Source organism: Notamacropus eugenii, chromosome 4 (assembly GCF_028372415.1).
Source record: "Notamacropus eugenii isolate mMacEug1 chromosome 4, mMacEug1.pri_v2, whole genome shotgun sequence".
NCBI lineage: Eukaryota > Metazoa > Chordata > Mammalia > Diprotodontia > Macropodidae > Notamacropus > Notamacropus eugenii.
Genome location: NC_092875.1, coordinates 10,001,135 through 10,072,472, shown reverse-complemented (window position 1 = coordinate 10,072,472; position 71,338 = coordinate 10,001,135). Strand labels below are relative to the sequence as shown.

At 42.6% G+C, this 71,338-nt stretch overlaps 3 protein-coding genes across 7 annotated transcripts in view; 2 read left to right on the top strand and 1 right to left on the bottom strand.

Annotated features, from left to right (window-relative positions):
* The window catches only part of LOC140498939 (uncharacterized), a 15,497-nt gene extending 5,517 nt beyond the window's left edge, over window positions 1–9,980 (top strand). For 4 of the 5 annotated variants that reach the window (XM_072599743.1, XM_072599740.1, XM_072599739.1 and 1 more), the window contains one exon: window positions 8,127–9,980. In XM_072599743.1, coding sequence (XP_072455844.1) covers window positions 8,127–9,628 — 1,502 coding nt within the window. In that variant the 3' untranslated portion in view covers window positions 9,629–9,980. Of the gene's footprint in view, window positions 1–3,920; window positions 4,045–8,126 lie in introns of those variants that run through there. The other variant, XM_072599741.1, reaches the window with a different exon arrangement.
* Window positions 9,981–21,841: 11,861 nt separating this feature from the next.
* Window positions 21,842–30,462, bottom strand: LOC140498941 (uncharacterized). The gene is made up of 5 exons (XM_072599744.1): window positions 30,319–30,462; window positions 29,309–29,403; window positions 27,278–27,404; window positions 26,717–26,812; window positions 21,842–24,128 (listed from the first exon to the last, which is right to left on the bottom strand). The coding sequence occupies exons 2-5, from the start codon at window positions 29,366–29,368 to the stop codon at window positions 22,969–22,971; spliced, it is 1,443 nt and encodes a 480-aa protein (XP_072455845.1). The 5' UTR covers window positions 29,369–29,403; window positions 30,319–30,462; the 3' UTR covers window positions 21,842–22,968.
* A 23,012-nt stretch (window positions 30,463–53,474) lies between these two features.
* LOC140498943 (uncharacterized) lies at window positions 53,475–67,161 on the top strand. Its single transcript, XM_072599747.1, has 5 exons — window positions 53,475–53,570; window positions 55,030–55,120; window positions 56,206–56,332; window positions 56,797–56,892; window positions 66,035–67,161. Exons 2-5 carry the CDS (start codon window positions 55,085–55,087, stop codon window positions 67,033–67,035), a joined length of 1,260 nt encoding a protein of 419 aa, XP_072455848.1. The 5' UTR covers window positions 53,475–53,570; window positions 55,030–55,084; the 3' UTR covers window positions 67,036–67,161.
* Window positions 67,162–71,338: the final 4,177 nt, after the last annotated feature.

Sequence of the window (71,338 nt, the reverse complement as noted above, 5' to 3'; positions counted from 1 at the left end):
ATCCATACTTGTTTGGGCTTGGAGAAGATGTGTGAAGACAAGGAAACTCCTCCCTCCTAGAGGAGCTCACGCCTCCTGGAAACCTGCAAGCAGCGTTCCGTTCCTGAGCTGTCTCTTCATTGGAGATCAGGAGGCTGTAAGGCCGCCTTGTAGTAACGTTCCCCCTTTGCTATTTGTGAATTGGGTTTGTGCATTGCAGGGGTAATGTTTACCACCTGACTTCATTTAGAGAAGATGTGCTGCTGAATGTTGGGGATCAGACAGGAGTTCACCTCACCTCCAGCTTTTGGAATGAGTCTGCAGAACCTAACACATGATGAGGAAGGGACAGGAATTTTTGCCCACTCTCATCATGAAAGATGACATAGGTTAGATAATGAGAATTATTTTCATCATGTTTCAGTTGTGTGACCTTTTCAGAAGGCTTATTACTTTTCTCGTTATGAGTGAGCAGGAGCAGGTCTATGGGAAATGATTCAGTAACTTCATAGAAGCTGTGTGGGGTCTGGCCACTGCAGTCAGAGCTCCGTGAGGAATGCCAGCCAATGACCCTGGTAGCTCAACCCTTGACCCCTCACTGTCTGTCTCTGGACAGACTGAGTAGATCTGACTTGTTCTGCCTGCTAGGGTGCAGTCCTCCTTTGGTATGGAACCATGGAGTCTTCAAGAATGCTGTGGCTGCCTTGCTCAGCTCCTGTAGATGTGATAAACTAGGGGCCTGTGAGGTCTGGGATTTCTACACAGCTGAGAGCCTCATGCATGGCCCAGTAGGCTGTGAGGTCCCCAGAGAGATCAGCCGTGGAGAGCTGCAGGCATGGTGGCACAAGGGAAGTATGGGGGACAGACTCCAGACAGGTTGTGCAACCTCTCAGTGCATGGGTGTGGTCCTCCCATCCCCCAGGTATCCAGAAGTGAACAGGTTGTTTGTCTCCATTACATGCCCTTGCTGTTAACTGGAACCTTAGGGACAGTCTGTCCTCTTCATCTGAGGAGTGAGGAGCTCTGGATGACCACATGTTGCCGGGGATGTGGGCTTTGCCTGGCTTCTGCTTTAGTCTCCGCCTCAGTGGAACTTGGGAGGGAGGCTCACCCTTAGAAGAGAAGGCAGTTAGCTTTCAGTTATTGCTCAGCCCTGGTGGAGCAGAACCTCGCTGCAGCTAGCAGGGCAGACTTCTCAGAGCAGCAGGTTTAGATGTCATTTATTAAAGCCCAGCCAGTTCATCAGCTCACCTGTGGCTGACGTTTGTGCTCTGGTGTGGAAAGATTCATGCGCTGCAGTTTGGAATAAGGACACATGAGAGGATCCTGGAGAGGAGGGTGGACTTGATTCCACCTTCTCCTTCTTACTACTCCATGTCTCCTTGCTCCCCAGGCAGGAGCAGATCACCCATGTGATCTTGTCTCCCCCACTCCCCCGTCTTCTTTCTCCTGGCCAGTGGTTATCATGGTCCTCATTTTTCAAACCAAATCTAGTGATTAAACTTTATTAAATGAACCCACAGGGCATCTTTTGAACTTGAGTTATTAGGAAAATCCTGAATTGCACTATCTGATTAAACCTTACCATCAGCTGTCTGAAGAAATCCTCATGGGCTGGGTCCTCTTTGTTCATAATCTCAAAGGTTCCAGTGTTAATTCAGATCTCACAGAGAGGTGTCTTGGTTGGGTTCTCCAGAGACAGCACTAGGAGTGCTGAGTTCTGAATCTAGTCCCTAGCAATTCTGGGAGGGTACAGAGCTTTTACAGCTGGCCGATTTTATATTGGCATCTACATCAGCTAGTTATGACTGACCTTGATATTCTGAAAGAAGTCACAGCTTAATGTTGACCTAGAATTTCTGTGGGTATGACTTTCTTCATCTAGTATATGACCCCCTGACCACCCCCACCCCCCATAATTTTTCATGCTTTTTGGGCCCCTGTAGTTATTTATTACTCTTTTTAAAATTTAATTTCTAATTTAATAAACATTTATTTTCTCTCCTTACCACATTCCTCACTTTTAATAAAGGAAAAAGAAAACCCTTGTAAAAAATAATTTATATCCAAGCAAAACAAATCCCCACATGAAGATATGATTCTGTCCCGTCCCTTTGTGTGTCCCAGCCCCCTAAGCTATGCTGTTTTCTGTTATCATGGAGACCAGTCTTCCTAAAATCTTTAACATGGGTTCAAAAAATCAGCTGTATGAGCAGAACCAGAAGAATTTATACATTATTCTAAACACACAACTCTGAAAGACTTTAGAACTCTGATCTCCCCAGTCACCAGCCACAATTCTATAGAACTCATGCTCTCCATTGCCGGATGGAGAAATATTGGACTCAGAGTGCAGGTTGAGACCAATTTTTTTTCATGGTCATTGGGGGAATTAATTTTGCTTTACTTTACATACTTGTAACAAGGATTTTGTTTTTCTCAGCGTGGGGAAGGGAGAATGGTAAGGAAGTGGGAGGGAAAGGTCAATTTTTTTTTGGAAAAAATTTTAATTAGAAAAAAAATCATTGACAAGATAATAGTTCTGAAAAAATAGGTAGGTTTATCCATTCTGGGTGTCTCTTGTCTCTTGTGTTTGCTTTTAAGGATTCTGCCCAGGGCTGGTCTTTTCATGAGGAATGCTCAAAAGTTCTCAATTATAGTAAAGGTCACAGAATAACAGGGTGAGAGTTGGAAGGGATTTCAGCAGCCATCTTTCTAGTTCAACCCATAGACAGAAAGAATCTACAATATGCCTTTTTATTTCCCTGTAGGATTGTAGTTACACAGAATATCATTCTTGGTTATAACCTTATTCTTTTACCTTTTGATCTCTCGTAATTCCAGCATAGTGTGTGTGAGTCCCTTGCTACTTGGACTCTTTCTTTTTGAATGTTGGCGGTATTTTTCATTGACTTGGTAGCTCTGCATTTTGCCTACAGCACTGTTGAATATTTCAGTTTGGGCCTTCTCTGAAGACGTGACTGGTAGCTTCTTTTATTTTCATTTTGCCCTCTGCTTCTAATTGTTTCCGGCAGTTTTCTTTTATTATTTCTTAAAATTTGACTTCTAGGTTTTTGGTTTGGTTATGATTTTTTTAAAGAAGTCTAAGGATTCTTAAATGTTCTGTCCTCAGCCTGTTTTGCAGGTTAATTATTTTAAGTACCTGATGTGGGCTTTTTACTTTGTTCTAAAACTTCTTCTTGCTTCATGGAATCATTGCGTGCTGTTTGTTGTGTTAGATTTTTCCAGGAGTGTAACAAACATTTGGTTCGTATTTCCTTTTGTTCTTTCTCCTCATTTTTTCCTCTGGTAGTCTTCATTTCCCTCTTTTATCTTGTTCCATCTCTCCCAGCCCCTCCTGGAATCCTTATGGCTCAGACATTCTTTTTCTGAGTCTGCTTGCACTTACAGTGGAGTTTCTCTTCTCTGCGTTGACAAGTCATGGGCTTCTCGTAGTTTGCTGTTCAGTGATTTCATTTATGTCTCACTCTTTGCGACCTCATCTGGGGTTTTCTTGGCAGATAATGGAGTAATTTACTGTTGCTTTCTCCGCCTCATTTTATAGAAGAGGAACTAAGGCAAGCAGAGTTGAGTGACTTGTCCAAGATCACACAGCTAGTAGGTGTCTGAGACTTGATTTGAATTCAGGAAGATGAGTCTTTCTGCCTCCAGGCCCGGTGCTCAGTGCACTGTGGTACCACCTAGGTGCCTCTAACTCATAGTACTTCTTCACTGTATTAGAAGTAGTTTTCTCCGTTTACTCCTACCTCTGGCCTTAGTTTCTAGATTGGGACTCTTGCCAGGGCAAGAGTGCCTTTCCCTCTCATACTCTCAGATGAGATGGCCAGACCCAGACCCTAGTTCTAGCCCCTCTGTGATCTGGATGTTACCACTACTCTGCTCTACAAATATTTTTACGAAGAAAGATCTTTTCCTTTCAGTAACATCCTCAACATCACGTCTTGGGAAATGGAATCATGGAGTCTGAAGAGTTTTGTCACTCTTGTCTTCTGCTGTGACACTTCCCCAAAAGAAGATGCCTGTTCATAGCCCCAGCTCCAGCAGGTGTGTCACAACAGTTCTGCTCAGTGAAGCTCCATCAACATTTAATTTTATTCTTTATTTTCTAAAAAACTTATTTTGCTAACTGAATGGGGGACAGAGAAGTCTTGCCTCTGTTGCTTTCATTCATATTTCTCTGTAACCGGAGAATTTGAACAGTTGTGTAGTTACTGGTTATCAGCTGTGTTTTCTGAGAAATGCGTATACTTTGGACCATATCTCATTTGGCAGATAAATTTTTAAAATTGTAACAAGTCCTAATGGATTTTGAATATCAGATTTTGTACAGAAGTAATTATTGTAAAGATTTGTCTTTAGATTTTTTTCCTTTCCTTTGTATTCCAATTCGTTTATTTCTTGTGCAACAACCCTTTAATTTTATAGAATCAAGTGCATCTATTTTGCCTCTTTTTATTTTGTTTTTAGGAACGTTAACAATTTTGCTCCTTTACAATGACAACGCACATATAATTTTATTCTAGCTTTCCTAGTTTGTGTTTTTTCTTATTTATATTTTGATTTTTTATCACCTGGGAACTTTTCATGTTACATATAGTGCGAGATGTGATGTGTTGAGTTTATCCCCATGCATGCTGTCTAATTTTTCAAGTAATATTATTGAATAATTATTCCCTTGTGATCTGAAGTTATCAAACATTATTCTTTTTTAAAAATTAATTTATTTAATTTTAGTTTTCAATATTCATTTCCATAAGCTTTTGAGTTTTAAATTTTCTCCACCACCCTCCCCTTTCCCCTACCCAGATGGCTTGCAATCTTATAAAGGCTGTACATATACATTCTTATTAAATAAATTTTCACGTTCATATTATAAAGAAGAATTAGAATGAATGGGAGACAACAGCAAGAGATAGAAAGAGAAATTCCATTTAAAGCTATGGTAGACACTATAAAATATCTGGGAGTCTACCTGCCAAAACAAACCCAGGGAATATATAATTACAAAGCACGTTTTGCACTTCTCACATCTAAGTAAGTGGAAAAACATCAGTTGCTTGTGGGTAGGCTGAGCTTATATAATAAAATGACAATTTTGTTATATGAATAATGACAATTCTACCTAAATTAATTTACTTACCAAGTGCCATACCAATCAAACTACCAGATACTTATTTTCTAGAGTTAGAAAAAATAATATCAGAATTCATCTGGAAAAACAAAAGGTCCAGCATATCAAGGGAACTAATGAAAAGAAATGCCAGGGAAGGTGGCTTAGCGCTACCAGATCTCAAATTGTATTATAAATCAGCAGTCATCAAAACCACTTGGTGCTGGCTCAGAAATAGAGGGGTAGACCAGTGGAATTAGGTACTGAAGACACAGTAGTCTATGAATATAGCAATCTACTGTTTGATAAACCCAAGGACCCCAGCGTATGAGATAAGTACTCACTGTTTGACAAAAACTGCTGGGAAAACTGGATAACAAATGTGGTGGAAACTGGGCATAGACTAATGCCTGACACCATACGCAAGAATAAAATTAAAATGGATACATGATCTAGGTGTAAAGACTAATGCTATAAACAAATTAGGGGAGCAAGGAATAGTGTATTTGTCAGATTTATGGAGAATGAAGAAATTTTTGACCCAAACGAGATAGAGAACATTATGAAGTCCATAATGGATGATTTTGGTTACATTAAATTGAAAAGTTTTTCCACAAACAAGCCCAGTGCAGCCAAGATTAGGAGGGAAGTAGAAAATTGGGAAAGAATTTTTGGAACTAGTGTCTGTGATAAAGGCCTCATTTCTAAAATATGGAGAGAATTGGGTCAAATGTACAAGGATACAAGCCATTCCCCAATTGATAAATGGTCAAAGGATATGAACAGGCAATTTTCAGAGGAAGAAATTAAAGCTTTCTATAGTTATATGAAAAAATGCTCAAAATCACTTGATTAGAGAGATGCAAATCAAAACAACTCTGAGGTACCACATTACACTTGTAAGATTGGCTAATATGACAAAACAGGAAGATGATAAATGCTGGAGAAGATGTGGGAGAGTTGGAACACTAATTCATTGTTGGTGGAACTGTGAGCTGATCCAGCCATTCTGGAGAGCAATTTGGAACATACCCTTTGACCTAGCAATATTGCTTCTAGGACTGTATCCCAAAGAGATCATAAAAATGGGAAAGGGTCCCACCTGTACAAAAATATTTAAAGTAGCTCTCTTTGTGGTGGCCACGAATTGAAAGTCAAGGGGATATGCCCATCCATTGGGGAATGAAAACAAGTTGTGGTATATGATTGTAATGGAATACTGTTGTACTATAAGAAATGATGAACAGGAAGACTTCAGAGAGGCCTGGAAGGACTCATATGAACTACTGCTGAGTGAAAGGAGCAGAACCAGGAGAACTTTGTACACAGCAACAACCACAGTGTGCGAGAATTTTGCTAGTAGACTTAGTCCTTCATAGCAATGCAAGGACCTAAAACATTCGCAGTGGACTCGAGGCAAAATGCCTTCCACATCCAGAGAAATAACTATGGAGTCTGAAAGCAGAATGAAGCAGACCATTTTCTCTTGTGTTTTGTTTTATGATTCCTCCCACTCATTTTAATTCTTCTATGCAACATGACTAAGGTGAAAATGTATTTAATAGGAATGTATGTGTAGAACCTATATAAGATCTTGGGGAGGGAGTGAGGAAGGTAGGGGAAGGAGGAGAAAAAAATCTAAGATATATGGAAGTGATTGTAGAAAACTGAAAACAAATAAAATAATTTTTTAAAAAAAGAATGAGTGGGAAGAACCAGGAGAAAGAAAAAAAATTAAAAAACAGAGCAAATGGTATGCTTCAATCTGCATTCGGATTTAATAGTTCTCTCTCTGGATGTATGAAACATCATTGTATTATATACCTTTCATTCTCATTATAAATTTTGTGTTCTTTTAATCTAAAAGTTAATTTGGATAGTACTGCCATCCTAGTTACAGACATTACAGAATTTGCCAAATTCTAGGCAAACTCTGTTTATGACATTCCCATGATCTACCAGACATAACCAAGTTAAAAAGGAAATTAGTTTATTCACACATATCTTGTTCTTGAAAAAGCCAGGATATTGCCACTTTTTCTATGTTACAGTACATTCTGGAAAATGTGATAACTGAATGACCTGCTAGCCTCACAAGATAGTTTATGGGATCAATGAGAAAGCATTTATTCAGTAAAGTAGAAATGAATATCCAAATGTTGTTGTTGTCCTTTTTTCTTGAAGAGGACCAAAATGACATCTCTGTGTTAGAGTTAAGTTACTGTGTGTCCAGCTGTGGTTGGTCAGACCAATTTGAGTTTGGAAAACTGTACCATAGATCTGTCACAAATAGTCCATGTGAACATTTGGAGTAGATTCTCTAAATTTGCGTATCCTGTGTTTTTTTTCAATTCTACTTTACTCACAGACCACAGCACCTTCCCTGATGTGGGCACATCATACTAGATGGTCCTATACCAGTGTCTCCCATGTCACACATTCAGTTCCAGAAGAGAGAACTTGAGAGCATCCTTGTATCACTTCTAACCATCTTGTGAGTGCTTGCCTGGTGTGAATTCTACATAAAATAGGCTTTTAGACAAGCTTACATTTGGCATCTGAACATCATAGCTAGCCCATCATAGTTGCATTCTCTGCAGTAGAGCTTGAATGCTTAGCAGTTTAGTTCAAGAAAGGACCTCAGTGTCTGGTATCTTATCCTGCCAAGTGTTTTCAGAATCTTCCTAAGACAATTCAAATGGAAGCAATTCAGTATTGGCATGGCACTGGTATACTGTACAGGTTTCACAGGCATACAACATGAGGTCAGCACAATATAGGCTCTGTAGACCTTCAGTTTGGTTTAATACCTCTTCTGTCCCACGCTTTCCTTCTGAACTTCCCAAATACTGATTTAGCTCTGGCAACACATGCATCAGCCTCATTTTCAAGAGTAGTATTCTTATTTGGTATATGTTTTGATATTTGAATAATTTTCTTTATGAGTATGATAGAACAAAGGACTGAGTATAATACATGGGTACCAGGAAATACTTACTTGTTGTCTTTCTTTCAGATTGGAAGAGGAACCCTGAAACCAAGGAGTCACTCCCTGAGATGGGCAGTTTTATGGAAGAGTCATCCCAGGATACAAGTGGCATAAGTGATGTTCCCTGTTTCTCTAGAATGGGACTAAGCTGGGAATATGGGATCAAGTCCAAGAAGACGCAGAATACAGAGGAGAAAGATCATATATTCAATGATTGTGGAAAGGCCTTCTTCCACAACACCAGCCTTATTGGCCATCAGAGAATAGAGGCTGTAGAAAAACCTTCTGTGTGCAGTGAAGGTGAGAAAGGCTTCTATCAGAACAAACATCTTAATCAAAACCAGAAAATTCTTACAGGGGAGAAATCTTTTGTATGTGATGAATGTGGCAAGGTCTTCCATCAGAAGTTAGGACTTAGGGAACACCAGAAAATTCATACTGCAGAGAAAACATATGAATGTATTGAAAGTGGAAAGGCCTTCTATCTAAATAGTAAATTTATTCAACATCGGAGAGTTCATCCTGGAGAGAAACCTTATGAATGTAATATATGTAGGAAGGCCTTCCGTTGGAAGTCACATCTTACTCGACATCAGACAATTCATTCTGGTGAAAAACCTTATGTATGTAATGAATGTGGGAAGGCTTACCACAAGAGGTCAGTGCTTACTGAACATCAGAGAACTCATACTGGAGAGAAACCTTATGAATGTAATAAATGTGGAAAGACCTTCCGATGGAGCACACATCTTAGTCGACATCAAAGAATTCATACTGGAGAGAAACCTTACATATGTAAGGAATGTGGAAAAGCCTTCCGACAAAAGACAGTGCTTACTGAACATCAGAGAACTCATACAGGAGAGAAACCTTATGAATGTAATGAATGTGGAAAGTCTTTTCGATGGAGGACGGTGCGTGCTGAACATCGGAAAACCCATACTGGAGAGAAACCTTATGAATGCAATGAATGTGGGAAGTGCTTCCATTGGAACGCAAACCTTACTCGTCATCAGAGAATTCACACTGGAGAGAAACCTTATGAATGTGGGAAAGTTTTCCACCAGAAGTCAGCACTTCCTGAACATCAGAAGCCTCATACTGGAGAAAAACTTTATGAATGTAATGAATGTGGAAAGACCTTTCAGTGGAGCACAAATCTTACTCGACATCAAAGAATTCATACTGGAGAAAAACCTTATGAATGTAATGAATGTGGAAAGACTTTTCGATGGAGTACAGTGCTTCTGGAACACCAGAGAATTCACACAGGGGAGAAACCTTATGAATGTAATGAATGTGGAAAAACCTTCCAGTGGAACACGAACCTTACTCGACATCAGAGAACTCATACTGGAGAGAAACCTTACGATTGTAGGAAGGTCTTCCACCAGAGAACCCAGCTCGCTCAACATGAGAGCATTTGTGCTGGAGAGAAACTTTATGAATGTAGTGAGTGTGGGAAGGCCTTCCATCAGAAAGCAGGACTCACTCGACATCAAAGAACTCATACTAGACAGAAACTTTAAGAATGTAATGATATGGAAAGGCATTTCACAGGAGCATAGAACTTACTGGACATCAGACAATTCATACTTGACATAAATCTTTTGAATGTATTATGTACAGGAATGCCTCCTGCCAGAAGATGAGTCACCATCATACAATTTGTACTGGAAAAAAACACCTCAATGAATGTAATGATCATGGGATAACTTTCTTCGAGAACAGTGAACTTTCTCAACTTCAGAGAATTCATATTGGAGAGAAACCTGAATAATGTAAAGTACTCTGAAGAAAATGTATGTCAGAAGGATTCAGATTGCATACTTTTCTTGACAATTTTAGTATTTAAACTAAAAAGAATTTTTGTAAATTAAATCAGTCTCATGTCTCATATGGGATAATTCAGACCTTTTCATCTTTCCTCAAGCTTCCAAGTTATTCCTTCCCCAGGTTTATAGCTGATAACTTAGACTGTTCGTTGAGAACATGATGACAATCTGACAACAGCGGGTTCCCTAAACTTTACTTCTCCAAAATTTGCAAAATAATCACCAGCACTTTCCTCTTCCTTACCAAGAACAACAGAATTATCCCTCATTGCTAAAGCTTAACTTGTGCCTGTGCCTTTGATCTCATATAGTATGACCTACTCTAGAACTCTATTCCATCATTTTCATTCAGCAGAATATTCATTCTCTGATGCCTCTTCATTTTATTCCTCTCTATTAACTCCTTCAAATATAGTCTTAATACCTCTGCACCTCACTTGCTACCCACATCCACCAACCTTTTTTCTTCTAGCTTTATTACCCCAAACTTGTTGGGAAAAAAGTGATCATATCCATTTCTGGTTTCTTACCATCTACCCTCTCATCGTAAACTGGATTCTTTCTGGCTCCAACCCAGCCACTCTCTTTGCCTTGAGGTCCCGAACTCAAAATCTGTCATCCTATGAACTACCAAATGCCATAGTTCTTTCTGTCCTCATTCTTTTTTTCCCTTTGTTTGATAAAGAATTTGACCTGTTTGACTCTTTTCTCCTGGCTGCTTTCTTTTCAGGATAAAAAATTATTTGTTTCTCATTTTTGACTGCTCTCTCTCCCTCTCCCTCTCTCCCTCTCTCCTCTCTCCTCTCTCCCCTCTCCCCTCTCCCCTCTCCCCTCTCCCCTCTCCCCTCTCCCCTCTCCCCTCTCCCCTCTCCCCTCTCCTCTCTCTCTCTCTCTCTCTCTCTCTCTCTCTCTCTCTCTCTCTCTCTCTCTCTCTCTCTCTCTCTCTCTCCTCTTCTCTTCTCCCTATACTACACCTTCCTTGGGAATTACATTTCGTATTTTTATGGTATTTCAAAAGCTAAAAGACTTTCAGAATAATTTCAAACCAGGTGTGGGAGGGTGACAAAGGGGCTTGATGCTTTGCATAGCAGCTACATCACATTCATTGTATTAAAAAACAACTAGGTTTTATTTTTAAGGATATTTAGCTTCATTTTAAAAAGTGTTTTCTAAATGCGTTTTATTTTTGGTGTACCATGCCATTTCCCAATAACCTTATTGCTATCACCATCTGTAATTCCTTTGGGTCGCATGACCTTATACTTCTCCGGATCTGTCAGCTCTGTGGCATCTTTCACATCCTGTTTCCAGCCACAGAACAATATCAACATCTCTGCTAGTGGAACAAGTTTCTCCATCAGCTCTCCTGTGACTCTAGCCTTTCACCGTTCCTTTGACTTCTCAAACCAAAATTTTCTCCGCAACCACCATTCTCATGATTGTGACTTGGGGAAATAGAAGCTACTTGAAGGCTGGGACTTCCTCTTTTTTTTATATGTCTCCTTAGCCTTTAGCACACAGCACTTGCCTCAGTGAAAGTAAATGGCCCTGCTCCCCTTTTAGAAACATGAAGAAAGCATTTTTCTCAGCATTGTCCTAGCCTGAAGTTTTTGGACTAATCTGAATGAGAAACTTTCTCAGTCTTATTGGAACAGTGCCCTTCGTGAATCATTTTTTGCCCTTATCAGAGTCCTCATTTCATTCTTTGAAGTGCATTGGCTGACTGTCATCCTGTACAGTAGAGTTGGGACATGGGTAAAGGGTGTTTCATTTGTCCATTTAGAAGCTGCACTCTTTCTCCACTCTTGGACCCTTCTAGGGTAATGATCTAACTAAGAGAAGGAAGAAGTCTTTGAAGTCTCTTTCTAGTTCTCGCTTGACCACCTGGAAAAGGGAATTAGACAGTGGCCAAAGCAAGATTGAATGACTTTGGGAAAATGAGTCTCCTAGAGTCCCTTGAAGTTAAGTGACTTGTTCTCTTTGTTGAAGCAAACTATGAGGAGCTAATCGGATCGGAGTGGAGGTGACCTCCGGTAAGGCCCTGGCTCTCAGGGTCAGGTCCAGGCTTCTATCCCTAACATAGACAACTGGATCAAGTGTGGATTCTGCCTAAGATGAGGCAAGGGTTTAAAATACATTCATTGTCCTCTTTGAACATTTGATCCTGCACACCCAGCTCTGGAGTAGGCTGATCATTGTGATGCCTGGCCTTAAATGCCCCCAACTCAAAGCTGAATTCTCTACTACAGATGAGTCTAACATAGACTACTGGCTCCCCATCCGGGTGCCACATGTAGAAGGAATAGGCCTGCCTTCTGCTGTGCATGAGCACCAACGTCCCCTCTGTGAGCACCTCTTCCCCATGGACGGTGGCACCGGAAATGAGCCACTTAGAGTCTTGCCCTTGTGAGGGATGCCTTGGCCTGGCTTAGGCTCTGGGTTGCAGAGACGCCTTAGAGCAGAGCAATATAGCAGGGTTGGCAGGAAAGAGGTGGGCAGTCCTTTGTTCCACAGGATGCCTTTCCTTCTTAGAGGGATACAGCTGGCACTTCTGTCCAGGCACCCTCTGAGAGCTGACTTTTGTCACTGGATGATACTATGAATGGCTGGGAGGGAGAGAGACATTTTCTCCAACCAGGCACACAGCTTCCCTGGCCCAGCCCTGTTCCCCTCAAGGTAGGAGCAAGAGCTTTAGGATTGGAGTCTTTGGACAAAGGTTCAAGTGGCACTGTAGCCATTTACTATCTGGAAGTCCTTGCCCTCTGGTGGTTTCAGTTTCCTCCTCTAAAAAAAGGAGGGGTTGGGGGTTGAAGGCTCTGAGGCAGCTGGTGGTACAGGGGAAAAAGCACTGGCCCTGGAGTTAGGAGGACCTGAGTTCAAATGCAGCTTCAGACACTTACTAGCTGTGTGGCCTCGGGCAAGTTACTCAACCTCTGCCTCAGTTTGTTTATCTGTGAAGTGGAGATAATAGTTCTTCGCAAGGATGTTATGAGGATGAAGCAAGATGCAAACCTTGAAGTACCAAGTGTTTGCTATTATTTGTGATCTTTGCACTTAAGACCCTCGGAACAGAACCAGCCTGCCCCCAGGACCAGCGTGTTTCTTAATTCCCACTGTATGCTTGAAAGTCATTAAAGTCCTGAAGAAAAGGTGGCTTCTTCTTCCACTGTTTTAGCCAGTGTGGATATTGTTTTCCTGGTTCTTACTTAACTTCATGTTCCTCTGAATTCTTCATGTTCATTATTCCTTCTCCCACAATAATATCCCCATTACATTCATGTCCCCTGACTTGTTTAACTGTTTCTCAGTCCTTTGGGCACCAATTTTGTTGCCAGTTTCTGCTACCACATAAAATGTTGCTATGAATGCTTTTTGGCGTGTGAGACCTTTCTGTTTCTGGGTCTGGGGTTCAGCCCTTGACAATTTGTGTCAAGTGCTGTACGAGGCCATATCAATTGACCGACTTCCTTAAGTATATTAGTGGTTTCCTTTAACCTATTCAGCTTCCCTTGGATGACAACAGAATTAGTTTTTATCATATTTTTACTGAGGAGAAGAAAAAATCTAAAGAGACTCAGAAAAGTTTCAGACACTGAAGAAAAAAAAACTTTTTTTCCAGTGAAAGCAAACTTTCCAAACTATTAAATTACTTGTCAAATTAAATATTTAAGTTAATTAAGTTAACTATTGGAATTGAGGCAGAGTTTCACGGAATGGTCGACCGCATAGTGGGATTCCCTGCCTGCTGCGGTGATCAGGCCAAAAAAGCTAGATAGTGCAGTGGATAGAGCACTAGCGCTGGAGTTGGGAGACCCAGAGTTCAAATCTGGTCTTGGATACTTACTAGCTGTGTGACCCTGGGCAAGCCACTTACGTTAACTATTAAGTAAGACTTCAGGAGGGCATATGCGGTGTTTCTAAAAGAAAACAACAAGTCGCTCACGATGATATCCCCTGATGCTTCTGTATTTTTTCATTTCTCTATGAAGAACAAGACTGACTCCATCCTCAAGCAGCCTTGACAGTAAGAACCTACCTATGCAACAAGGCCATTCTTCTGAGATTGTTCAGTCACTTCAGGCCTGTTTGACCCTCCGTGACCCCATTTGGGGTTTTCCTGGCAGAGACGCTGGAGTGGTTTGCCATTTCCTTCTCCAGCTCATTTTACAGATGAAGAAACTGAGACCTATAGAGTTAAGGGTCACACAGCTAGTCAGTATCTGAGGTCATACCTGAACTCAGGTCTATCTGACTCCAGGTCTTGTTCTCTATCCACTGCACCACCTACCTGCTCCCCTTCTGAAATGATGGATCTGTTTTGGAGGTGATTTAGAATGTGAAACAATCCAATACAGCTTAATTCATTGCCCCGGAAACCTATAAGAACGGTAACTAGCACTTATATGGTGCCTACTCTGTGCCAAGCCCTGTGCCAAGCTCTGTGCCAAGCTCTGTGCCAAGCTCTGTGCTAAGTGCTTTACAAATGTGACTTAACTTGGCTTCACAACCATTTCACAGATGATGAAACTCAAGGTTCGAGGTTCAATAATTTGCCTAAAGTCCCACACCTCCCTGAGTATCTGAGGTTGGATTTCAATTCAGGTCTCCCTGACTCCAGGCCCAAGGCTCCATCTACCTTGTCACCTGGCTGCATCTGCCTTGTAGGATTTAAAGTGGAAATGCTGGGGAAATTTTATAAAAATATACCCAAGTCTTCCTGCCTCTTTCCTTCTCTCTCTCTCTCTCTGTCTCTCTCTCCATATCTCTGCTTTTCTCCATCCTTCTGTCTGTCCCTGCCTCTGTGTCTCTCTGTCTCTCTGTCTCTTTGTATCTCTGTCTCTGTTTGTGTTTGTGTCTCTGAGTGCCTCTGTCTCTCTCTGAAACGTTTTAGTGTTAAATGAAAGTTTACAACTTGAAATTTGATATCTGAGTTCAAAACCACTTCTCACAATGAAATTTAACCCCTTCCCCCCAAACCTGACAGAAGCCGAGAGACAGAGAGAGAGAGAGAGAGAGAGAGAGAGAGAGAGGAGAGAGAGAGAGAGAGAGACTAATTAGGAAATTGGCTCACAGAGGAACTTGCCCTTCCCCCTTCTCTGCCCCCACCAAAAATAAACTGACTTACTTAGGAACTTTTTTCTAAGGCAGTATAAGGTTTATTTAAGGATGTCCTTGGATTTTGCATTTTTTTTACCTCAAGTACTGAATTCAGTTTTCTCTTTTGTATGTCTCTATTTTATAAGTAAATGTTATTCTTAATAAAACATTGTTACAAAATAGCATAAAATCTTGACTTTTATGATAGCCTTCTGTATAGTTAATACAGACATAAAAAATTGAATACTTTCTGTATCAGTCTCCTCCAGTCCACTTGGAAATAATGCCAGTCAGTTCCCATTCCCTTGGTGAGCAAGGGGAGGCAGAAAGATTCACAAGCAGCCTTATGTTAATGTGAATATTCGATTCCTGTGCATGTATGTACCTATGTGTATGTATGTCTGTTCACAGATGCTTTCTGATGAGCTAGACCTGAAAGGAGAGACTCTTGTTTTCATTTTAATTCTGCACAAACTGGAGAACACTACAATGATTCATAAGAGGAAATAAGAATAATTATCTATTTATTTTTAGGTTTCATAATTGTAAAACCATTTACACTTACAAAAAGGATGATTCACTAAAAAGATGACATATTAGAAACAATGGGGCATCTTGCAAAAGGAGATGTAAAAATACTTTTCTCAGAGACACAAGTCACAAAAACAAAGCAGACAGAATTGTCAGAAAAAATCAGGAAAAAGCAAAAAACTGACTTGTACCATCCTGAAATATCTTACATGGTCACATAGGTGTAAAAGACCAGAATGAGTCACATAAGCTAAACCATTTCACTGGTTTAAAGAGGAGAAAGTTTGAGCACTGTTCCCATTCTCTATGGCAGACCTTTCCATTTTTATAGCTTTAAAGAGAATGGATTCAGTAATACCGGAAACATGTTTAGGATGTGCCAAGGTCTGAGGCTAGGGAACATGTAGGGTGAACTAATCTTCATAGGCTGTTGCTTGGATTTGGAAATGCAAAGCCACAGGCTGGCCTCCAACCCCCTCCAATTAGATTAATGAGTGCTTCCAGGATCACCTCATGGGTGTGATGAGGAAAGGACTCTGGGATCCCCAAGGCACATTAACTATATGAGCCACCTTTATCTGATATGGTTTTAAGAGCCACTTAGTACAGTGCCTGGTCACCTCACTTTTGATAGCAATCGGTCTTTGTGTGTCCTTATTAAAGGTCTGTTGCTCCAGGACTCACTGGTGATAAGAATGTGGCTGTGAATTTCCCTCCAGAGGAGTGGGGGCACCAGGGCCCTTCTCAGGGGGAACTGTACAGGGATATGATGCTGGAGAATCATGGGAGCCTGGTGTGGCTAGGTCAGGAGAGCTCCCCTGGCCCTAAGAACCTGCTCATGGGAGGCTTCTTGCTCCTTCCTTCCTTCCTAAATGCTGCTCTAGAGCGGCAGTTGTAAGAGCAGTGGATGGAAGAGACTGATAATCCTTAGGTGGTCTGCTGACAGGGTGCTGCTTCTTCTTACCAACATTGGTTGGTGTGACTAAAAAGTGCCAGTTTGATTGTGTGGCCCTTGTGATTGTGCCTCCTCCAACCTCCATTCCCTCAGGTCAAGGATTGTCCCCTGAGCCAATATCCAAAGACATGGAAGATCTTGTTTCCCCTCGATTCCTAGGAACACCTGTCCTGAGCTCCTCTGTGCCCTGCTCAGGCCTTCCTAGATTACCCACTTGTCCCCCATGAGAGAGAAAAGAGACTAGCAAGGAGTACAAGCTGTGCAGGGGAGGGCAGGAAAGTCAGGGAAGCACAACTGCTGGTCATTCAGGGGAGATCTCCCCAGAGCTGCCTGGGCCCATGAAGACAGCTGAGGCTACTGGTGTGAGATCCTGCAGACATTTTGTCCCCATCCCTTCACTCTTAGATTGTCTGGTCTCAGAATAAAAGGCAACGAAGGGGAACTCTTTTTGGCACATAGCCCTCAGCAGCCCATCTTCGGCAGAACCCCCAGTGGCCGTTTGTTCATACTCTTATTTCGTCATTCACTATCAAGGCCATGTTCTGTATGATACAGTTTAGGAAACTTACCTTGCCGCTACTGACATGACAAAAGTTCATTTGAATCCATAAGGTACTGTGCCTCAATTTCCATCCCTTTCCAAGTCTCCCGCAGGATCCTTGGTCCCTTCATCATCACTTAGTTTTCTTGTTGCAGCCTCGTTAGCCTCATGTCTCATTAGCCGCCTTCCCAGCTTGACTTTCCTCACGTTGCACTTTTCATAGAGACCTTTCTGGATTGCTCTGTAGCCCTCATCCTTAGCCCACTTAGATTGTTGTACTTCAGGACAGGAATGCACAATAATGGAGCCCCTCCTCTCTTGGACATTTTAGATTTCTTCCAGCTTTTTCCAATAAGAAATAATAATGCTACGAAAAGTTTTGTTTAAAGAACTCTTTTGTTTTTTTGAAACACTCATAGGATGTATCTTTTCTTTAAGAAATTTTTTTAGGTATTTGAATTGGGTTTGTTCATAAAATGAATCTATTTAATCTTTACCCTCCAAGAACAAGAACAAAGATCTATAAAACATAAACTAAGTAATAATAGATGGTGTTTATACAGCCCTTTAGTGGTCATACAGCAATTTATATGCATTAGCTCTTTGGAGCTTCACGGTAACCAATATTATAAGTATCATTATCTCCACTTTATAATGAGGAAATTAAGAGTTCTAACTTGGTATAGTGGAAAGAAGGTTTGGAGGCAAAGAGCATATATCCAAAGTTTTAAGATATATGATGGAATTACTGAGTCAGGGCTCACTGCTGAATACTTTCCACAGAGGTCTGAGAAGTTTGCAAGTCTACCAACAATGAATGAGTTTGACCGTTTCTCAACACTGTTGACCACATTGTGTTTGGTTGCTTTTCATTATCGTTGCCAATTGGTTAGGGCGTCAAGTAATGCCTGAATTCTTTTATTTCACATCTCTCTCTGAATAATGGTGAAGTCTGAGCAGTTTTTCAACTGATTTCTGAAATTTGTTGATATCTTTTAATCATGGTGGTCTGGGCTTTAGCTATACATTTTTACCATTTCCTTATATATTTTACAGTGCTTTAGATGCTACTTCTACAATTTTCAAAAAAGAAAATTAAAACAATAATAACTAACATTTAAGTACTTGAAGATTTACACAGTGTTCTTCACATATTATTTCAATCTTTAATAATAATATTATAGTTATTATTAACTGAAAAATCATTACTAGTGCTCAGATTCATTGTTAATCAAAAATGTCACCTTAAGCCCCTCAAATTGGCAAAAATAATTAAAAGCAAGCAAACTCAGTGCTCTCAGGGGTGTTGACTCACTTTAATTAAAAGATAAAAGTAATTTCCCTTTCACAACAGAGCATTTTTTTTATAATGGTGCCTTTTGGTTCATGCCCATTGGCTCTTTCTCTTTTGTATATTTTTCAGAATTATGTTACTGGATTCAAGAATAAAGAATTTTTTTTATGAGGTGCCTACTGTGTAGCAGGCACTGTGCTGTGCTCTGAGGATACAAAGAAATGAAAAAACCTGGCCCTGCCCTAGGAGCTCACTGTCTGATGAGGGAAACTACATGCACCCAACTGTATAAAAACAAGGTGTTGACAGGATCAAATGGGGTTAATCAATAGAGGGAAGGCCCTAAGATTAAGGACATATATCTTCAGGTGCTTTTTTCACTCAATGTGACTTCATATAAGACTTTCCATGTTTACTTTTGTCATTAAAACGACAATTAGAAAAGATTTATATCTGAAAAGAACCTTAGGAATCAATTTTTCCATGAGAAAATTGAAGACTAGACAAATTTAATGACCTGCCCAAGATTACACAGGTAAAAACTGAAGATGGGATTTAAACCCACATCTTTTGATGCTAAATCCATGTGGCCTCTATATCTAAGTAAATCATGTATGTGTTAGGACTAATTCAGCCATTATACATGAATTTTACCATTACCCCCCAAATGGAGTTCTGGATATTGTTATTCGGCAATGATGAAGGCTAGAAGGGGGGTAGTGAGACCCCCCACAAAGACCGTGGTAGCAGGGGCAGGCAGCCTGGAAGGAATTCATGGATTCAAGCATTGTTGAGGTCAAGGTAGAGATTAATTATACTTTTCAGAGGGCAAGAGTTCTTAGGGAACCTGCAACCTTTGAGGGATACAGGTAAAGTTTATATAGGATACTCTATAGTGAAGCATGTGCCAAATATGCTAACTAGGTGTTTTGGGGTGGGATTAGGGTGTGGTTAAGGAGTGGTCAGTTCTTAAAGGAACATGCACTTTTGGCATCTACTGCACAGGTATTTTACCCAAAATTCATCGGGAAATAGCCCAAGGTGGGGCTACCTGGAGGTGTGGTTTTAGACCTGAAAGTCACCAAGTCAACTAGCAGTCAGGGCTGGCTCAGAAATACCAGATTGCTCTCATCAATGTCTTTTTAGACAATCAGATAAACGTATCTATGTTCATTTCTACTCAACTTGTAGTAAAGGAAGGGTGTGAGCAAAGCCAAGAGGCTGATTCCTTGTGGAAGTGGAGAAGGGACAGGTAAAGGTGATCACTCTGGTTGTAGGCCAGAAAGTAACAGAAAAAAATAGGATCACTGGTATCAGGTGTTTGGGAAGACAATGGGAAGTGAAGTCAAGATGAAGAATTACAGAAGCCCCAGCTACTTCTTTCAGTCAAACTAAGTCGCCACTTCCCCAGTCACTGGCTATCTTGCCAAGAATTGTGCAGGGACTAAATCCACCTTTGTTCATGTCACAACCTCCTGTGTGCAAGTGGAAAGACTTGGTTTGGAATGAGAAAAGTTAAACTCCATTAAATGAACATAATGCCATCTCTCCCAATCCAGTCCACATTTCTCCTCAACCCCACAATTCCACACCATCAGTGATTCCTAGGCTACCAAGAAGAAAGAGAATGATGTAGAATAATAGCATTTTTTGTTTTCCATTGATGTCCTGGTCAGTCTGTTTTTTTTCTTGAACTCTCATCCTTGATTGATTTCATTGGAAGAATTCCTATCTTGACTGGAACCAGGTAGGGAAAGAATGGGCTATTGTATTGCCTCCTCTCAAAGAACTAGAAGGCATCAGGTGATTAATATAAATAGAAACCCAAAGGGGGTGGCCTTCTCCCTGCTGCTTACAATTATACTCAGGTCTCCCCCAAACAAAGGAATCCTTCACCTGATCCAAATTTCCTTGCTACCTATGGTCCTATATTTTCTCTTCTCTTCTGTCAAGCTCTTTGAAAGCGAGATCTATAATCTATGCCTGTCCTTCCTTTCCTGTCACCTCTAAGCTCCCATGGGCTTCTCACCTCTTCACTCAAATGAAACCCTTCTCTACAAAGGTAACAATTATTGTCGAATCAAATGGCCTTTTCTCAATCCTCACCCTTCTTGATCTCTCTGCAGCCTTTGACCCCATCTGTTGCCTTCTCTGGGGCAGCTAGGTGGTCCAGATAGAACAGTGCACCTGGAGTCAGGAAGACCTGAGTTCAAATATGACTTCAGACACCAGCTATGCAACCCTGGGCAAGTCACTTAATCCTGATTGTCTCAGTTTCCTCATCTGTAAGATGAGCTGGAGAAGGAAATGGCAAACCGCTCCAGGATTTCTGCCAAGAAAACCCCAAATGGGGTCACAAAGTGTCAGACATGACCTCTCTTGGGGTTCTGTAACTCTTCTTTTTATTCACTTCCTGCCTGGCCATTCCTTAGTTTCCTTGGCTAGTTCTTCATCCATGTCATACCCACTGTGTGGGTGTCCCCAAGGCTCTGGGCCTTTTCTCTTTATATTTTCTCATTTGGTGATCTAACCAGATTCCAGGGTTCAATTATTATCTCTTTATGATTACCAGATCTATCTATCTGGTCTATCCCATCTCTTTCCCAGCTCCCTTTTATGTGTTGTGTTCCCTGTCCCCATTAGAATATAAGCACAGGAAGGAAGGGACGAAGGAAAACAAACTTTTATGAAAGTACTTGTTATATTCTAGGAACCCTAGTACTAAGCACTTTAAAGTATCTCCTTTGGGAGGGTTTGCGGTTTCCTTGCCCCTCTTCTTTCTCTCATCCAGAGCAGAAGCACTGGCTCTCAGCCTTTCTTCCCTTTTAAACCTCTCCACTATTCCCCACTCCAAGTTTAAGGTTTATTTTGCTTATAACTAACCCCTCTCTGAAGCTAAGCTTCCTCTTATTCCCCCTTTCCTCTTTGTTGATTCAAATGTTATTTCTACCCCCACCCTTGATATGTATATGTTGTTCATCCTTCATTTTCAAAGAAGACTAATGACATTACAATGCTGGGTTAAAATAGCAGATGATGGGTGATATCTTGACTTCCAAACGAATTGGATTTAAGTGAAATAGAGTTGGGTAGAGTCCTCAGCTTCACTCTTCAAGAGTCATCGAAGTCCAGTAGCATATGTGTGTGTTCAACTGTCCTTTGGCCCATTCAGATGAGAATGAGATCCCAGTGATCTCCTTCCACCCTTTCCTTGTGTATATAGATTTCTACTTGGGCAGTCTAATCAGGTGAGGTAAGTTCTCCTACACTTTCTCTCTCCTTTTCTCTGGTGTATCCCATTTTCCCACACCCTGGTAAAACTCTTGGCAGACAGGATAAACCAGGATGAGGATGTAAATTAGAGGACAGTACAATTATATGCATTTGAAACTGGTTAGATAGCCAGACCCAAAGAGTAGTCATTATTGGCTCAATGTCAGTGTGGTAAGAGGTTCCCAGTGGAATGCCCCAGAAATAGGTGCTTGGCCCTTTGCAGTTTAGTATTTTTTTTTTTATCAGTGACTTGTATAAAAGTATAGATCATATGCTTGGCAAATTTACAGATGATACAATCCAAAGGCATTTATAAAGCATATATAAGCCATACTAGGTGCTAAAGGGTATAAAGATAAAAACAATTCCTGCCCTCATAGAGCTTCTCTTCTATCAGAAGAAAGAAAATGTACTCATAGGTAGATACAAAGCTGGGAAGGATAGCTAACCTCCCCGAATAAAGTCCAGTTATTGTAAATTTTGTCTTCAACTTCAATTCAAAATGTCAGCTTCTTTAGTCCGACATGGAGGGGAGATTGAGAGATAGAAGTTTGTCTGGAAAGGATCTGGAAGTTTCAGTGGTTTCTCCCTATACATCAAATGATGCAGTGTTGCCTCCTAAAAACTCATCTGACCTTGGACTACATTAAGACAAGCACTGACTGAAAGGTAAGAAGGCGAGAATTCCTCTGAACTGCTAAGACAAGCACTGATTGAAAGATAAGAAGGCAAGAATTCCTCCAAACTGCTCCATGGCCAAACCTCACTCACCTGGACAATTGTGTGCAACGACAGCACTACAATTTAGGAAGGATAAAGTTGAGCATTTGAGAGGGCACCAGGAAGGTGAAGCACTTTGTGTTCATGCTACATAATGACTGGTTTAAAGGACTGGGGATTTTTAGCCTAGAGAAGACAATATTTCTTGGGAGGACATGACAGCTATCTTCAAGTTTTCTGAAGGGCTGACATACAGACCAAAAATTAGCCTTGTTTTTCTCGATCCCAGAAGGGCTGAAATGAAGAGAGATTGCTAGAATTTGGTGGGGGGAAGCAAATTTGGGTGGGATATCAGGGAAAGACTTCCTAACAATTAGAGAAGGGGCTGATTTGGAAGTTTGTGGGTATCCCCACATGAGAACTCTTGTTGGATGACTGCTTGTTGATTATGTTACAGAGGGATAACTCATCCTTTTTCACATGTGGGTTAGACTAGAAAGCTACCAAGGCCCCTTCCAACTCTAAACTTTGGTGATTCTAAAACAGCTGCTTCTCTTCAATACAAATTTTCTCATGTTTCTGGCAGAAGAGTTTTCCACATTAATTACATCCATAAAATTCTCTCAAATATGATCTGTCTGGTGTTTAGCAAGTTGTGTGCTCCAGCGGAAGGTCTTCCCACATTTATTACATTTATAAGGTTTCTCTCCTGTATGAACTCTCTGATGCTGAGTAAGTCCTATCCTCCAATGAAAGGCTTTCCCACATTCATGACATTCATAAGGTTTTTCTCCAGAATGAATCCTCTGATGTTCAGTTAGGTGTATGCTCTGGCGGAAAGCCTTCCCACATTCATTGCATTCAAAAGGTTTCTCTCCAGTGTGAATTCTCTGGTGTCGAATAAATTCTCTGTTTTTGCAAAAGGCCTTCCCACATTCATTACATCTGTAAGGTTTTTCTCCAGTATGAATTCTCAGATGTTGAGTAAGTTGTATGTTCCAATGGAAGGCCTTCCCACATTCATGGCATATGTAAGGTTTCTCTCCAGTATGAATTCTTTGATGTTGAGTAAGTTGTGTGTTCTGGCAGAATGCCTTCCCACATTCCTTACATTCATAAGGTTTTTCTCCAGTATGAATTCTCTGATGTCGAGTAAGGTGTGTACTTTGGCAGAATGCTTTCCCACATTCCTTACATTCATAAGGCTTCTCTCCAGTATGAATTTTCTGATGTTCACTAAGGCCTGTCCTCCAATGGAAGGCCTTTCCACATTCATTACATTCAAAAGGCTTCAATCCAGTATGAATTCTCTGGTGCCGAGTAAGGTGTGTGCTCCTGTAAAAAGCTTTCCCACATTCATCACATTTGTAAGGCTTCTCTCCAGTATGAGTTTTCTGATGTTCAGTAAGGCCTGTCTTCCTGTGGAAGGCCTTCCCACATTCGTTACATTCATAAGGTTTCTCTCCAGTATGAATTCTCTGGTGTCGAATGAAATCACTGCTCTGGCAGAAGGTCTTTCCACAGTCATTACATTCATAAAGTTTCTTTTCAACATGAGTTCTCTGACATTGAATACACTGTGTGCTCCAACTGAGGGTCTTGCCACGTTCATAACGTTTCTCCCTTCTCTTCTGCTGTCTCTCTAACCTGGTACTATATCCTAAGGTTTCTCTCAAATTGAAGACATAAGTATGATTACTTATGAGTTTTTCCTGGGATGATGCTTCCACAGAAATTTCTGTGTTGGGGTCTGACTTCTTATTTGAGGATTTACTCTTCCAATCTGAGAAAATAAAAAGAAAAATATAAATCACTCTGGCCCCCCCCATCACACTTAATGTTATCTTGTTTTCTCTAAGACTATCAACAACATTCAAGTAGTAGTCACTGTGAACATAAAAGCTATAGTGCGTTCCTACAACTGCTGCCTTCACACTGCATCAGTTCATGTTTTCCCATGTTTCTCTGAATTCTTCTCAGTCCTTGTTTTACAGCATAGTAACAGTCTAGTATTTTCAAGTTCTATAACTTGTATAGCCTTTTACTGACTGATAAGAAGGGACTGTTTCCAGTTCCTTGCTATCACAAAAAAGTGCTGCTCGAGTATGTAAGTATATACATAAATTTTTTTTGTCTTTAACCTTGGAAGTATGTGCCTGGTAGTGAGATCTTTGAGTCAAACAGAATGGACATTTTAGTCACTTTTTAGCATAATGGCACCTTGCTTTCCAGAAAGGTTAGATCAATTCACACCTCTGTCAATGGTGAATTAGTATGCCCTTCTTTCTGAAGCCCCTCTAACACTGACTATTCCCATAAGACATGATAAATCATCAAAGAATGTGTATAGGTATCTCTCAGAAGCACAAGCTGTCAATAACCACCTGAAAAACTGTTCCAACACTCTAATAATCAGAAATGTCAATGAAAAGGAGACCTCCCCATGCCCATCAAACCAGCAAAGATGGAGCAGAAAGGCTTCCTTAACTGTCATTGCAAACGATAGCTCTCCTGCCTCTCTGGTGCCTTTGCTGGTCTCCCACCTCACCTTTGCCTATAAGAATTCCTACCTTCCTTCGAAGCTCTCATCAAATGCCCCCAGAAGGTCTATGTGAAGCCTTCCCTGAACCTCATCCCACTCAGCTGCCAATGCTTCCTCCATGCCTAGTTAACTGATAATTATTTTGTATACATTCATATTTATGTGCATCGTCTCCCCTCTTAGTACTGTCTATACAACTTAGTCTTTACAATTCTGTGGTTGTTAGTCGATTTTCAGTCATGTCCAACTCTTCATGACCCCGTTTGGGATTTTCTTGGTAAAGATTCTGGAGTGATTTGTCATTTTCTTCTCCAGCTCATTTTATAGAAGAGGAGATGGAGGCAAGCAGGGTGAAGTGACTTGCCCAGAGTCACACAGCCAATAAGTGTCTAACCTAGGAAGACTAGTCTTCCTGACTCCAGATCCAGCACTCTATCTACCACACCACCTAATTGCCCTTATCCTCTGTTACCAGGGATCAGGGTATTCCTTGTACCTAGTACAGTGACTGACATAACAGGCATTTTAAAAAGGCTTGTTAGTTGGTTGTTACATACTTGGAGAGTTGTAAAAAGACCAGGATTATTTCTAATTTTAAAGAATTGGAAGCAACCTAAGGGTACAGCAATAGAATGATCAAATCGACTGTGAATACCAGAATGCAATTTAGCTAGTTAGTTGTGAGGAACAGAATGAAGTCTGAAAACGTATTTCCAAAATAACACCAACCAACCAGAGCAGGGCATATGCTGAGTTGGGATCACATAAGGGGAAAAGTCAAAGAATCCTGACTAAGAATGACTCAGAGGTTAGCTCATTAAACATAAATGAATGAAAAGTTTACTCAATTGTATTCATTTCTAATATTAAATTGAAAATTAGTCACAAAAAATGAGAGAATGGGCAAGAGAGGGGTCTCAGAATCACCGAGAGCGTTGTGGAAGAAATCTTGAAGTTCATGAAGTCCAACTCCCTTATTCTACAGATGATGAAACTGAGGCCCACAGAAGTGACTTGCCCAAGGTCACTGAGGTAATAAGCAGCAGAGCCGCTTAAAGAGTCCAACCCAAGTCATCTGACAGACTCCATAAACAGCACTGCCCCAACGAGACCAATCCCTCAAGCTGGGCTCTTCTTCCTGAGACTGGAGGGAGAAAACTCAGGATAGCCATTTGCGGAGGAGAAGCCCAGGCCCTCGGGGTGCTGAGGAAGCCAGCATTTAAGAGGGTGGCCCCCAAATCCAGCTGCAATGTTGATCATAATGACTTCTCCAAATGGTCTTGTGGAAGGAATTCCGATTTTTATAATAATCAACATGATGTGTGTAATGAACGTACTAATAGATTAGACTTTGCAGAATCGCGTTTTCCCGCGTGTGAGTCACTCACAATGCAGCCTGGACTGATCAGTCAAACCTTGACAAGGCTCCCAATCAGTGGCATCTTCATGCCCGCCTACCCGAAGTGAAGCGAATTGAAGACTGTAGAACCCGTTCCTGTCACAGAACTCTGGCCCTGTGACCCACTCTGACCCCTGCTCCCACAGGATTCCAGAACTGTCTGCCTTCCATTTGTGGGTTTGTCCTAGCTGGGAATCACTGTTTGTAACCCACTTTCCTCCTTCCCTTCCAACTTGTGATTTATGTATATAATTTCTGTCTTCACTTCAGCAGGGTGTAACTCTGATCAGGGGAAGCCCCAATTTGCAATCTGTTCCTCATAATGAAACTAGTTAATTGTACGGCTTCCTGACTAGTGACACTTTGTCTCGGGCCTGCTGTGGCATCATTCTCAGGTGAGAGACTGGCTCAGTACAATCCACTTGCTCACCTGCACAGACCACCCTTTGGCTCTCTTCCCCTGGCATCCAGGGTGCTTCCCCTTGCTCCAGTTGAGAGATCAGGTGTGGTTTGGAAAAGGCAAGGCCTGCGCAATGGAAAAGGAAAAACGCTGGGATCAGAATTCAGTGCTAATCCCCTCTTTCCTTGGGGAAAGGGGGACACATCAGGAAGGCCCAGACAAACAGACTGTTTCCTCGAAAGTTTGGGGAAAGGGGTCCCAGGGTCAATCTGAAGTCAGAAAAGAAAGGAGTTCCCAAAACCCAGGCCCTGTGAAGAGGTTGGGAACCCGGCAAGGCTTTAGACATCTACACAGGGAGGAGCTTTAGGGGGGAATCTTTGGCCTGAGGGGGCAGAGAATAAGGAGTGATACAACCCAAGGCACAGGGGAAAGTACCCAGTCCTTTGGCTACAAGGGGATTAGAGATCTCTGTTGCCTTCAGGCCAAACCACAACCACTAAGCACTCCAGGGAATCCCAGGATTACAAAGGAAAGAAGCAAATACCCTCAAAGAGGGTGACAGGGGTTGGGGGGTAGAACAGCAGTCCTCACCCAGACAGACAAGATTCCTGTAGTTCTCCAGCATCACCTCACGGTACAGTTTCTTCTGAGAGGGGCCCAGGTGACCCCACTCTTCCCAGGTGAAATCCACGGCCACATCCCCGAATGTCACGGATTCCTGAAACACCAAACATGTCGGGGGGTACCCAAGGCCCTTTCTAGGATGGGGGAGAAGAGGAAGAACTTCCAGGAAGCATAGGGAGTGATAATGCTCACAGTGTTCAGCCAGATACAGAGAGCCTACTGTGTGTCTAACTGTGCATGCCGCGTTGCACAGACGCTGCGAGTTTACAAGTCATTCTCCCATAGCGTATTTGTACTTGGTTATTTACTCACTGTCACCTTCCTCACACTGGGAGCTCCTTAAAGGCAGAAACTATCTTGTGCCTTTCTTTGTATCCCCTGTGCCTGGAACACAGTAGGCATTTAATAAATGCTTGTTGATTCGACTTGACATTGCTCACAACAACCCTGTAAGACCAACAGTGCAAGAACTGACCATCACAGTTTTAGAGACAAGGGGCCACTAGAGTCCAACCTGGAGCTGCCCACTTGAAGACACACCATGAGGCAGGGCCCAAGTTCTTCCCAAGGTAGCATGTTCCTAAGTACTGGGGAGAGTGTGGATTTGGAGGCAGGAGGAACAGGGTTCAGAAGACTCCCTTGGCTGCTAATGCCTCTAGAAACAGACAGCAACTTCTCTATCCCAAACTACTTCTCCAAGCTTGTTCCCCATAATTGCCTTTCCTGCCCTCTAAAGTCCAGTCATGCCTTTGCCCTGGCTGTGCCCATTGCCTGGAATGCCCTCCCTCCTCAAACCATTTCAATGCTTCCACATAAAGCCTTTCTGATCCCAGAAAATGTTAGTGCCATCCTCCCAAAAGGTACCTTGTGCTTATCCTGCACATGACTTTACAGACATACTGTCTCCCCCAACGGAGCGTGTGCTCCTGGAGGAAGGAGCCCTTCCCCTTTTGTCTTTGTACCCCCCACACAGAGCACCGAGCTCTAAGCAGGCCCTGAATCAATACTCCTCCCTCCTCTTCGCCTCCTTCCTCACCTGTAAAATCAGTAAAACACAGGCAGTATGTATGTCCCAAGGTGACTGTAAGGACCAGGTAAAAGAGTGGAAATAAAGGTCTCATTGATGAATGGCACCCGGCCCTCCCCTTTTCTGAGAAATTTTGTTGTGGTTCAGTTGCTTCAGTCATGCCTGACTCTCTATGATCCCATCGGGGTTTTCTTGGCAAAGATATTGGAGAGATTTGCCATTTTCTTCTCCAGCTCATTATCAAACTGAGAAAACTGAGGCAAATATAGTTAAGTGAGCTGTCCAGAGTCACACAGCTAGTAAGTGTCTGAGGTCGGATTTGAACTCGGGAAGATAAATCTTCCTTAGTTCCAAGCCTAGCGCTTTATCTACTGGGCCACCTAGCTGCCCATTTTTTGAGAAATAGCGGGAGGAAAATAGCCTTGAACTTGGAGTCAGGGGATCCCTAAATGAGGCTCCTATACATTCCAAATATGAATTTCTAATTGGAGAGGATACAGTAACCATCCTCCATTAATAATCAATTATCATTTCTATTACATAACCAACCTTTTAAAAAATTTTTTAATTGATAGGCTTCTAATTTCTCTCCCCTGCAAAATGAGAATCTAAACCAGGAGTTCTTAACCTCAGTTCCATGACCCTGTTTTTAAAAATACTTTGATAACTGCATTTCAACATAAAATAAAACAGAGGATTACAATGGATTCCTTTTTATTTCAGGATGACACGCAGCTCCAACATTACAAAGATTCTTTCGTGATTCCAAGAAGAGGTCTATGGGTTTCACCAGAATGTTAAGGGGGGTCCAAGATGAGGAAAAGGAGAAGAGTCCCTGGTCTAAGTGGTCTCTGGATGTGCTTCTGATAGGAGAGCCCCAATCTGGGGGGTCATGGAATACAATAAAGACACACGTCTACACTCTGAGGATGTTTCCAAAATGGCATTTCACAGAAGAGACGCCCCCTTACCTGGGGGGCGCTGGCCGTCAGGAGCACAGGGGCTGTTTCCCTCCTCTTTGATGCACCCATCTCTTGCAGAAGAGCTGAGTCCTCCGAAGGCCAAGCTGCGGAAGAAATAAGGGACTGACTTGGCTTGCACGGCCTCGACGCTGCCAGACCCAAGGCTAAGGCATCCCCCAACACCTGCCTGCTGGAAGGCAGGCCAACTGGAACTCCTGGACCCCTGGAGCATTAATTTCAGCAAACATGAGCCAAGCGGCTGCTGGGTGGGGGGCACCGGTCTGGGCCAGGGCTGCCAAGATGGCACCGAGCAGGAATGAATGCACACAGGTAAGTCAATGCTGGGCTACCTGACAGAGCCCAGGAAAGCCAACCTGCGGCACACCTGTAGGGCTGAGCTAAGGAAAGGGGGCACACCCAGAAGGGGGCAAAGTGTGTGCAAAGGCACGGAGGTGGGAGATGGAGTGTCAAGTTCAGGAATTCGCCATGGAATCCCTCTGTTACTGCAAGGCCCAGGTCAAGGGTCACCTGTCCTGATGCTCCAGCTCCACCACTGCCAGAGAACGTGAGCTCCCCACCCCGTGGGCAGAGGCTATTTGTGTGTCCCCAGAGCCTAGCACACAGTGGGCACTTAATACATGCCTGTTGCAATGCAGAGAGGTGGCCAGCAGTCAGGGAGAACTGGAGTCAGGCCCCGCCTCTGGCACGTGGTCACTGTGAACCCACGCAGCAGAGCCAGGTATACCTTAGGTACTTAATAGATGCTGGTTGCCCGCCAAGGGAAGCTAAGGCGGGGCGACGGCAGCGGTGCCTGATTGGCTCATGGCTCTAGCCCCGCCCCAGCCCTATCCAATGGCGCGGCAGCTCCAGGAGAGGGCGTGGCGACAAGGGAACGGGGCGCCTGCGCGGGACTGCTTAGCTCCCCCTCGGCTGGGCACACGCGGAAAGAAGCGGGTTGAGAAGCATGGCGCCAGCCGCCCCGCCCCCTCCCCGCAGCCCCGCCGCTCGGCCGGTCCTACCTCGCGGCCCGTTCCTTGGCTGAGGTCTCTCCAGCCAGGCCCCACGGCCCGAGCCAAGCCGGGGCCTGAGCGGGACCGAGGCGACTACACTGGCTGGAGGACAAAAGCGCCTGGTTTATGGTGTAGGCCGGAAGTCACGTAGGCAAAAGGTCCCGCCTTCCACCCGCTCTGGGCAAGGGCTGCTGGGAAACGTAGTTCCGAGATTAGTGACGGTTTTACGCATGCTCTGGAGAGACCCAGCCCAGTCCTCTAGTCTCGAGGACATGGAGACTACATCTAGTACATCGGTCTCCTTCAGGGGGCACTGGAGACGCCCCGCGCGCCCCCGCGGGTGTCTCCATCTCTTCTCTAGGGACCTCCGTAATTGGAATACCTGGTCTTCCTTCTCCCCTCTTTCTCCCTGTTGGGGGGGCGGGGCAGAGGGTGTGGTGTGGAGTGTAATCAGAAATCAAGGTGATGTAAATGGGTCAGCCAGCATTTATGAAGCGCCTACTGTGTTCCGGGCTCTGCCGAGCGCTAGGTTGGCACCGCACTGAACTGTGACACTTGCGCCACCCACTATCCACAGGTGTTAAGTCCCCACTACGTTCCAGGCACTTGTCTGCGGAGACCAAAGAGAAAGACCTCAAACAAAGATCCTGCTGTTGCGCTGAAAAGCCACCAACCCTGGCTAAGCCTCCCCTTCCTCAGGAACTAGACCCAGTGCAGGCCCAGACAAAGCAACGTAGCAGCTGCTGAATGCGAAAGGCAAGGGATGAAAGAGGGGCGCTCCTCTGCGGGTCAGACACCCTGAACTGTTTGTGTGTCCTCTTCCCTCATGTCCTCTTCTCCGCGAATTCCAGCTACACTTCCATTACAAGCTGTTGTCAGAGAAGAGCCAGGGCTGGCCACACTGGCACACAGCTGTTGTCTCCGCTGCTCAGGAGGCTGAGGCTGATGGGTCACTAGAGCTGCAGTGGGCTCAGGCAATCAAGCGTCCAAAGAGGACCAAATGACACCGCTATGTTAGCGTAGTGGTCAAGACACCGCTGTGTCCAGCTGTGGCTGATCAGACCATTACAAGCTCAGAAGGCTCTACCATAGGTCGTACACAAGTAGTCTATGTGAACATTTGGGGTGGATTCTCCAAATTTGCGCATCCTAGGTTTACTTTGTGCTGTTTCACTTCTGCTTTGCTCATAGAGCACAGCACCCTTTCTGATGTGGGCATGCCATGCTCAGAGGTCCTGTGCCAGTGTCTCCCATGTCACATAATCAGTTCCAAAGTTCTTAAGAGAGACCTGGAGAGTGTCCTTGTATCACTTCTTCTGACCACCATGTGAGCATTTGCCCTGTGTGAGTTCTTCATAAAATAATCTTTTTGGCAAGCATATGTTTTGCATTCAAATAATAGGAGCAGCCCATCATAGTTGCACTCTCTGCAGTAGAGTTTGAATGCTTGGCAGTTTAGTTCTAGTAAGGACCTTAGTGTCTGATATCTTATCCAGCCAGGTGATTGCCAGGCCTAGAGGCCTGAGGGCTACCCGAGTCTTACCTTACCTATCGCAGGTCTTCGGCTGGCCAAACTGGATAAACGTGTGAGAGAAGAGACTTTCCAGAGTCGAACAAGGGTTAGGCTTTATTCAGGGTCTTGGTTACATGTGCAGGGGGAACTCTTCCTTAGGAGAGAGAGAGAAATCTCCCAAGGAGGCAAAGATCTTACAGTAAGAGAATGAAAGCAGAAGTGGAAGTGGGGAGAGAGGGGAGAGGGAAGAGCGAAGAGAGGAAAGAAGGAAGAGGGGCCTTCTGTCCTGTAAGGGCCCCTCAGCGCTAAGAGCACCTTCAGGCTTTCCTGACCCTACTTAAGCTCTCCTGCCACATAGTTTGCTCCTGAATACCGTGCCTGTTAGATAACAATAGGTGTGCTCAGACCCGGGCCAATCTCAAGGGCGGGGATGCTCTCTCCCATCACTTTTCTCGCGGGAAGAGGCAGAAATGCACGAGATAGCTCGGTCTCACACCTCAATTCCCTGCTGTTCCCTGGGGGGCCTCATGAGAACTCTAAGGTTTAGAAGTTCTCACCTTTACCCGCCCGAGACTGTCCACATGGAACTGAGCTTACACCCCCAACAGGTGATCTTCAGAATCTTCCTAAATTAGTTCAATAGAAAGTGATTGAGTCTCCTGGCATGGCACCGGCAGACTGTCCAAGTTTCACAGGCATACAACAATGAGATCAGCGCAACAGCTCTGTAGACCTTCAGTTTGGTAGTTAGTCTAATACCTCTTCACTCCCACACTTTTCTTCAGAGCCTCCCAAACAATGACCTAACTGGCAATGCATCATCATCAATGTGTACATTCCTGGAAAGCATACTGCCAAGGTAAGTGAACTTATTTTACACTATTGAAAATTTCTCCACTAATGTTCCATATATGGATGGTGTGGTGGCAGGTAGAGTACCTATGTTTTCTTGGTGTTAATTATTAGGCCAAAATGAGCACAGGCAGCAGAGAATTGATCCCTACTCTGTTGCATCTCAGTTCCAGAAGCTGCACTGAGTACACAATCATCTGCAAACAGAAAATCATGCACCAACACTCCCTCCACTTTGGTCTTGGCTTGTAGCTTTTTCAAATTGAGGAACTTACCATCAGTACGGAAGCTGACTTTGATGCCGTGTTCATCTACATTGAAGGAGTTTGACAACATGGCTGAAAACATCATGCTAAAAAGCATGGGAACGATCACATAGCCCTGTTTCACTCCACTGGTGAGAAAGAATGAGAGAAGGATGGAAGGAAGGAAAGAAGGAAGGGAAGAAGGAAGGGAAGAAGGAAGGGAGGAAGGAAGGAAGGAAGGAAGGAAGGAAAGAAGGAAGAAAGGGAAGAAGGAAGGGAGGGAGGGAGGGAGGGAAAGAAGGGAGAAAGGCAATGTCGCTATAAGTTGCTTCTATTTGTATGTTGATTTTATTACACACTTCTTTCCTTCATATGTTTTATTCTCCAGCAAAAATGAATAATGTTCCCTTTGCTCTCAGGGATATTCCACCCTCCTTGTGGGTCTTTGTATTCCTTCTGCCTGCAATGGGCTCCCTTCCTACCTCTCTCTGCTCCATGCATACCCATACTCCTCTCTTGATTTCCCCCATTTCTCTCCCTTGCCAGATGACTGTATTTATCTTGTACATACTTTGTCTTTCTCACTTGTATCCATATTGTTTTCCCCGGTAAAATAAAAGGCCCTTTCCGTCAGTTCCTGGCTCATTTTTCCCTGAACATCCCTAGTGTCAAGCTCAGTGCCTGGCACTCAGTAGTCCTGAGTGCAGGTTTAATAAATGTTTAATGAGTGAACAAATGATGTGAGATGGACAATCAAGGAGGGAGAGACAGGAGGCAGCAGGTGCCAGGGAGGTCAAACTTCCACCACCCTAACCACCATCATCCCTCACATCATGATGGGCACAGCCCAGTATCCCGAGCCCAGGGCCTTGGGGATAACAATGCTTCCAGTCCAATGCCCTCAGTATCATCCTGGGAAGCAGCCCTGTGTGGAGAAGCCTGGCCTTTCTCCTGGAGGTGCTATAGTCATAGCTAATGAAGACCCAGAAAAGAAAAGTCTTGCCACCAAAATCTTTGTCACTGTCGAAGTGTCCAGCACTAGAAGTGGATGCGATTTTTACCAGTGGAAATCACATTTTAAAAAAGACCAGACCATCTGCTTTGCTGCTGCTCCCTGAGCATCATGGAATTTTCCAATTTTCCTTTTGACTTGCAGCTAAAACCTTCCAGATGTGTTGTCTCCTCCCCTCCCCCCAGAATGTAAGCTCCTTCCTTGAGAGCAGAGGCAGGCTGACTTTTCATGTCCCTAGTACTTAATACAGTATTTTGCACATAGCAAATGCACCATAAACTCTTTATTCATTTATTAATTCATGAATTTGTTCATCTAGTTTTCCAACTTTGATATGCACACAGTATTTGGCCCAATACATTTTTGACGAGAACACACTGTAGTTTGAATGCTATGTTACAATTTCTGGCAGCCTCACCTCTTCTTTCATGCTAAAAGGAGAGATGCTCCTTGGGTGCCCACAAATAAATTTGCTATTTCAGGAAGTGGTAACATTCAAGGATGTGGCTGTGGACTTTACCCTGGAGGAATTGGGGCCCCAGCATACTTTTTAGGGGCCGTTCTGGAACATTATGCTGGAGAACCACCACTTTGCCTGGGTGAAGACAGTTTCTCCCTGGTTCTCAGAATCTGCCCTGGAGGATCTGTGCCTCCTTCCTCGGTACATACTACAGGACGTCTTTAAGTGTTTCTTGGTTCTCATTTGGCCTCAGAGAAGATCAATTGTTAACTCTTTTGCAGTCAGATGACCTGGTATTTTTTTCCTCCATTCCCAAGTAAAAGGCTATTGGTTTGTACATCTGTAACGTAGCCTCTGAGGCTGTACCAGCCTCTTGATTTCCCCTCCTGCCTCCTCCGTCAAATATTCTCCCCTAAAGCCCCAGTGCAGATCTCTGACGACATGAAAAGCTCCTCTACCTGTTAGCAAGATCTGAGTCTACCTAACTCATTTTCTATCTTACTTTCAAGTCTGAACTGAGATTCATTCCTTTATACTTCCAAAAGAAACATTTCTCAGCAATCCTTTGTCCTACCCACAAGGTCTTCCCAGTATATACACTTCTCCCCAAAGAGAGAAGGAACTAGCATTGAAATTGGAACTGGCTTTCTGAACCCAACACACACACACACACACACACACACACACACACACACACACACACACATATAATTGATATTATAATATTTGCCTTTTCAGGGGGTGGGAGAGAGAAAGAATTTGGAACTAATATTCTTTTAAATAAATGTTAAGATTTTTTTTACATGTAATTGGGAAATATTTAATGAAATACATACATAATATGTACAAATACACATACATACATAGTATACACACATATACATATGTACACATATGTATATACACACACATTATACGGTAGTATTCCATGACATTAATTCAGGAGAGTTTATTTCTCCATTCCCTATGATTAGGCTGTTTCCAGTTTTTGCAATTATAAATAACTTGTCATTTCTCTACTGGTATTTAATCATTCTCCACTCCTGTGGATTGGCACATTACAAATAATGCAGCTATGACCATCTTTGTCTGGGTCATTGTGGCACACAAGGGATCATGGATTCCATTAAGTAAGGATGGGTTGCTCCAAGGAAGACCCCAGTAAAAGCTCATGTGACAGCCACCTGTCCAACCTGCCAGACTTTTAATCAGCATGCCTTTCAGGCTAAAGACTTTGGGGGGCATCCTTTAGCTTTCACCCCTTTCCACCACTGATAGATTTTACCAATATGCCCAAGTAAGTCATTATAAGCATTGTCTTATCATCTTTGACCAAGGTTGAAGCACCACCTAGTTCTAAAGCCACAGCTGCCTTTGTTGCCAGGGGTCTCACTGAGAAAATTGTGCCCCGGTGTGGCCCACCTGCATACATAGTCCCTGAGACAGGCTCTCATTTCACTGCTTCTGTTCTCTCTCAAGTGTATTCTATTACTGGTATCTCTCCCAACTTCCACACTCCATGCCATCCTCAAAGTGCTGGCCAAGCTGAACATATGAATAAGGAACTTAAGACTATGGTTGGTAAGTTATGATTTGAAACCTATTTGAGGTGACCTGAAGCTCTCCCTTCTGCTACTTTGTTCCACCTCTCTAGAAGACCAAGAAGGGAATTACATATTCTTCCTTATGAAATTTTCCCTTATGAAATTCTTTGTGGTTACCCTCTTCTCTTGACTCAGTCTCCCATACAAGGAATTTTTCCACCTGGCTAATATTCTAAACCTAGCTGTGACATTCTGTCAGTACAATTGGTTGCCTACAATACTCTTACCTAGAATTGACATTAAGCTGGGGAGGTATTCTTTCCTTATCATAACTATGTCCCTCCTTTTCTTTTTATGGCAAATTTCCATATTCATGGCAGGAGATCAGCAAATTAAATATTAAATTTTTTCCTCAAAGGCTAAAGCTGGAATACATCTAAGATACTCTAATAAGATACAGCTATATAACATCTAAACTATTCAACCTGAAATTAGTTATTTCCAGATCCACAGCTACTAAATAAATGAGTACGTAGGCTTGTTTTCTGCCTGTCCTGTCTGTACGAAGGTCCTTGAAATGTCTCAGAGTGTTAAGGGAACAATTAGAGGATGTTTCAGCAGTTTGTGGGACAAAGGTATAAATGTATTATTTAGTGAGGATAAATCAGAAAAACTTTTCGTTAAAGAAAAACTTTTCAGAACAATTAGTTATCTTAGAGGAGGGTAATTTATGGGCCACCTTGTAACATCTGATGCTCCTTAGGTTTATTATATTTTTCTTGCAATTGGTAAGATAAGTATCTCTAAGGTAAATTGAGTTGTGAGGCCACTAAACTTAGACATAGAAGTCACCTGCTTACAAATTGTGTTGTTCCTTATGTACTCACACATAGGATTGGAGGCTTAGAAGTTCAGGTAGCAACAGTGAGTAATTAAATTGGAGAAAATAGCTAGAGTGAAGATTTGTTGAGAAAATAAGGCCAGATGAACATATGCTTTAAGATCTGTTTTGTAAAATGGTCATAGGGGAAATACCTGGAGGAAACTCTGCAGGTAGCCAATCTGTCTTTGAGGATCCACCTTCAGAGCTACCGTTAACTGAAAGCCACTCCATGAGAAGTTATTTCTAGTGACCACAAGAATACCTGAGACATCTGAAGTTCAACCACGTATTAAATGACCATGAGGCGTAGGTTAATAAGATACAGTCACTTGATCATTGGAAAACTTGCTGGAGGAGACTGCCCCCAAAAGATCTTTGTCACCCTTGTGCCTCAGTAAGGGAGGTATTTTGTGTCGTCCATAGAGGACCACCTTCTATGCATCCTTAGGTCTTGGCAATCCATAAAAGCTCCTAGTCTTTTTTTTGCTGGAAGTTGGGAATTATAAAGATAATTCTGATATTCCAACTCAATTTGCTTGATAATTTCTCGGTTCATTGTGATTTAATGGGTATCAACGATTGCGTTAGTGAATTAAGCAGAACAGAATTAAATTGTGTTAGTTAATGCTGTTAGGGTCAGAGTTATGATTGATTAATCCACTATGTATTGATGATTATATTAATTGTATTAGATTTGTTAGATTCATACGGTATTAGTTAAGCCTATTATAAGGATTTATTAACTCCCTCCCCCCACTCCAAAGTGTATTGTATTTGAAAAAAGGTTAATAAATTTCAGCAATGCCCCCTCAACCCTGTGAATCATCGCTACCACTCCTAAATGACCTTTGGTTCAAAACCACAACTTCATTGGTCCTCTAGGATACTGCTCGCCAAACACTAGTGTTTGATGGCCTATGGAATGCCCCTGTTGAGACGATCTGCAGTAGACCTGCAGTGAATGGCCTGTAACATATGACCTATAAAAGACGGGCTGACCATTTGGTTGTGATTGATGGACATTGCTCCTAACCAGTCATAGGAGCATTAGCCAATCATGTTTCTCTGCTTCTAAATAGACTTCTCAAAGACTAGGGAAATTCTCAAAGGACTCCCCAAAGTCTATAAAACCCTTCAGCCCCTTAGATTGGGGTCCTGGACAAAAGTCTCATATCCAATTGATTAGGGGCCCCTGGTCTCCCTAACAAATTGATATGTGCTCAGAGATCTGCCTCCCTTGCATTTTGTTGCACAATGGATTTTGGGGGGCTCCCAGTAACTAGCCCCCCTTTTTGAGCACCTAGGATCTATGAGTACCTGAGATGGCTCCATCCCAGCTCTGTGGGGTAAGGGAAAATGAAAATCTCATGAGAAGTGAGATGTACAAATGCACGGAAGGGTGGTGGTCAGCTCCTTCATGACAAAAGACAAGAAGGACATGGGAATGGGATAGTAACCAATAAAAGAACAGGAGAGCTGCCATGATGGGTAAGGCCTGTAGCCCAGGAGGCAGGCAACGGGAAGCAACTATGGCTGGCCCTGTTAGCTGAGAACAACAGTGGCCACATTCCTGTCCCTCGATCTTTCCCTTTGCTCTGGCTTTCCTCCTGAACCTAGGTCCTGTTCTTACCATTTCCATGTTGGCCATGAGTTCCCAAATAAACTAATTATTTATTGTGTTCTTGTACATCCTTGGGGAATTACAAATATCCGCGTGAGGCAATGCAATTACTCCAGGACCCACATACAGCCAGGGAGATACTTTCTGAAATGGCTGAGATTACAAGCACTGGGGGCCTGAGATGAACCAAAAAACAGTTTTACTGGCATAAATGAAAAAGGACCATCCTGTGTACCCCTGGAAATCAAATGAATCCATAATAGCTCTAGTGGGAAGAGCCTTGGTCAAAATTACAAGATGACGGAGCTGTGATTCTGTCCAGCAATTCTGGAAATTAGGAACCATACCCCTAAGTTACTAAAGTGTTGCATTTCAGTCTTATTTTCCTTTTCAAATGATCTGTGTTAATTTATCTAAGAAAACATTCCCTCCCCCCTTATTTTTCATCTTTGTCCCCTTCAGGACATGAATACTTGGCATAGAATCAGCGCTTAATACATTTTTATTGAATTAGGTTGAAGATTAGACTAACAGTAATATGAATGATGGGTGGAGGTGGGAGTAGAGGAGGAAAGAATTGTAAGGTGATTATTGGAGTAAACAACCAGTTTTCCAGTAGTGAGGGTCTCAGGGAGCCACTGAGACAGAAGTGGTGGTGTCAGATTCCTTTAGGCAGTTGTTAGGATGTTCCCTGGAATTACAATAATGAGGGTCAGATGAACTGATCAGATCAGAACTTTGTTGCTCATAAATCTCCAGTATCTAGTTCCCTATCAGATAGGAGAATTTTCCAATTCCTATGACTGGCATTTTAGGTGTTCCCTAATATGGTACCAATAATGAGGTTACTGACAGCGTAACTAAGCAAAACTGTGACAGAGGAGATAGGTGAGGGACAGCAAAAGGCAAAAATAGCGGGGAAGTTTTGAATATGGAATTGAGTGTCTTCTCAGCGACTGTTAATGCTGACCCAGAACACCCTAGTGTAGTGGTGATAAAGCTAATGCTGACCCACAACACCCGAGTGTAGTTGTGACAAAGTCTTATCTATGCAAAAGTGATTGATGAAGACTTTGGACTTGTTTTTTCCTCAACCATGGGTACTAGGCTTAGGGAGCAATATAGAGGAAACCCTGACCTTCCTACGCATTTGCCCAGTCCACGCTGCTCCAGCTGGCAGCCATGGGGAATGAGTATACAATACAAAGCATATACAAAATTTCCCTTCTAGAAATACAGGACTTCATATTCCATAAATAATAATGAAAAACAGAGAAATCTGTACAACTTGATCCAGGAAGGCAGAGCCAAGCCAATAAAAGAAGCAATAACTACAACGATGTTGCAAAACTCTAAGGAACAAGACTGGCCCAAAAGGAGATAAGAGAGTACAGAGTGCCAAGCCCCAGAGGGTTGTACATTGTACATATTTTCAGACTTTTTTGATGTGTTGGTTAGGCTGATTTTTTCTTCTTTTTTGTTTGTTTGTTTTTAAATACTATTATCTTATGTGGGATGGTTTTCTGGGAGGGGAGGGATACTGGGGAAAATTGTGGTGATGTAAAAATACAAAAGCTGTCAATAAAAGTATTTTAATAATGAAATTAAAATAATTTTTAAAACAAACAAAAAAACTATTGATGAAGACTTCTAATTGCTGTCCAAACATTCTTTCCTGATTTTTCCAGGTCCTGATCTCTGCCACTATTTTTCCAAGTTATTCTTCTTGACAAGTAAAGTATAGAATGGAAGAGGGCCAGATGAGAAACCCTGGGGAACATCTAACTTGAGGTATAGAGAAAAGTACAGGGAGACAGAAGAGCAGTTACAAATGGAGAAGAACCAAGTATTTGTGGCATCGTTAAAGTCAAGGGCATTAAACAACAGTGACAAATATCTCAGGGAGCTAAAAGTAGGTAAGAACTACAAATATGCTGTTATATTTGGTGATGAGGTCACTGGTAATTTTTCAGAATTAGTTTCAGTAAAGTAGTTGGAACAGAAAACATTACAAGGCAAAGAGGAAATGACACAAGGTAAGGTATTTGAGACATTGGATACAGAGGATTTTTTTAAAAAAAAAAGACATTTGAAAGTGAAAGACAGAAAAGAGATGGGATCATAGCTAGAAATGGAATTATGGGTATGTTTTTAAGTAGTAGGAGGTATTAACAAGTGGGACTGAAAAAGGGAAACAGTCCAGCTTACACAACCTGTTGAGTCTGCTTGCTTTGGATGCCAAGACTCCTAGGATCTTTAAAGCCCAGCAAAACTTAACCTCACAAAATAGTTTTGTTCTAGAGAGAGGATATTTAGCAGCTTCCAATGATGTATTTACAGACTATGTAGGAGTTCTTAGCTTGGTAACGAACACACAAATTAACCAAAATGACTCTGAATATTATGGAAATAGAATCTTTAGCAATAATACCAAACAGAAGTACACTGATATTTCTGTAATGAGGAATCCAATAGATTACAACTGATACATGTCCCAGGCCTAGTGTGGCTTACTTGTATCCTTAGAGATATCAACTTCCAACTCCCCAAAAGGACAAGCTTTGGAGTCACAATTTAACAATAAGAATAGGAGGAAGGTGGAAACAAAGCTGAGGCTCCTCCTTTATGTAAGGGAAAAATAAAGGTAGAGGCAATATATTTGTATTGGCAGAAGCTGGGCAGGGGTGGCCAAACGGCTGGAGTTTATCAAATGTTAACTATGAAATTACCCAGGAAAGAGCTGGGGACATTCAGTAACAGGAGCCTGGAATGTGTCTGTAAGCAGTCAGGAAGAAACCAATGGGAAAAGAATGTAGGAGTAGAAAAGGGGCCATCACTGATGAGGAAGGTCTAGAGAAGGAGAAAGGGGAAGTGGTCAGTGGCACAGGCAGACGTTTAGCCTTAACAAAGAGCCAAAGCATCATGGAAAGGCCAAAGGATGTGAAGCTTGAGGATCTGGATTGACTCCTGACTCTGCCACTACTTGTGTGACCTTGGCAAGTCAGTTTCCAAACCTTTAAAATGTGAGAGGTTGGACTAGACCAGGGTGGAGAACCTGGACCCTCAAAGCCACATGTGTCTCTCTAGGTCCTCAAGTGTGAATGAATCCAGACTTCACAGAACAATCCCCTTCAAAAAAGGATTTGTTCTGTAAATCTTGGACTGTCAAAAGGCTGCACTCAAGGATCTTAGAAGGCCACATGTGGCCTGGAAACCCAGATTCCCCACCTCTGGACTAGATAAACTCTTATGGTCCCTTCTAGATCTAGACCTAGGATCTTATGACCTAGGAAAGAGTAGGGGAGAGCAGATGAAGATTCTGATGAAAGCAGAGGTGTCAAACACATGGCCTGCGTTTGGGACCAAACAAAATGAAAATGGAATTGGGAATAGATAAATGACCAAACAGTTTTCAAAAGCAGAATTGCAAAGTATTCACAACCACATGAAAAAATATTCCAGATCACTAATAATAAGAGAAATGCCTATCAAAATCGCTCTGAAGTTTCACCTCACACCCTGCAAATTGACAAAAATGACAAAGGATAACAACAATGTTGGAAGAGTTGTGGAAAGATAGGCACACTGATACATTGTTAGTGGAGTTGTGAAATGATGTAACCATTCTGAAAGCAATTGGAATTACGCAAATGAAGGTATAAAGGTATATAAAGGTCCATACCCTTTGAAACAGAGACTCCACTACTGGGCTTAAACTTCACGGAATTCATCAATAAGAAAAAAGTCCCCCCAAACTCCAAAATATTTGTAGCAGCACTTTTTCTTGTGATAGCTAAGAACTGGAAACAAAAATGGATGTCCTTCAACTGGGGAAGGGCTAAACAAATTAATTTTGGTGTGTGAATGTAATGGACTATTACTGGGCTGGAAGAAATGATGTGTATGATAAATATAGAGAAGCACAAAATGATTCATGTAAACAGATGTGGTGGGGGTGGTTTGTCCTTCATTCTCAAAGAGAATCAAAATGGCATCATTAGGTTGGAATCAAGGTATAGCCTAACGTGAGCTTCGAAGGCTCTTCCACAAGTCAGGTACAAATAGTTCACATGAACATTTGAAGTGGAGATATTGCTAAATTTGTGCATCTCATATTTCTTTTGAGCTATTGTAGTTCTGCATTGCTAGGATACAGCTCCTTCTCTGATGTGGGCACACCATGCTGAGCATTCCTGTGCCAGTGTCTCCTGCGTCACACAATCAATTCCAAAGTTCTTAAGAGAGACCTTGAGTGTGTCCTTGTATCGCTTCTGACCACCATGTGAGTGCTTGCCTGGTGTGAATTCTCCATGTATTGTTGCTGTTGTTGTGTTTGTTCTTTGTCCTCAAAGAAGACTATGTCATCAGGGAGATGATGACATGACCTGCAGTTGATTTTGATTTGAAAGAGGACTGTGCAAGGTCACCAGCCTCTTTTTGGCAAGTGTATGTTTGGCGTTTGAACAATGTGGTCAACCCATCATAGTTGTTTTCTCTGCAGTAGTGTTTGAATGCTTGGCAGTTTAGCTCAAGAAAGGACCTTAATGTCTGATATCTTATCCTGCTAGGTGATCTTCAGAGTCCTCCTAAGACAATTCAAATGGGAGAGATTCAGTTTCTTGGCACAGCACTGGTATACTGTCCAGGTCTCACAGATCTATCTGAAAGCCAGTGTGGCTTCAGAAACGGCTGAAGAACGGTCATTATGGTGTTATCTGCCCAACAACTCCAGAAGAAATGCCAAGAGCAGAACAGAGGTCTGTAAACAACATTTGTATATCTGACCAAGGTCTTTGATACAGTCAGTTGTGAGGGCTCATGGAAAATTATGGCAAAATTTGGTTGCCCAGAGAAGTTCATCAGTATTGCATGTCAATTTCATGATGGCATGCTTGCCGGGTTTCTGGGTAATGGATGAAGCTCTTGCATTTTCCCAGTCATCAACAGAGTGGAACAAGGCTGTGTACTTGCTTCCATGCTTTTAAGCATGATGTTTTCTGCCATGTGGTCAAATGCCTTCAATGCGGATGAACATGGCATAAAGGTCAGATACCACACTGAAGGTAAATTCTTCAACTTGAAACAGTTACAAGCCAAGACCAAAGTGGAGGGAGTGTTGGTGCATGATTTTCTGTTTGTAGATGATTGTGCACTCAATGTAGCCTCTGAGGCTGAGATGCAACAAAGTATGGATCACTTATCTGTTGCTTGTGCTAATTTTGGTCTAACAATGAACACCAAGAAAACACAGGTGCTCCACCAGTCACCACCACACCATCCATCCATGGAACCACTGGTTACAGTAAATGGTGAAGTTTTAAATGCTGTGGATAAGTTTGCTTCCTTGGAATGCTGTAATGAGATGTAAGTGATGAGATATAGCTGAACTCCCTGCATTTAGTACATTCATAAGGTTTTCCTCAAATATGAATTTTCTGCTGTTTAAAATATAGGGTTGAAAGTTTTCCTGTATAATCGTTTAATTAATAAGATTTTTCTCTAGTATGAACTCTGATGTTGAGTAAGTCATGTCCTCTTTCAATTCTCTCCAAATTCTTCCCAAACTCTTTGATGTTGAGTAAGACATGTCCTATGGCTAAAGGACTTCTAGTACTCATTAATGATGTTTTTTTTCTCCAGTATGAATCCTCTTCTATAGAATAACTTCTTTCCCATATTCAATAATTCACAAAGTCTGTCTCCAGGATGAATTTTCTGATGTTTAGGAAGGTCAGTACTCTGGGAGAAAACTTATCTACATTCATTATATTGTAAAGTTTCTCTCTTGCATGAACTCTCTGAAACTAAGGTTTGCTCTCTAGGAGAAGGCCCTCCTACATTTATTACATTTGTAAAATTTGTCTCCAGTTTGTATCCTCTGATGTTGAGTAATGTCTGTGCTTAGGCAGAAAGCTTTCCCACATTGATTATTCATAAGGTGTTTCTCTAACGTTGAACCATTTTCTGGGACTTCGAGAGCTGAGACTGTAGCACTCACAGGAGTAGTGACCTGGTTGCATTTCCATGAAGGTCACTTCCTTGGATCATGGTGTTGGGGTGGTGGGGGCGATGAAAGGCAGACGCTGCTATGCTCAAGGTTCTTGGGCACCCCTGAGTATACTTGTAATGGTGCAGGCAGCAATTCCATTCTCCCCAGGTACTGTTCCCCTCCATGAAAGCTTCCAGGCCTGGGTAAGAAGCCGTGCTGTGGGGGTAGAGCAAAGGAGGCTCTGCTGATGAGACCCCTGAGTTCAGGGTCTTGGGCTTCCTCCACTGGGGCCTGACCGGAGGAGGTGGCAGTGGTTCACCTTGTCTGGCACAGGCCACCTCATTTCTCCTTCCCAAAGCTGTTGCTGCGACCAGGAGTAGAGCTGGTGGCCAGTGACTCTTTCTTCATCCACCACAAGGGCAGCAGGCCTGGGCTAGAGGTGGGCCTCACTATGGTTCCATAATGGACCCAGTCTCCAGGGGATGGTTTACCGTCAACGCCCTGAAGACTAGTCAGACATGACATTTCCAGGGGTGGCCCAGTGGCTGCCAAGCATCCAGAGGCCATTTCTTCTTCCTCAAAGCTCCTGCCAACAGGAAAAAGTGTAAAGGTGGAGACTAGGCCTCGAAATCCAATCCAGAGAGACGGGAGGGGGCCAGGTCTCTAAAGATAGGTGGTGTTCCCCTGGCGCAGCTCTCAAAGACCTGAGTTCAAATCCCGCTGAGCTGTGTGACCCTGGGCAAGTCACTGAAACTCTATCTTCCTAGGTTTCCTCCCCTCTAAAATGGGGATAATAACATTCCTTGTCTCCCAGCTGCTGTGACGACCAAAAGGGATACTATTTGAAAAGCGATTTCTCAGCACTATTATGATGATGTTTTATTTTTATTACTGGGTCTCAGTTGAAACAATTCGTGTCCTCATGGGGCTTCCGGTCCACTACGGTGGGCAGCTTCGAGCTGGGCTCCCAGTTTCAAATTCCACCTCTGACGTCACCCACGTGCCAGCACCTGGAGCCCAGGGAGACTATGTGGCCACCTAGGACAGGTGAACCGGTTGTGAAAGATACTCACTTCCTGTGTCCTGTGGCAAAACAACCCAGGAGCTGGAAGTCATAGGGCGGGGCTTCTTCCTCCAACCTGGGCAGCAAAGGCTTCTGGGAAACGTAGTCCTGAAGCCAGGGTGGTATGTGCGCATGCCCTGCAGGCTCCCTAGTCTGGGGTAATCCTGAATGGTATTAGATTACTTCCATCACCATCTGTTCACATCCTCCTGAGGCCGCCAAGAAACGGGGAAACTGAGGCCCTTCGGGTATCCCTCCCCACTGCCTCTGTTCTGTCTTTGAAATGTCTTTTCTGAAGTGTCTTCAGAGTCTTGGCACGTCCACTGTGGACAACTGGGACCATCATGGACTTTTGATAGAGGAGGTGCTTAGGAAGCCCCAGGTCCAAACAACCCAAGCTCCTCTGTCCACCCACCAGTCACTCAGTCAGTCTACTAGGAGTACAAAGATAACGGGAACTTTGAGCCCTAAACCTTGGAGTCTAGCCAGAGGAAGCCACGTGTGGGGGTGCAGCAGGTGTGCCTAGGACCAGGAGCTGCCTCATGCGTGAACAGGCTTAGGGAGAAGACACGGCCGCATGACATGGGAAGGTTAAAGGGGGTCCCCAGAACAGCCCATCGCTTGACTCCGTGCTCCATTTTTAATGTTTCCTCCACATCTTGAAGGGTTTGTGGGTAGTATCTCTAATGAATAAACTGGCAGCTCAGTTAGTTATCAGTTAGTGATTTCAAGTTTCCACTCTAATTAATATTAATTTTTAAAAAATTTTGTAGACATCATTTAAAATCACTACAGTATCCCCCAGTGTCCTTCCTCCCCTTCACATATATATCTATATCAATCTATCTAGATAGTTGATATAGATATATACGCTCCTATATAACAAATACTATTTTTAAAGACAAAAATGTCAATTATTTAATGAAACAGATCTCCTTTTCCTCCATTAGTGATTATCTTTATTTAAATTTAAACAAATATTTAGATGGCCAATTATGTAAAATTTATTGAGAAATGGATTTAAGAAAGACAAAACCATAATTATAAGAAATATTTTGATTGTAACTAATATCACCACAGTCATCACTTCAAACCTTCAATATATCACCTCCCTCTTAGGGTTGTTGTGAGGCTCAAAGGAGATAATATTTGTAAAGCACTTAGCACAGTGCTAATCCTATGAGTGCTTCATAAATGCTCAACCTTGCTCTTACCTTCATTCATCAGTAGCTGATTCCTTTTCAGTTATCTGTAAACTCATTCTCAAATCATTGAACTCAATCGAGATAATGATTAAAGTATCTTAATATTTCTCCTCATAATCTAGGAGTACTGATAATCCTTCTAAACTTCCTTCTAATTCAACATATACTACACTATAACGGTCCCAAAGAGAGTCTTTTTTTCTTTTTCCTCTCTTCAGTAACAAGAAAGTCTTTCCAACAAGTACTACACTGCTAATTCCTCAAAAATTCTTCATCAAGTTCTCTTTAAAATGTTCCTATATAACATCACAATTAAAATGATTCTAACAGGGAAAAATTCTTCTCACCTCCTTCCTGTATTCTCCACAGAGTCTTTCTATTTGAGCATGGATCAACGTAACTATGTAGTTTCCTCCTGACTCCAAAGAAAAAAGTACAAATAGTACAAATTCTTTATAGATTTCCATAGATCAAAGAAAAAGACACTTTCTTCCTTACTCCACATAGATATGTTTCAAATCAAGCCATTTTTAAGCTATCACTTCCACTGTCAGCCTCCTCCCCCAAAATATTCTAACTGAATTTTAAAGGTAGAATATTAATAATGCAAGCTTAATAAATGCTTGACTGACAATATCTGTAGTCTTTGTGATATAGACATACAAACAAAGGTTACATGCTTCCCTGCAGCCAAAAAAGTTTTAGTCCCCTGAAAATAATGTGGGTTGGCTTAGGGCTGACTTTCTTTTGATTTATTGAGCTTTCTAAATCTCCCTCTAAATGGTTCAATGGTATGAATTCACTATTTTTTAAAAAAAATCTTATATGCCCTTTTTTTTTTTTTTCCAAATTGGGGAAGATGACAAAAAAGGAACATGACAAATGTTGAAGTGATCAAGAGACAGCAGATACGTTGATGTACTGTTGGTGGAATTATGAATTGATCCAGGCATTCTGGAAAACAATTTGGAATTATGACCCCAAATTTAGTAAGCTGATGATGCTCTTTGATCCAGCAGTACTCTGAGGAGGTCTAAGCCCAGGGAAGATAAAAGAGAAAGGTACTATATGTAAAAAAAAAATTATAGCAGAAACAAAAGGAAAACAATTCTGACAAAGATGAAAAAGAAGAGTTATCAAGAGTCAAATCAAGTCAAGAAGCATTTATTTGTGCCAGATACTAGGTCACAAAAAAAAGAGGCAAAAGTCCTTGCCCCCAACGAACTTACAGTCTAATGAGAGAGACAACCCTAAATGCAAACAATTATGTACAAACAAGATATAGACAGGATAAATTATTGATCATCTACAGAGGTAAGGCATTACAATTAAATGAGTAATTCAGCTAGGCACATGATTTATACTTAAGGGGCCATCTCTAGTCATTCTGATCTATATCTTGCCACTGATCCAGATGGTTCCCGGAGGAGAAAGTCAGGCTGGTGATTCTATACAGCCCTGCCTCCCTTAAATCCAATTCACTTGCAGTCATGATGTCATCTTCCTGATGTCATGGGCCTTTTCCTGAATGAAAGACCACCACCACCACCAACAATTTACACTTACCAAAGGTGGTTCAATGTTATCTTACTATTACCAAAGCAAAAAATAAAAACAAAAACAAAATAACAGAGACAGTTCATATCCAATCAAAAGATTTTGATGAGTTCTATCAAGTGGCAGTCTGGGGTCCTTAATAAAGACACCTTAAATCTTTCAACACAAAACATGACTTTCCCATAATCATCGCCTTCACTCCACCCCAACTCTGGGTTGGTTGGAACAGGACAGCATAGTTAGAGAGTGTACTTGCCTGACACCCCTATCTCTGAGGGAATCCCCAGCTTCTTTCTACCACTTAAAGGTACACTCATGTCTCGGATAATACCTAGGGTTAATGCTCTGGATTTATATGGTTTCTAAGTGGTTGCTTGGGAGGTTTATAAACTATAATAAGCATGCATCGCAATAAGGTTTTCTCTCATTTCACTCCAGGCTCTAGACAGGAGGAGCCCTGGCAAATGAGACAGAAGGCCTGAATGCCTGTGCTTTTACGTCCATCTGCCACAGATTATTTACTCACTGCCCCGCTTGCCTTCTGTGTTCTTCTTGACAAATAACAAAACACGTGATCAGGAGCAGTGAGGGTCCATCCTTTGCCTGGATTGCTGTGATACTAATTAAATCCATCATTTCCCCTCAGACGCTGACGGACACAGCACAGGACCCTGAACCCATGAGCCTTAGGAGCAGCCATATTTCCAATTCAGTGCCTCAGTTATCCCCCTGGGAAGCTACCCCCAGGAGAGGCAGCCTGGCAAATACTCCTTCAAGACTGTAGCCACAGTTGTGAAGACCCACTAGTTTCAACTTGATTGACCACAGCTGTACTTGTGGTCAGGGAGGGTAGAAGTTTTTACTGTTTCTTTGATTCTAAGGGAGAGGTTAGATTTTTTTCTTGGACTAGTAAATTCCAAAAATGATGTGCCATGAGTAGATTCAACTGTGTTCACTCTGTCTTAATTGGGATCATATTTTCCCCCATTGAGTCTTGCTCATTTCATCACCCATTTTTTTTTCTGTCTGTAATTCCCCAGATTGCTGAGATTCCCATCATTCTGCCATCTAAAGGCACCATTTTCTTGATTAGACTTTCCATTCTGCAGAGAGGCTGCATGCTTCACTGCGGATCTTACATTCTTACCCAGTCTTAAGCCTGACACAGCTTATTCTAAGGTTTCTGACCTTCTTAAAACTGAAAAGAATGCAGCATTTTTGTCCACGTTCATCCATGTTCTCTCTTCATCTGCTCAGGCCAAGGTAGTGGCCTGGCCTTTCCAGATCTTGAATCAAAGCCAGGTGTATCCATTCGACCATGACCATTTTAATGACCACTGCACTCTCTCAGACACAGTCTTCCAAGGTTTGACTGGGCTTTTGTTAGGGTAGGCCTTCACCTGACTTCTGATGTGGAAGAGCCTGAGGAACCTGCTTCTGGGAGAGTTGTGATGATAAGTAATGGAAGTGCCTTAGAGAGAACTGAGCATGTGCTCAATAACTGGTTCTGGTGTGCTAGAATCCTTAGGGATGAGTCAGGCAGCAAGAACTGGGGCTGCCCTCAAAAAACTCCAGCCACCAGAACCTCACCTTTTCCCCTTCAGCTGTTCTCTCTTGGTTTGCCTCTTTCACTCAGGATGTCTGGTAGGAGACAATGCTGTAGGGGAAAGGCCCTGGACCCTTCCTACTGAGCCTGCCATGTGGTATCATAAAATGGAGCTCAGTCCTTCACCTCTACATGGTTCTATTCAGTTTTAGGCAAAGGGATTGGAAACTATTACCTTATGAGTTTCAAAAGCTCAGGAGAGTGAGCATCTGGGATTCCAGGCATCCCAGCATCTTAGTTTTGAAGTCAGCTCAGCATAGATGCCTTGAGGAACTAGAAGTTACCTTTGGGACTCAGCTTAGTGGTAGCCCTAAGGTGTTTAGGGAGGACTAGAACCTCTAGTGGGAGGGCTGCCAAGTTCTTTTCAGGGCAGCTTATCCACCCACCTGACACTCAGCTTTCACCAGTGGTTCCAAGAAGCTGTAGCATGCACAGCAATCATACCCTGATAAATGATCTTGGCAGATGGGCTAAGCCAGGTTGAGGGTAACCAAAGGGCTACAAACCTCTTGGTGAGTTGGGGGGTTAGTGCACCCCAAGCACAAGAAGACTTCCCCCAAATGAAAACAATTTGTTTCAACAGCCATGAAGGCAGCTGAAGCATGAGCTGTGGAGCACTTGAACCTTGGTCAGATATCAAAGATGCCAAAGTTATCAACTGCACCCTCGGCCATCTCCAATCATTCTGAACTTCGTTGACTCTGGTAGAGAGAGTAAGGCTGGTGACTTTCTGCCTCACTTAAATCCAAATCAGGTGCAAGTTATCAGCAAGAGTTGCTGTGAGAATCAAATGAGTAATATTTGTAAAGTGCTTAGAACATTGCCTGACATCGTAATGCTATGTAAATATTAGCTATTATTATTCATATTTCTTCTTTAGTTTGTCATGAGTAATTTTATAATAACTTAGGAAACTAAATCCAAATTATTTGATTTATTAGCAAAGCATACAATTGAGGAATAAATTAGGCCCAGGGCCCCTCAGTAGACACAAGGCCCCCAAACACAGATTTTATACATTAAAAAAACCCAAAGAAACATGAGGTAAACAGGATGTAACCCTTGAGTAACCTCATTCCTTATTAGAGGAAAGATTTGGAACTTTTTAAGATGGGAAGGGGAGAGTGAACAAGTGTAATACCTTGAAATCAAGTGTTTTACAGGAAAATAAAACAAGTCTCAAAATGGAGGTTGTTCACAAAATCTGGTCAGTTTGGTTCTCACAAGATCCATTCTTGTTCATTTCATTTTGTAACATTGCTTTATGGTGGTTGTTTTTTCCTTTAACATTGTTGAAGTCATTGCATACATTGTTTTCTTGGCTTTGCTTACTTTACTCTGTATCAAATCTCTGCACTTGTCACATTTGTAATTTTTATACAGCACAGTTATATTCCATAGCATTTATACTTTGTTTAGCCATTTCCTAATTGATGGGTATCTACTTTGTTTCTAGTTCTTTGTTACCACAAATTAAGTGGAAATATTTTGATGTACATAGGGACTTGATTCGTATCAGTTAGGCAGTTAGAAGGTGCTGTGAATTGAATGCTGGACCTGAGGCTAGGAAAACTTGAGTTCAAATCCATCTTCAGACACTTACCAGCTGTGTAACCTTGGGAAAGTGATTTAACCTCTTTCCCAGTTTTTTCATTTGTAAAGTGGGGATGATTATAGTGGCACCCATCTCCCAAGGTTGTTGTAAAGGTAGAAGAAGATATTTTTTCTAGTATTTGGCACACAGTAGGCACTGTATAAATGGCATGCTGCTGCTACTGCTGCTGTCAGTAGCCTCCTTAGGGTACAAGCCTAGTTGCACCAGGCCTGTCCGGGGCCGTCGCCTAGAAGCTTACCTCTCCTGTAAGCCACCCGCTATACCGGTCTTCCAGTGGTTCCGGCCCCCTCCTGTGGGGGAGGGGAATGACCAAACAGTACACCCAAGGAGGCTGCTTACTGCACTTTATTGCTTACCCCAGTCCTCCCAACCTTCCCGTGTTCCCCTTTATATACCCTGCCATAGCTCCTCCCATGTTCCGCCCTGGAGGCAGAGCTCAGCTCCGTAAGGGGTGTTCCCAGCACCCGAAGGTGGGTTCTCACCCCCGGGCGTCTTCAGGCTCACCAGGGGGCCACGGTCCAGAGCTCGGCCCTCTACACCTAGTAATGGAATCTCTGGGTCAAAGGCATGGAACATTTTCACACTTTATTTGCACAATTCCAATTTGCTTTCCAAAATGATTAGTTGTGCAGTTTCACAGCTCCACTAACAATGTACTAGCATGCCCACGCATGTGCTGAAACCAGTTTGAACCACCTCAAAAAAACTGATTGTTACATTTTCAGTATGAAGTCACACCTTGGAAATGGGCAAATGCTACAAACCAGGGCCTGATTTATTGTTTTATTGATTGTCGAGAGTTAAGAAAATAAAGGAGAAAATGTTCATAATGCATGTTAAACTGAAAACTGTTTTGTGGTTTTTAGAAAATCAGTTGTTAAAACATTTACCAGAGTTCCCAGAGGCCCTCTAACGTTGACTATTCCATTTTTTTGTCATTTGTCAATTTGTAGAGTTTGAGATGAGACCTCAGGGTTGATTTCTCCTATTATTAGTAACAGGGAGCATTCTTTCAAGATGATTGTTCATAAATTTGCAAGCCCCCTTTGGAGACCTGGGTTTATACAGTGTGTCTCCAAAGTCTTTGGGTGGTTTTAAGCTCTAATAATGTTAATAGCCCAGATGTTAATTTGGTTGGTTGGTTGGTGGTTGTCCTTCTTTCTTGAAAAGGACCCAAATGACACCACCACGCTAGAGTCAAGTTTCAGTGTGTCCAACTGTGGCTGATCAGACCAGTCAGTACAAGTTTGGAATGCTTTACTGCAGATTGGGCACAAATAGTCCACGTGAACATTTGAGGTGGATTCTCTAAATTTGTGCAGCCTGTGTCTCCTTTGAGCTCCTTCAATTCTGGTTTGCTCAGCACCTTCTCTGATGTGGGCACGTCATGCTGAATGGTCCTGGCCACTGTCTCCCATGTCACACAGTCAATTACAAAGTTCTTAAGAGAGATCTTGAGAGTAATAATTGATGAATACGTTAATGGCGATCCATCAGTATTTAACCGTTTAAAGGCCAAACTTCAACGGCTTAAAAGTGCACCAAAACTTTTGGGACACCATGCACCTGGGACCTGGATAATGTTAGGGAAGAGAAGGCTGGGAGAGGCTGGCCTCTGATTGAGCCAGCCTTCTAGCCCCACCTCCCAAGCTGGCCAATGGGCACAAGGCGATTTGGGCCTCTTTCTGCTCAGCAGCTCAGGCTAACTCAGGAGCCATTTACCGCCTTCTGGCACCCCAAAGGGTAGAGGACACACGAGGCGGCTCAGCTCAGGCCACACCTCCCACGTGGTGCCTTTTGGGCCCCAAGTGGGGCTCTTTCGAGCGTGCGCACCAGCTGCCCGAGGCCTGGAGACTACATTTCCCAGAAGGCCTTGCCCACCCAAAAGGACAGGAGGCCGACCTTACTTGGGATACGATCCCTGGGCCCCTACGTCACCGGAAGTCAGGCACGCCCCCTGCTGCGCGCCACCTCAGCGAGGCGCGGCTGCCAAGTGGCAGAGGCCGGAGTGAAAGCGTCGGGTGCGGAGCTGTCCGGAGCCGCCAGACCCCAGTCCCAGGCCCTGCACGGCCCTGCCCCGCCCGGAGCCCGACGTGGTGAGCTTCCCCTCCGGCCGGCCCGGGAGCCCAGGGCAGGCGGGGCCCGCGGCGTGCAGCCCGACCCCCGACCCTGAGCCCCCTCCCTCCCGGAGCCCCCCGGGACCCCCTCAGTCTTCCGAACTTCCCCGGGATCCCCTTTTCAGAGGATTCTCCGAGCCCCCTCTCTCCAAGAGCCCCCTCCCTCCAGGAGCCCCCTCTCTCCAGGAGCCCCCTCCCTCCAGGAGCCCCCTTCTCTGATCCTCCCCAGACCCCCCCCAATTCCCTGGACCCTCCTCAAAGGACTCTCCAGGAGTCCCACTCTCCGATCCCCCCAGGACCCCCTCAGTCTTCCGAACTTCCCCGGGATCCCCTTTTCAGAGGATTCTCCGAGCCCCCTCTCTCCAAGAGCCCCCTCCCTCCAGGAGCCCCCTCTCTCCAGGAGCCCCCTCTCTCCAGGAGCCCCCTCCCTCCAGGAGTCCCCTTCTCTGATCCTCCCCAGACCCCCTCAATTCCCTGGACCGTCCCCAAAGGACCCTCCAGGAGTCCCACTCTCCGATCCCCTCAGGACCCCCTCAATCTTCCAAACTTCCCTGGGATCCCCTTTTCAGAGGATTCTCCGAGCCCCCTCCTTCCTGGAGCCCCCTCCCTCCAGGAACCCCCTCCTCCAAACTTCTCCCCAAGATCCCCTCAGTCTCCTGGACCTCCCCCACTTCTGCTCTTCCCCAGGACTCCTACGAGCCCATTCCTCCAGACCCCCCCCCCAGACCTCCACTCCATCCTCCTCCCCTAAACCTTCCCTCTCCCCCAGGCCTCCTGGTCCCCCCTGGAACCCCCACCGTAGTCTCCTCCCCCAGACACCCCTTTTTCTTTCTTCAACCCCTCCCATCTTGGTTCTTCTCTGGATCTCCTGAACCCCCTCCCTGCAGGACCCTGGCAGGAAGAGACCTCTCCCCGCTCTGGCTCCCAGTCCCCCTCCCCCACATCGCTCTTCCTTAAGCCCCTCCCACTGGGACCCCTTCTCCCTAGAAGAAGCCTCTGGGAGGAGCCCCACTCCTCCCCTCTAGATTGGAGGTGGGACGGGTGAGAGGGTGAGGGTGGGGCGGGTTTCTACCCTGAGCTGGATTAGGGAAGCAGAGCTAGGCTCACTCTACAGTTGTCCCTTCCTCGTCTCAACTTTCCCCATCAGGTTTTCTATATGTAACGGCCAGGCATAAGAAATTAAATGGGAATTTTTGGAGAATTTTGCAGAAGCCTTATAGGAAGCAGATGAAGTAGAAAAAGTTTAAGACACTCAGAAGTGCACAAAATAGATGTGTATAGTATTTGTATGATATCAATATACTCTGTCTTCTAATACTATAATAATTCAGACTTCTCTGGTACTAAGGGACGGTCAAAACATTTTACCTAGATTTCCCAGATTGCAGGGTTGGATGCCCCCCACCCCCCAATAACTGTATTTCCTTGACTTCTCCAGGCCTGCCTGCCTCTGCCTTCTCCCAACAGGTAGTGGGAGCTTGGTGGTCTAAGTGATGGCCTCTGACCTCCTGACAGCCAGCTTCCAGCAGGTGAGTGGGAGCGCCATCTTTGAAATGCCATCTCCATGGTCGCCCTGTGTGGTGACGCAGGACGTTTGGGCTGTTACAGGCAACCTGTACACACAGAGGGACAAGGAGTTTAGCAATCTCTAGGTCAGTTCTGGCCATCAGTACGTCCTGAAGCATTTATTAAAGAAACTTTTTTGAATAAATGGATTCCACCGTCAGCCTTCCAGTCTTCCCAGGAAGAATACTGTAGTTAAACTTCATTGTGTGTCATTGGAAGCTAATCAGTCATCTGAGCTCAGGGGTAAAAGGAGTGCTCTCCCTTTCCCTGAGTAATGGGGTAGCACCTGCCATGAGAGTTCTCTCTGGGACCCTGTAAAAAAATCTTCGGAACAGTGTAGTAATTGCTTAACTGTATCACAGAAGTGGCCAATTTGTGTCCATTATCTTGGAATTGTGGTCCTGTCACATGATAATGGGGACAGCTAGGTAGCTCAGTAAAAAGAGCACTGGGCCTGGAGTCAGGAAGCCCTGAGTTTAAATCTGGCCTCGGAGAGCTGGGTGACCCTGGACAAGTCACTTTACCCTGTTTGCCACCCTCAACTCCTCATCTGTAGAATGGGCACATACTGGAGAAGTAGATGGCAAACCTCTCTAGTATCTTTGCCGAAAAAGTCCCTTTGGTGAAGTCCAGAAAGTCCTGTAGAGTCAGACACACTCAGTGACCGAAAAGCAACAGGGAAGACCCTTGGTACGCTCCCTGTATGAATCTTCTGCCTCCCCTGTTTTATGATTCATGCCTTATGAGAAAGAAGGCAGGAATCTTACTCAGACTGAGCTAAAGAAGGGGGACAGTGTGAACAGTAGGGGTAAAGTGGAGGTGTGGGGTGGGTTGATATCATGGGGAGGGTTTATGTCCTTAAATGAAGTTCCTTTAAATATTTCTTAAATTAATCTTTTTTTGGGAAGTCCTCATGCTGACCAGCTGTGCCGGGGAAACAGAGACAAAGCTTTGGACGCTGGTTGAACCACAGCCTAGAACTCTCAGCGACCTTGTTTTTCTTCTTGGGCTCATGTTTGGGTAGCCATAAATCTGTCTGGTATTTCAGGAACTGCTGACATTCAGAGATGTGGCTGTGGGCTTCACCCAGGAGGAGTGGGGACACCTGCACCCCTATCAGAAGGCACTCTACCGGGACGTGATGCTAGAGAATTATCAGAACCTTGTCTTTCTGGGTAAGGAGGGAGTCAGTGGTTTATTTGCTCCAGCAACAGGAGGCCTGGCTTCTAGAGGTCCAGGTTCAGCATGGAGGGAGGCTACTTCTGATGGGGGAGATGGAAGACAGTGGCAGTCAGGTGGTGGCATGGCCTGGGTGGTCAGCTTGATGTCTGAGTGGGATAAGAAAGTAAAACATGCCTGTTTCCTAGGGCCAGCCATTGAATATGCCAGGCTTGGTGGGCTAATTTGCTCTCCCTGGTTAGTCATCTAGATCAGAGGAACTGATTGTTTGTCTGAGCCCCAGATCTGGTCTGTGACTATTCCTTCATCTTCTAGGACCAGATAACAGAACATCTCTGAGCAATCTTTTCTACCACCTCTGGGATTCCCAGTATGCCTGCTTTTCCCCCAAACAGTGAAGGGACTCGGTTGACTCCTGAGCTGACTCTGAACCCAGCATTTTTCCGTTTCCAATCAACAGGACTTGTCGTTTCCAAACCAGCTATGATTGACCAATTGGAACGAGGAGAAGAGCCTTGGATTCCAGAGGGAGATTTCCCCAGAGGCCCCCGTCTAGGTAAGGGAGTGAAAACAGGTGGATAAGTCACATCCAACAGGGAGAAAGGACTTTCCGAATGTCCTTCCTGCTCTCTCAGACCAGAGAGGAGCTGGGGCACACTCCTTCCTACCCGGCTGTCCTGCCATGGCGGTGTCCCTATGGAAGTCTGGCTCCCTGGGGTGTTTTTATTTACACTATTTCACAAAGGCTCCTTGTAGTCCTCATACTTATCCAGATTAAGAATGGATGGCAGCCTTCCATGACATCTTGTCAGACATTCGGTGCGGCTTCTGCATTCTTGGGGCTGCTCCCGGTGTCTGCCCTTACAAAGAGGTTGTTCTGGCTTCCCTCCAGACCCGTGCAATTACTGGTGAGAGCTTTGCTTTGCTCTGGCAAGCCAGCACACCTTACAAATAGTGCTGCCATCCCAGTTCTTTCACATGGGAATGCAGCTCTTTCAAACCAATCCCAGCCAGGAGAGATTCTAGACAGTGAAAGTGAATCAAGTGGTACCATCTTAATTTTGTAACTTATTCAGCACTTGCCGTGTGCCAGCCTCTGCGCTGAGCATGGGTCTGGCCTCATGGAAACCTCACTCTGATGGGGGAGCAGCACATTTCCCTAGGTTCATCTGAGATAGATGCAGTCATAGATGAAGGTAATCTCAGAGGGAAACATTGACTGCTGGGGACTGCAAGAGGTGGGTTGGATTTGAATGGAGTTTTTAACAAAGATGTGGAGGTGATGGGGTAGAATGTTCTAGGCATAGAAGTGGGAGATGGAGTATTTTGTTTAAGGAACTGCAAGGGCACCACTGTAGCTTCATCCTAGAGTGCTGGGGGAGAGGGAAAGGGAGGGACTTATAAAGACAGGCTCATCATTGATCCTGCACAGGAGCTTATTGAACAGAGGTAGGGGTAGGGGATGACCCAGTCACTCCTGTGCTTTAGGAAGATACCTTTGGAGTGCTGAGAGAGCTGAGGCTATTGGCTAGGTATGAAGTGATGAAGGCTTGCATGAGGCAGGTGGTTCTGTATGTAGGGGAGAGGTGCAAGGGAGGGAGCAACGACAGGCTTGGCTGCAGATTGGGCGTGTGGGAATGGCTTGGAGGGTGCAGCCCTGGGTGACGGGGAGCTGGTGACGATCTTCATAGGAATAGATTCGAGACTTCTCACCAGGCTTTAATAGCACAGAATGAGAACGAGAGTTTGTTTTGTTCTGATTTTTCTCCTCTTAGAGGAATAGTGAATTTGAGTGGATTTTTCAAGTGATTGTTAACAATTAGTGTTTCTGTCTCTGAAAATTTTCCCTTCGTTTTCTTTGACTGTTTATCCGTTGTGGAGTAGAATAATGTTCCTTATGTGTTTAACAATGCCATCTATCCCATTGTATCTGTAGCTGCCTCCAGAGGTCCTGTGACTGTGGGCTCTAATACTTAAACTCTCTAGCCTTTGGCAGCTGGTTGTGATCACCATTAGTAGAGAGAAATAAGTTTTCATGCTGATGAGGGATCACAGATCTTTGAAAAATTGCCATTATATATTGTCACTTTATAAGTTGGTAATATATTTAGTTTCATTTAAAATTTAGTGTTTTAAATATGTAATTTTAATAAAGCATTTTATTTATTTTAAATATTTAATTTTTTAAATTGCCAATATATATTTCTATATGTAAAACATTTATATCTTATGTCAAATTGTTATCTTGTGTTTTCATTTGCCTGGGTAGAATATTAGTATTGAAAAGACCTTGTTTTAGGGAGAAATTTGAGATCATTAAAAGAACTTGTTAATTTCCTAAATTCAGTCTACTGTCTTTTCCTCATTTTACGTTCTGGGCCTAACTTACTATCCATCTGTTGCATCTATTCAAGATATAAACATATTGGTGAATGATCTCTGTAGATGGTCAGTCTAGCTACGTCATAGACTGGACAATTGGTACTTCTAATTCATTGAGATTCTAGATCTTTTTTTCCCCTCAAATTAATTTTGGTATTTTGTTTAGCTTTAGAAATTATCCTTTGGTAGTTTGAGATAGCACGAAGTTTGTAAAATAGTTTTGATATTATTGTCATTTTTCTCTTATTGGTGGATTCTAACCATTAACAGTGAAGTTGAAATGGGTAGCATTTGTCCTCAGGATTGCTTTGGCTGCATCGTTGGCTCATCGTTATTATTCATTTTTATATAGTTTCTGTTTTCACTCTTTCACCTGCTCATTATGTAGCTGTAAGCCTTCTGTGTGTGTTCCCTGGATTAGTTCAGCTGCTCTGTCCTACTTCTTCTCAGTCTCCTTTCTTCTTGATTTCATGTCATGCCCCCTGACTGGGGGTGGGAGGTGGGATTCCAAGGTTCTGTCCTTGGCCTCCTCTTTCAATTCTACATTATCTCACTTGGTGGTCTCCTAAGCTTCCCTGGGCTCACTAGTTACCGTTTCTAAGCAAATGATTCTCAGATCTTTATATCCAACCTGAGTTCTAGTCCCTCATCTTCAGTTGCCCTTTGGGCATTCTCAAACTAGAGGTCCCCGTAGACATCTCACATTCAACTTGTTCAGATTCATTATCTTTCCTCCTCCTTCCTTCCTCCCTTCCAGATTTCCCTGTTATTCTCAAAGGCATTCCCTTCTGAGGGAGAGTGAGGAGTAGATGTGATTGAGACTGGGAAGGTGATGGGATTTTCCTCAGATATAGGAAAGCTTGATAGCTTGGGTGGGGGGAGGCGAATAGCTTAGTTTTAGAAATGTTGAATTTAAGATGTCTCCAAGGCATGCAATTTGAAATATCCAATAGAGAAATGGTGATATGGACCTGAAATTCAGGGCAGAGTCTGATACTGAACATGTAAATCTGGGAGTTAACTGTATGACAGTGAGAGTTAAATCCATGGGAGCTAATGAGGCTACCAAAAGATTGAGTGTGAAGGGGGAAGGGAAAAGGACCTAGGGAAAATGTGAGAGTAGAGGAAGGGGCCTTAGTCAGTTGTGTAGTGAAGGTAAAAGGAGCTCTCACTGAAGACTGGCTATGGGAGCTAATTACCATTCCCTGCAAGTATTCCCCTTTCCTGATCAGAAACTGACGCTGCCCATTCTGACCACAATCTCCTGTCTTAGACCCACTTAATCCCTGTGATCCCTCCCTCTTGCCCCTGTTCCTTGGAGCGTATGGAAGTCCATGCCTTTTCCACCTCTCATTACTTTCTCAGGCTTCACCCTAACCCTGTAGCCGTTTGTCTGATCTCTCCTGTCTTCTGCTCTTGAACCTCTTACCCGCTTAGCTCATCACTGCTCTTCTCTTGCCATACTTCAGCCCCAGCCCTGGATTACTCCACCATCCATTTCCATGAAGGTGGAAGAAATCCTATCCCCATGTTGACTGGACATATCACAAAGTCTTGTTATCTAATCTTTACTGCAGTATCCTCACTCCAGCAAGGCAGTCCTTTTATTCCCTTCTGACTAATTCCCTCTCTCACTCCCCACTGTTCCAGACTTCTTCAATGCTAAAGATTCCACTTGCTCCCATTCTCTCCTTTAGCTCCCTCAGCTGAGATTCTTGCCTCTTACTTTACTTAAAGAATATACACACACATACATACAAATGCATACATATTATGCATACTATACACACACACATACATACATACATATACACACATATGGAAGGCATTCAACATGAGTTCCCTCTTCTTCCATTCTTGGTCTCATAATCCCCTGGCATCAGTTCCCATTCTCCTCCTTTCCCCCACTCTCTGACAATAAGGGAGCCAGTAAACTCTGGTGGCTGCATGTTATCTCTGAGGTTAATTATCAGTTCCTGTATTTCACTTTTTTTAATTTAATTTTTCCTCAATTACATGTAAAAACAATTTTTAACATTAGTTTTTTAAAACTTTGAGTTCCAAATTCTCTCCTTCATTCCCTCCCCTCCTTCTTGAGAAGGCAGGCAATTTGTTATGTATTATACATGTGGGTCATACAAAATATATTTCCATATTAGCCATGTTGTGAAAGCAAACAGACAAAACAACCAGAAAAATAAGTTGAAAAAGTATGCCTTGATCTGCGTTCAAGTTCCATCAGTTTTTTCTCTGAAGCTGGATGGCATTTTTTATCCTAAGGTCTTTGGAATTCTCTTGAATCTCTGTTGAGAATGGTTGTCATTCACAGTTGATTACTGTTCAGTATTGCTGTTACTGTGTATGATGTTCTGGTTCTGCTCACTTCACTTTGCATCAGTTTATGAAAGTCTTCCCAGCTTTTCTGAAAGCATCCCCTTATCATTTCTAACAGTACAGCAGTATTCTGTCACAGTCATATACTACAACTTGTTCAGCCATTCCCCAATGGATGGGCATCTCCTCAATTTCTAATTCTTTGTTGCTACAGGAAGAGCTGTGAGAAATATTTTTGCACATATAGATCCTTTTTCTTTTTCTTTGATCTCTTTGGAATACAGGCCTACTTGTGCTCAAAGGATACGCACAGTTTTTTAGCTTTTTGGGCATAGTTCCATAGAAAGAATTAAGTCAGTTGACAACTCTATCAACCGCATTAGTCTCAATTTTTCCACATCCCCTCCAACATTTGTCATTTTCCTTTTCTTCCATATTAGCCAAGTGGACAAGTGTAAAGTGGTACCTCAGAGTTGTTTTAATTTGCATTTTGCATTTCTCTAATCAGTGGTGTAGAATATTTTTTATATGACTTTAGAAATTTTTTGATTTCTTCTGAAAATTGCCTGTTTATGTCCTTTCACTATTTGTCAATTGGGGAATGATTTGTGCTCTTATAAATTTGACTCATTCTCTATATGTATGAAAAATGAGGCTTTTATCAGCAACTGGCTATAAAAATTATTTCCCAATTCCTGCTTTCCTTCTACTCTTGGTTGCATTGGTTTTGTTGGTGCAGAAACTTTAAGGTAATCAAAATTATCCATTTTATATCTGGCAATGTTCTTTGTTTCATTTGGTCATAAATTCTTCCCTTATCCATAGATCTGACAGGACAATATTCCCTAATTTGCTTATATCACATTTTATGCCTAAATCATATACCCATTTTGACCTTATCTTGGTATCTGGTGTGAAATGTTGGTCTGTACCTAGTTTCTGCCAAACTGCTTTCTGGTTTTCTCAGTAATTTTTGTTAAATAGTAAATTCTAGTACCCAAAGCTTGGATCTTTGGATTTATCAAATGCTAGAATACTATGGTTATTTTACTGCTGTGTATTGTGTACCTAATGTCTTTCACTGATGCACCAGTCTGTTTCTTAGCCAGTACCAGATTCTTACGATGATTACTCTTTTGTAACAGAGTTTGAGATCTGGGGCTGCTCAGCCACCTTCCTTCACTTTTTTTTCATTGATTTCCTTGATCTTCTTGATGTTTAGTTCTTTTAGATGAATTTTGTTATAATTTTTTGTAGCTCTATAAAATAATTTTTAGGTAGTTTAATTGCTATGTTACTGAATATATAAATTAATTTAGGTAGAATGGTAGTTTTTATTGTATTGGCTTGGCCTCCCCATAAGCAATTAATATTTCTCCAATTGTTTAGATCTGACTTAATTTGTGTGAAAAGTGCTTTGGAGTTGTGTTCATATATTTCTTGGGTTTATCGTGGCAGGCAGACTCCCAAGTATTTTATTTTGTCTACAAATATTTTAAATGGAGTTTCTCTTTCTACCTCTTGCTACTGGAACTTGTTAGTATTGTAAAGAAGTGCTGATAATTTATGTGTTTATTCTCTACCCTGTAACTTTGCAGAAGTTGTTAATTATTTCAACTAGTTTTTTAATTGATTCTTTAGGATTCTCTAAGTATGCCATCATATCTGCAAAGAGTGATGGTTTTGTCTCTTATTGCCTCTTCTGATTGCTTCGTTTTTTCTTGTTGCTACAACTTGCATTTCTAGTATAATATTGAATAATAGTGGTGATAATGGACATCCTTGCTTCTCCCCTGATCTTATTAGGAAGTCTTCTAGTTTATCTCCATTACAGATAATGCTTGCTGATGGTTTTAGATAGACACAACTTATCATTTTAAGGAAAGGTTCATGTATTCTTACTCTTTTTAGATTTTTTAAAATAGGAATGAATGTGTTTTATCAAAAACTTTTTCTCCATCTATTGATATAATCATATGATTCCTGTTCATTTTGTTATTGGTATGGTCAATATGCTGATAGTTTCCCTAATACTGAACCAATCCTGCATTCCTGGTATAAATCACAGCTGGTAATAGTGAATGATCTTTGTAATATATGGCTGTAATTTCTTTGCCAGTATCTTATTTACAGTTTTGATCAAGATTCATTAGGTTAATTGGTTTGTAGTTTTCTCTGTTTTTGCTGTTCTTGGTTTAGGTAGCAGCATCATATTTGTGTCACAAAAAGAATTTGGTAGGACTCCTTCTTTGCCTGTTTTTCCAAATGCTTTATAGTATTGGGATCATTCTTTAAGTGTCTGGTAGAATTCCCTTGTGAATCCATTCGGTCCTGGGGAATTTTTCTTAGGAAGTTCATTGATGGCTTGTTCAATTTCTTTTTCTAAAACGGGGTTATTTGAGTATTCTATTTCCTCTTCTGGACAATTTATATTTTTTTGTAAATATCCATTTTGCTTAGATTGTCACATTTACTGGCATGTAGTGGAGCCAAAGAGCTCCCAGTAAGTGCTTCAATTCTCTCTTCATGGGTGGTGAATTCGCCTTTTTCATTTTTGATATTAGCAATTAGATTTCTTTTTTTAAATCAAGTCAACTAATGGTTTATCTATTTTCCCCCCACAAAACCAGCTCCTAGTGTTATTTATTGGTTCATTGGTTTTCTTACTTTTAGTTTTATTAATTTCTCAAACTTTGATTTTCAGGATTTTCAATTTAATGTTGAATTAAAAATTTTTTTTCTAGTTTTTTAATTACAAGTCCTATTCATTGATTTGTTTCCTTTGCTTTATTTATTAAGAGATACAAAGTTTCCCTTAAGTACTTCTTTGCTTATCCCGTACATTTTTTATGTTGTCTCATTGTCATTCTCTTTAGTGAAATTGTTTTTTCTATGATTTTTTCTTCGACCTGCTTATTCTTTAGGATTAGATTATTTAATTTCTAATTAATTTTAAATTTCTGTTTCCACGGCCCTTTATTGAATGTAATTCTCATTGCATTGTGCTCTGAAAAGGATGTGTTTAATATTTGTGCTTTTCTGCATTCATTTGTGTCATTATTGTCTTTCTAAATTGGGGATTTGTGTTAAGGCGAGGTCATCTTCACTTCTGGAAGAATTGGGGGCGTGTCACTCTTGTCCGTATTATCTGGGGTGCTTCCACTGCTTTTTCTAAGTATTGAGTGTTATATTCTTCAAAGATCTCAGGCTTAGTTCACATGAGAGATTGAAAAACTGAGTAGACCCTAATCTCTATGATCTAGGGAGTAATCTGATCATTTCCCCCCTGACTTGAGTTTTACAGCTTCCTGACCCTGGTTTGGGTCTGGGTGACCCAACTACAGGCATACCCATGCTTGTGACTCTAGCAGATAGTTGTTCCCATTTCCTGCCAACTCCGTTTAGTGACAGACCTGTAGATTATCCACAGACCTCAGGTCATGCCTTTTACTGCTCAACAGTAGGCCCTTCTCCAGGCCGTAGGCTGAGTCCAGGATTCTGCTTCCAAGTCAAACTGACTACACTGCAAGCCCATCTCTTTTTGAAGTCCCTGATTTGATTACTTGCCTGTGGTCTGAATCCATGATTTTAGGTTTGAAAAATGTCCCACTGTGACTTCTCCTTGGATATCCTAATCACTACCTGGTCTAGTTCAGGGGTGGGGAACCTATGGCCTTCTAGATCCTTGGCCTTTTGACCAAATCCAAGTTTTTCAGAACAAATACTTTTATTAAGGGGATTTGTTCTGTGAAGTTTGGATTCAGTCATAGTGCCACACTTGAGGACCTAGGTACCACATGTGGCCTTGAGGCCGCAGGTTCCTCATCTCTAATCTAGTGCTCTTCCTTTGTCATTGTTGGAGTACTTATGGTAGAGAGTTATGCTGTACTGCTTCTTTCTAATTGGTCATGTTTTCCAGTCTCCCATGAAATGCTTTCCTTCCGCACCCCTGCCTCTTAGAGGTCCTGGTTTCTTTCAGCACTCAGCTCAAATCCCTGCTTCTACAAAATTCCTTTCCCATTCATCTTGCCTTCCTGCCCTGCCCTGCTCCCCCCATCTGCTCAGTGCCTTCCATTCTGAGGTTCTGAGATTATGGTCCGTCTATATATTTTGTATGTATTTGTCTTTGTATGTAGTTATTTCTCGATTGTCTCTTTCGTTAGAATGTTTCCTTTTTTTCATAAGTTTTGTTGCTACTGCTGCTTTTTTTGGAGTCATCTATTAGATAATACGTTTTGTGCTATCTTCCTTCTTTTTGAGTCTTTTTTAGATATGCTTCTTTTTTACACTAAACTCTTGGGCTTTTTTTGTCCGTTCTGCCTCTCTTTTCTTTTATTGTTTAATCTGTTTAAGTTTATGATTGTTTGGTTTGTGTTTCCTTCCATTTATACCTTTTATATTGATTTTTATCCTCTGCCTCTTAAGACAGAACTGTTCCCTTCACTTTTTTAGGCTCTGATGTCTTGATGGATAGCTGGGTGGGACTGAATTAAATGACAGAGTTAACATTCTATATTTCTATGTGGTTGCCTGTCTGATTTGGAAAATTCTAATAGAATTTTTATGTTTTGCATTGACACCTGAATATGACTTTCCCCTAACTTCTAACCTTTGGTTAATAATCCCCTTGATATCCACAGAGAATAAGTGTGCTCCTTCACATAGGGAAGCTTCGTGGTATCATGAAAAACATTTGAATTGAACTCAAATGACCTTTGAGTCCCAACTTGCGGTGTGACACGGTTCATGAATTGCTCTGATCCTTCACTTCCTCATTTGGAAAATGTAATAATTGACCTCATACTGATATACCTCACAGTGTTTTGAGGATCATGTGAAGACTGACTATACAAGTACAATATGCTGTCATATGTTCTATATTTTAATGTTTGACAGTATTTTATATTGATAAAGGAGATAGAACACATTTAAGTGTGATATGAGATGAAATGGGATATTTACATATTTTTAATCTCTTTCAGGTTGGGAGAGTTGGCCTGAAATCAAACAGTCAGTTCCAAAGCTAGGCATTTCTGTAGAAGAATACCAGGAAAGACTCTCAAGTTATGGTCCCCAGGCCTCCTATCTGGAAGAAACCTTAGAAGGTGGGGCCAGGTTAGAGAGGCCACAGAATAATGAGGAAAAACCTTTTGAATGTAATGATTGTGGGAAGACCTTTCGCCTGAGCACAGCTCTTGCTATGCATCAGAGAGTTCATACTGGAGAGAAACCTTATGAATGTAATGAGTGTGGGAAGGCCTTCAGGCAGAGGGCACATCTTACTCAACATCAGAAAATTCATTCTGGAGAGAAACCTCATGAATGTCAAGAATGTGGGAAGGCCTTTCGCCTAAGTGCAGCTCTTGCTATGCATCAGAGAGTTCATACTGGAGAGAAACCTTATGAATGTACAGAATGTGGGAAGGCCTTCAGACAGAGGGCACATCTTACTCAGCATCAGAAAATTCATACAGGAGAGAAACCTCATCAGTGTAAAGAATGTGGGAAGGCCTTTCGCCTGAGCACAGCTCTTACTATGCATCAGAGAGTTCATACAGGAGAGAAACCTTATCAATGTAAGGAATGTGGGAAGGCCTTTCCCTTCAGCACAGCTCTTATTATGCACCAGAGAGTTCATACTGGAGAAAAACCATATCATTGTAATGAATGTGGGAAGGATTTCCGCATGAGTACAGCTCTTACTATGCATTTGAGAATTCATACTGGAGAGAAGCCATATGAATGTGATGAGTGTGGGAAAGCCTTTTCCAGGAGCACAGACCTTACTCACCATCGGAGAGTTCATACAGGAGAGAAGCCTTACCAATGTGATGAATGTGGCAAGTCCTTCAGGTGGTGGACACATCTTACCCGACATCAGAGACTTCATACTGGAGAAAAGCCTTATCAGTGTGAAGAATGCGGGAAGGCTTTCAGCCGCAGAACACACCTTACTCGGCATCAGAAAGTTCATAGTGGGTAGAAGTCCTAGGAATATGAGGCTTTGTGCCAGAGTACACCCCTGACTAAACATTAGAGTTTATTCTGGGGAGAAATTTTATATAATGGATGTGGGAAGCCATTAACAGGACCACATACCTTACTCAGTGGAGACAAATGAATTTATCATATATGAGAAGATCTGGTAGAGCGCAGCTCTCAGTCAATATTAGAGAGTTCATACTAGAGAGATGTCTTACTGATGTAATAAATTTGGGAAGGCCTTCCACCAGACCTCATCTCCTACTCTACATTAAAGATCATATTGGATAGAAATCTTATCAGTACAAAGAATCTGCAAAGGCTTTCTCTCAGAGCTTAACTCTGACTATGCATCAGAGCTCATATTCACAAAATAACCTTCTGAATGTGGGAATGCCTTCTGTCCAAATAAGACATTTATTTGACCTCAGATGATTCATATTAGATAGAGATCTTATGCAGAAAGGTCCTGCCAGAACACTGCTCTGAATTTAATATTCATTTAATAACAGAAGTAGTGATGAAAAAACCTGAGTGGCTTCCCAAAGAAGAGGTCATTATTGTTTAATTAATATTAATATTTTTTGGACAGGTTTACTACAAAGTCATCCTTTCAAATGATGCAGGATACAATTTATTGAGATTTTAATTGTGTTTGACAGAGTTTCTCATGTTCTTGATTAATTGCGTTTGACAGAGTTTCTCATGTTCTTGAACAAAAAATGGAGAGCTCTGAACTAGACGATGGTGCTGTTAGATGGTTTCAGGACTAGTTGGCTGATCAGACCCCAAATATAGTCATTGTCAGGTCAGTAGCAACCTAGAGGGAACTCTAGTGATGCACCCCAGGGATTTATCCTTGGCTTTGTGCTGTCTAACCATTTCGTTACTGACTTGGCTGGTAGCATGAGATGGCATGTTTATTATATCCGTGGGTCATAGAGAACTAGGAGGGATAGTTAATACAGTATGTGGCAGGATCAAATCTAAAAAGTTCTTCACGGGCTAGAATGAAAAATGAAATACTTTACCTTGAGGAATCACCATTTGCCCCACAGGAACTAGGATACTGTAGCTACTTAATTTACTAGGAGTCCCATTTACTCTGGACTTAAATATTCCATCTATATAGCATTCAGTCTTGGGAGAGCTTACCCTCTGGGAGGAGTCCATTCTCCCTTTTCTCATGCTCTTAAGTCCCAACCCTGGCACCCCAGGGACAAATTACTTAACAGATTTATGCTAACGTTTAGGTCTTCCAAGAATAAAGAGGTAATAGTCCCAATTTACTTTGCCCTTGAACTTTGAAATGTTGTGTTCAGTTCTGGATACCACAGTTGAAGAAGGACATTTATAAAGTAGTGTCTGGAAGAGGCTAATCACGTTGGTGAAAGTCTTTTCATGTCATGGGAGGATCAGTTGAAGGAATTGGCTGTGTTTAGCTTGAGAAGACTGAGGGGACAGACATAGCTTTCTTAAAGTATGTAAAAGGCTCATGTGTGCTGGAGGGCCCCAGAGGCCAGAATGTAGGCGCTGTGAGCGCAAGTTGCACAGAAGTCAATTTAAGCGTAATGTCAGGAAGACTTTCCTGACAAGTAGAGGTCTCAGAATGGTGCACCTTGAGAGGTGGCATTTCTCTCCTTCTTGGAGGGTGAATGGCTGGTGGAGGATGGACAGACAGATACCTGTTAGGTTGTTGAAGTGGGAATTCCTTCCACGCCTGCTGAGATGTCTTCCAACATTCAAAAAATTCTGTGAAACAATCTGAGCAATGAATGAAGTCTCAGAGCCCAGCTTTTACTCTACATTAGAGAATTTGTTCTGAAGAGAAATCAGTGTCATGAATGTGGGAAGACCTGAATGGGGACAAAGCATTCAACATCTGAGAGATACCTTGTGAATGAACTATGGGTGGGAAGGTTTTCGCTAAAGTAGTAAAACTTAGTAAATATCAGAAAATGTATACTAGAGAGAAATGTCAGGAATTTAGGAATGCTTTTCAATGGAATACTCAGGTTGTTGTCCTAGAATTCATTCCAGAGACAAACTCATGAATGTAATCAGGGTGCGAATATCTTCTGCCAGAAGACATGGTTTTCTCCACATTAGACAATGCTGGACAAACCTTGTGAATGCAGTCTTAGAAAGATTGTGAACATCAGAAGAAGTTTGCTGTAGTAAGCATTTAACTAAAACATTTAGATTTCAAACTAAAATGAAACCTTAAAAATAAATCCCTGGTTTCCCATAGGAGTTGTTCCAGACCTTTCCCTTTTCAAGTTCCTAAGAATTTCCCTCAACTACATCCCATGTTTATATTAGAGGACTCAGTAGCAGTCTCCTAGGTGCTCATTCCCTCAGTTTCGCTCTTCTAAACTACTCAGAATCATCCATCACTTGCTCTCTTCCGTTTTAGTCACAGGGAGAGGTTATGTGATTCTAGATTTGGTGCTATAAAGAACCTCAGAAGATCCTTTAGCACAACCCCCTCAATTTTGCAAATGAAACTGGTTCAGAGAAGTGAAAGTCACTTGCCCTTTGTCACACAGTAAGTGGCTGAGATGCTTCAGCCCCACATCCTCTGACGACAGCCTTTGCATGGCAACACTATGTAATCCTGGCTAAGGTGAAAGTCTCTGCTTCTATGCCTTTCACTCTAAAACTTACTCCCACAATAATTTCCCCTTGTATGTCTTCAGTCTTTCTCTCCTGGCTCCTTACCAACTACTAACAAATACATCCCCCATTCATCTTTTCTTGGTAATGTAATTAAGGCCTGAGAGTCTCTCAAGAACTTTGGATTTGACTGTGCAACATGGGAGACTGGCACAGGATCGCTCAGCATGGCGTGCCCATATCAGAAAGCGTGCTGTGCACTATGAGCAAAGCAGAATTGAGACAGCACAAAGTAAATGCAGGATGTATAAATCTGGGATATCCACCTCAAATATTCACAGGGACTATCTGTGTCCAACCTATGGTAGAGCATTCCAAGCTCGTATTGGTTTGATCAGTTACAATTGGACACACTGAAATTTCACTTTACAATGGTCATGTCATTTTGGTCCTCTGTGAAGACGAAGGACAACAACCATCCAATTAAACCCTGATAACCAGCAGATGTTTTAATGGAAAGAAAGAGTAAAGTAGTTCAACTTTACCCCACCTAAGTCCTGCCAGCACAGGGGTGTTTGGGGAGGCAGTAGTTTCTCTTGCCAAGTGGAACACACCACTCTATTTTATGGTGTCCCTCAGGAATCATGTAGAGTGGCTTGAAGAAGCTGATCTCATCTAATGGGGTGTGATCCCCCATTTCCTAACTACCTAGAGCTGCCAATAGGAAGTTTTATCATGCTTGGGGTTGCAGTGGGTTACAGCTTTGGGACAGCAGGTAACTAGAAGGAGAGAGATTACATAGTTTGATAAGAAAGGGCTTCTAGAGTTTTTCTTTTTGATCATTTTTGCTTTTTTCTTTCTTGCTGCCTATTGAAGCAATGGGAGCCTATCAGCTCTGCTTGTGAATAGGGTAGGCACCACTAGCCATGCCCCTGTTCTCCAATTTCTACCTTTTCTTTGACTTGAGCAGAGAAATGGAAGCATTTCTCATTTTTTTCTTTGTCTTTCCAGTCCTTTCTCTTGTTTTTCAGTCAAGGACCGAAGCTTGACCTTGCCTTCACGTCATCATAAGCATTAAGTATTTTATTAGGTACTAGGCATGTGTTCACATTTGCTCTCTTTCAGATGGGAATTGGACTTTGAATAAGTATCCCTCTTTCTCTAGGCCAATAGCTTGTACTTATTTTGTGGGGTTCAGTCGTGCTGGTGTGATATGGACATGGCTTAAGGATCCCAGGAGTCTTTGTACTTCAACAGGTGGGGTATAGTACTTAACAGCAGGTGGCAATTGGGAATTTCTTTTCCAGCAAGCTTGGCAATGCTTCCCAGTACTTTAAAAAACATCAGCTACTTCTCATAACTAGGCACCCTTTCTCCTACCATCTCTTTTCTTTTTCCACCCATTAACTCCCAGACTGAATGTCTTCACTGAATGTTTTCACATCCATATTCTCCATTCCTTGGAATCTGGTTTCTGCCCCAACCATTCTACTGAAATTGTTCCAGTGACTTAGTCATTAAATATAACAGCATTTTCCCCCCCTTCTTATCCTTTGTGAAGTATTTGACATTTGACTTACCCTTGATTTCAAAGGTACTGTGCTGGCTTCTACATCTTTAACAGCTTCTGTCCCCTTGGCTTTTTCCTCACCGTTTAAGGTAGAGGAGGCGGTTGGTGCAGTAGATAG

Excerpts from the sequence above, each read along its gene's own strand:
- LOC140498941 (XM_072599744.1), bottom strand. The coding sequence starts at position 29,368 with ATGGGTGCATCAAAGAGGAGGGAAACAGCCCCTGTGCTCCTGACGGCC. Across the intron at positions 26,813-27,277 it reads CAGGAATCTTGTCTGTCTGG|GCCTTGCCTTTTCCAAACCA; the intron begins GTGAGGACTGCT and ends TCCATTGCGCAG. Across the intron at positions 24,129-26,716 it reads CCAAAGGGTGGTCTGTGCAG|ATTGGAAGAGTAAATCCTCA; the intron begins GTGAGCAAGTGG and ends TTATTTTCTCAG.
- LOC140498943 (XM_072599747.1), top strand. The coding sequence starts at position 55,085 with ATGGCCTCTGACCTCCTGACAGCCAGCTTCCAGCAG. Across the intron at positions 56,333-56,796 it reads TCAGAACCTTGTCTTTCTGG|GACTTGTCGTTTCCAAACCA; the intron begins GTAAGGAGGGAG and ends TCCAATCAACAG. Across the intron at positions 56,893-66,034 it reads CCCCAGAGGCCCCCGTCTAG|GTTGGGAGAGTTGGCCTGAA; the intron begins GTAAGGGAGTGA and ends AATCTCTTTCAG.